The following is a 72,089-nucleotide window of genomic DNA, read 5'->3' as shown; positions in this document are numbered from 1 at the left end:
GTCGGCGCCACCGCGGGGCCAGCCTCTCCTGCATCATGTCTGGTGTATCCTCCACCCCGAAGTGTAGCCGGTGAGCCGCCACCAGTGTCACATAGTCACCCCGCTCCTTCCAGCGCCGCAGCCAGGTTCCAGCCGTTCGCCCGGGCCGCGAGCTGGAACTGCGCCTCTCCCACTCCCCTCTTCCCCATCGTAGGGACTGGGTTGTACCCACCCCGGCGGGTGCAGGAAGAGCTGGCTGGTCCCTGGGGAAAGGGCATCCCCTCTCTGTGGCGTCTGCTGGACGGGAGTAGCGGGGAGTCGCGTCGCTTCCCCAGGTGGGGCCACTACTGAGCAGCCCTTGCAAGGGCTGTGGCCACCCGTTGCACCCAGGAGTTGCTCAGGCTCCAGGTGTTCGCTGCCACAGGGTCCGGTCTCTTTCAGGGTCATCCATCCCTCCCCTGACACCAATTGTAACAGGATAAAGGACAAGAGGAGACAGTGTAGACACACAAGCACCTGCTTTTATTCTCTTTTACAAAACAGTAACCTGAGTTCCTTTCCCCCAGTAATTGAAGATAAGATAAAATCACTTTATTACAGTAGCTGTATACAATTTCTTGCATTAGGAATTTGTATTTTTGCATACCCCAGCTTGCTCTCCATGAGACACACAGGTAGGGAGAGAGAAACTTGGGGTCAGAGCGCATGGTCAGCCATTTAGACAGCACCCCTGGAGCAGTTGGGGTTAAGGGCCTTGCTCAGGGGCCAAATGGAGAAGGATTCCTCTGCTAGCCTTGGAATCTGAACCAGCAACCTTTCAGCCCCAGGTGCAGAGTCTTAGCCACAGTGCCACCACTCCACCCCAATGTAGCTGTAGCTGTAGCTACATCTACATGAAGTAATTGCTCCTCAGTTACTCTGCCCCAAAACTACATATGCTATATGTTTAACCTCTGTCCAGCATTTATTACAAAATAGAACACAACCATATCCATCTTAGTTCAGCTTCAGCTGTTGCGTTACTTACCTGAGGTAACGGTGACTTGACCGTTCGTAGTAAGTTCCAGTTATCGCAATTCTGGACTCTTGCCCCTGACTAGTGCAGAAAAACAAAGATCAGAGGTAGCCATGGGTCCGAGAGCAACGGGAGCGGTGCATGCTAGGGAAAATAAACCTGGCGCACCCCTACAAAGCTTAGCATTCAGATGCATGTGCTGGAGAGATTGGAGGTTTTCGGTTCTTTGGCCCACCATAACATCTGCAGCAAAAAACAGTATGGAACAGGCAGAGATGAGGGAATCATCTACACGAGTGAAAAACAACATTAGGAATGTTTTGTGAATTCCTGTGTCTTCTTAGCAATTCTGTGTCCATTTTCCTAGATAGTTGCACATAGCCTGTTGTCAGATTTGTGGGATCATTCTCAGAATGTGGATCTCCAGAATTATCTATGTTTTAGACAGGCATTATAAAATGGATAGATTTTCTTGAAAAAGCAGATTGGATTTGTTGGAAGTGTAGTGAGGTAATCAGAGGAGTACTTCATGGAGTACTCCGTTTACATTGTACATTAGTTTTCTGCTGGACAATATAACAAAAGCTCATCTCACTATTGTCTTACAGAGGGTGAAATATCTGTTTTCCAATATTTAGATATACATATCTTAGCTGCAGACATTGCCAAAAGTATCATCTTCTTACTTTTCAAAAGGTAAAATATATGTATAACTTTCACAATATACGTGTATCACCTAAAACATCTGTATACAGGGATGACTTACATTCCTTTTTCTCAACCCATTATTCCTGTAATATCTCTATTAGTTAATATTGCAACAGGTAAATGTTCAATGGGTAAAGTAAATTAAAGTGGAAACAATGGGCATCCGTCTTCCCAAAATAAAAGCCTTGATAAATTATCGTTAGTAAAGGTCTGTGCAGCCAGCATCTATATCACCCTGCAGCTCTCAACTGGCTACCCACTAAAACTAAGCAGGGTTGAACCTGGTCAGTACCTGGATGAGAGACCTCCTGTGAAGCTATGGATTCTGCTGGAAGTGGTGTTAGTGGGACCAGTGGGGGGTGTCCACCCTGCAGTCTGTGTGGGTCCTAATGCCCAGGTATACTGGTGGAGAAACTGCACTGTAGTGGGTGCTGTCTTTTGAATGAGATGTTGAACTGAGGTCCTCAGTGGTCATTAAAGATTCCTGGGCATTTCTCGAGAAGAGTGGGGAGTTATCCTGGTGTCTGGGCCAAATTTCCCTGCTCAGCCTTTACTTTGGCCTCCAAATTGTCCAAATTCAAATGTATGATTGGCTTGCACTTGCCCTGTGATGGACTGGCACCTGTCCAGGATGTACCCTGCTTTGCCCTCGTTGCTTGCCTGGTAGGCTTTAGTTTCCCGTGACACCATATGGTATAAAGTGGTTTGGTAAATGATATGACAAGTATCTGTGCTTTAGGTAATTTCTACAGAATTCTAATTAAATTTTTAAACAGATCTCCAAAAATCGATTTAGTTAATGACTGAAATAAAAAATCCTACTCAATCATATCTAAAGGACTGTTCTGTGTCCATGGCAATATATATTGTAGATTTTCATCATTTCTGTCTCTGACCTTTCCCAGTTTGGTGATCACGTATTACCCTTGGTATAACTGGCTCCAGTCTTAAAGTCAGCAGTTTTGAAAGGATTTTAAAATCTACATTTAGAAGAGACAATGGTCTATAAGACCCTCATAAAATTTTGACTTTTCCTGCTTTTAAAAATACTATAGCTTTTAAAAATGTTATTCTTTCTTCAAATATACAGTAGCTATCTCTAGTGTTTGCTAGAGAAATCTTGAAATCTCTACAGGAAAATCATCTGAACCTTGCCACCAAGACACATACTTTTGTTCTCCTCCTCTCAAGTTTCACTTTAAAATCATTACATTTTTCTCAATGTTCATTAAATGCTCCCTGCTTCAGTGTAATGTAGTTAAACTTAGATCAGGGTTATGATCAGTTCCTTTCAATGAAGACCAAGCATAGATTAAATCAAACCTTGTTTAAACACAGAATTTGGTATTATACTACCGAAGGGCAGGTAAAAAGTTTGAATTTTATCAGGGCTCGCAGTGCAGGCTGCTTCAGACACAGCAGGCTTTTACTAAAGGCTTCATGTATGAACAGGCTCATGACGAGAGCACACAGAAGAGAGATTTTTATGACTCCACGATATATTAGTGTCACGGTGCAACTCACTTCCACAGCAGTAACAGTTTCACTGCCCTAAGAGCTCAGCAGTGCAGGGAGGGAAACACCTGTGTGTGTCTGAGCAGTAAATCAGAAGCACATTTCCGTCCGTTTGCATTTGATCATGTAAACAACACACTTTATGTCAAAAAAGGCATTCTGTGGATATCTGCATTGCGTGAAGTGTGAAGCATTAGATAGATTTGTTCTATAAAGATGCATAATAATATGTGCTTCTAAGTGCAATCCATCCATTCATCCTTCCATCCATCCCATCCTTTCATTCTACATCCATCCAAGCATCCATGTCTTTATGGATTCCCCAATGCTGAAGAGCAAGGCAAAGGGACAAAGTTGTATTGTTCTGTCCTCGGTTCTCAAGCAGTTGCTGATAAAACTGAACATCAGAAAGGAACATCAGGAGGGTCGAGAGTTGTAGGTGGTCATTCTGCCCATCATGCTCATTTGGTTCTGTTCCTCCACCATCCAAAAGCCATCAGTCATTATTCTAGGAACAAACCAAGGAAAAGACTGACATATTGACCCTCTCCCCCTCTAATCTTGTATAAATCCAGGAGGATGTGCACACTCTGCACAGACTGGAGCCCGAACTGGAATCAAACCCATGGTTCAAGAGCAATGAGGCAGAGCTACGAACCCTTATACCACCCTATATTTATTTTTGACTTCATCAAGTCCTTCATCGTGGAGGAAAAGCACAATGATTTTTATGGTCTCAGTGCAATTTTCAGTTGCTCTGATCTCAGTTTAGGTTTTAGTAGGGACGTAAACTATCGTGTGACCCCCTACACCGTGTTATATACCAATACAAAAATGCCATGTCACTCCATCTGATAATGATGGAACTGCCATGATATTTCTATTTAGAAAAACACAACATTTCAGACCCTTGTAGTGCATTATTCAAATGACAGTATTTTTCCTTGTTAACTGCATAACTTGTCAGTCAGCTTCAGCAAACGCTATTGCATTGTCACGAAGCGTTTTTCAGGATCCTATGCAGAATGCAAAATCCAGAGGGGAGTGAGACAAACACGGGGAAAAAGACTAGGATCGGGGCTGGAAGAAGAACAGGGAGGTGTGTCCAGTGTGAACTGGTGCTCGGGGGATGGGGGCAGGTGTTGCAAAGCAAACAAGTCCAAAGGGGTTCTATAAGAAAATCCATTGGAATGCAAACGTTCAGAGTCGGGTGGTCCATTCTTGACGAAGACAAGACAAAGTTAAAAACCAGAGCAGGATCCAGCGAAGGGTCGAGGGAATCAAAAGGGTAATGGGGCCAGGAGCTCCTAGCACCAGACCCAAATGGTCAGGACGCCCTTGTGAAACCTATGCCATTGGGCCCCTCCTGGACTCGCTGGTAGGCGCTGGTAGATGGGCATCCATCTTCCAAAGTTGAGCCTGGAATGGTGGGAGGGTCTGGCTTTTAAAGGGAAGGGCTGGAACAGGATCAGGTGCAGGGAAAATCAGTACTCACAAGAAAGGTCTGGAGCACCCTAAAGAGGAGGGGCTTACGATCGTGACATTTTATATATAAGCTTAAAAGTTGAGGGTATTTGCCTTATATAATACCCACTTATATTTTGATTAAATCATTATTTTAATTACTTCTTTACTACCCCTTTCCTATCCAGCCTGGGTAGATACAGGTGAGAGGTGGGACAATACTCCATTGTAGGACAGTTGCAGGGCACCAATTACCCAGGACAGCATGGAATAATACTCTGGAAACCAGGATTTATTAGCACAGGTGGCCCTCAGGGATGTGTGAGCTCTCCAGTTCTGTTCACACTTTATACAAGTGATTGTACAAGCACTAGTCAGAGCAACTTCATTTTCAAATTCTCAGATGATACAGCTCTGCTTGGCTTAATGCATAGAGGTAGCAGCTCATCTGTGTACATGTCAGAAATCCAAAGGCTCTTGCAATGGTGTGACAACAATAGTTTAACTCTGAATGTTAAAAAAAACTAAATAAATAGTTTTTGATCCCAGAGCAGTTGGTGATCACTCACATGTAGTAATCCACAACGAACCTATCACTCAGGTTGATTCATATAAGTACACATAGACAGTAACCTGTGCTGGACTACTCATGTTGAGAGCGTTTGCTCCAAAGTTCAGCAGCGCTTATATTTCCTGAGAAGACTAAGAGTGTTTGGGGTTTGACAGGAAGTAATGCTACTCTTTTACCATGCTGTAATCGAGAGTATTATCAGATATGGTATTTCAATGTAGTTTGGTAATGTAACGCTGCTCTGTAGAAGTGAGAAGGATCCGATGCAGATGCAGTAGTCGTTGGGAGGTAAGTAAGTGAACAGAGCAAAATCAGGAGCTGAGTCGTAGTCCGAAGGCGTAAGGTAGGTCGAGATTCGGTAAAGGCACTGGTGGCGAACAATCCAAAATGCGAGACAGAATCGTGGTCGAAATGAGAGCCGCAGGGTAAAATCCAAAACAGGCAATGATAGCAAACAATCCAAAGGGCGAGACGAGATCCGAAGTCTGAAGGCAAAAGGTGTCGACAGAATTCCAGGAAGGCAAAAGGGTGAGAAACGCTAGGCAGAGCAACAAGAAGTGAACTCAATACCGAGCAACGGGAAGTAGGTTAGAATAGTATAATAAATATCCCGGCGTGCCGCACGGTAGAGCAATTGCAGGTGTGTCAACTCGTGCGGCGGCGCTTGTTAATAGTAACCCGCTGCTGGTACTGATTAGCTCGCTTACGGATTAGCTCGTTGATCTCTGCTGGCTGGTGGTCGTGACAGGTAATCTATCAGTTCATTTAAAATCGCAAATTACCCACCTCATCCAGACAGCTTTGAAGGTCATGGGAGTGAAACAGCACCCCTCCATGCAGACAATCTTTGAAAAATCCATAATCAAACAGGCAGAAAAAATTATATCAGATCATTCCCACATCCTCACTTCTGAATATCAACTTCTTCCTCCTGGCAAACATTTTAGGGTTCCCAAACGTGAGTCAAACAGATACAAACATTCCTTTGTTCCACTATCTAATAAAGCGTCCAACGCAAATGTCAAGGATAAACACAATTTTGACTCTTAAAAACCACTTGAGTGCAATATCTTTTGTGATGTGTTATAAATGTTACATGTTGTTATGTGTTATACTGTACATGTGCAATAGAGTGATGTGCAATTTTTTCTATTTTTTTTGTAATAGAATAATGTGCAATGTTTTTCTTTTCTTCTTCTTTTTTTGTTTGTTTGCATTCAATTTAAATGTACAGGAGTGCTGTGTGTCCATAAAAAATTCCCTCAGGGGACAACAAAATCTTATCTTCCTACACTGAGAACAGACTGAACCGTATTGAAGTAACGGGAACACAAAACTGTCCAAACTGTCCTGTCCTTATTATGAGAGGTTATGTAATAGAATGCTACACTGTGGGTAACAACTATTACAATATTCACAGTGCCAAAAACTTCCCCATGAGGCTGATGTAGTGTACATTTATCTTTCATCACATCTTATAATACAGTGAGAACAGACTGAATTGTTTCAATCAATGTGAACGAGTAACTGTTAAATTGTGTGTGAGTCTCTGGGTCCAGAGACACACATTGATTATGCAACACACATTGATTTGCAACAGATTGATGCACGTCGAGTAACAAGCACCACTGGTACAAAAATACCCTGATGCACTGCCTCACAAATACCTTCTTATGAGGTAAATGTACTACAAGTTAATCCTTCAAGTCATTTATTACAGGGAACACAGACAGAATTTTATTGCTGTTACATGAATATGTAACTGTTAGACAGAGTGTGAGTCTCTGGGCTCGGAGTTATACACTCCTCATCATGAGAGGTTTTTGTAATGGATTGTTACACAGTGGGTAACAAGCACTGCTAGTACAATAATCACGGTGATACACCCCCGGACAAAAACTTTCACATGTGGCTGATATATCACATGAACCTACATATATTCTACACCATATACTGTCATTCAGTGAGAACAGGCTGGATTGTTTTGAATCAATGTGAACGTGTTAAACTGTGTGTGAGTCTCTGGTCCAGAGACACACATTATTTATCATGTTTTCGTAACAGATTGATGCACTTTGAGTAACAAGCACCACTAGTACAAATATATCCTGATGCACTGCCTGACAGAAACCTTCTTATAAGGTAAATGTACTACAAGTTAATCCTTCAAGTCATTTATTACAGCGAAAAAAGACTGAATTGTATTGCTGTAACATGAATATATAACTGTTCGACAGTGTGTGAGACTCCTCATCATGAGAAGTTTTCGTAATGGGCTGTTACACTGTGGATAACAAACATCACCAGTACAATAATCACAGTGATACACTCCCGGACAAAAACTTTCACATGAGGCTGTTGTAGTCTACATTCATTCTCCACATTATTTACAACAGTGAGAACATACTGAACTGTATTGATGTAACGTGAACACAAAGGGTTGTTCAGTACGTTCCTTATTCTAAGAGGTTTATGTAATGGAGTGTTACACTGTAGGTAACAACCATTACAATAAATAATTACCTTGATGCACTCCCTGCTAAAAACATTCACAAGAGGCTCATGTATTGTAAGTTTGTCTGAATTACACACCCACACATCTGTTAAACTTTGTAATCAAGCTAAAAGAACTTTCATCAAAATGTGTTGCCTCGTACCTTGATGAAAGCAGAGTGAAGTGTCATATATGTTGTGTTAGTTCTGTGAAAACATGCTGAATTGCTGAATTGCATCACAACAGTATGAATTTCCAATATACTGGAATAAGTTATACCTGTATTTCCAGGAGGATAGACAAATCAGACTGAAGGAATGTGGACATCTAAAACACATTTCAAACCTTCTTCTCACGAGGTGATTGAAATCTCTGAACTCTCTATGCAATGTGCAGAGTGTAGTTGAGTATCAGGGCACAATTCCATTCACTGTTTTTTTTAGCTCAGTAAAGCCAATATAAGCTTACCTATTGTTATTTAAACATTTTCCCCGAATCATAAGGAGTTGGGGATTAAAGAGACATGTTAAAGATTTAGACTGTGTGTGAGTCTCTAGGATCACAATCATACACTCCTTATCATGTAAGGGTTCTGTAATGGATTGTTAGACTGTGGTATCACGATGATATACTGTAGTCCCTGACCAAAACCTTCCTATGACAGTCATGTACTGTAAGTCTTTGAGAATCACACTCTCATCTGCCATCCAAACATTCATTTCCTAACAGCTAGATCCAGTACTGGGTTGCTGGGGAGCTGGAGCCTATCCCGGCCTGCAATGGGCGAAAGGCAGGATACCCTCCGGAAGGGACACCAGTCCCAGACATCTGTTTAATACAATTAAACAGAATAATTTTTCATCAAAGTTTACTGCCTCTTCCTCTGGTGAAAACAGTGAAGTATTAGTCCTCGAGAGTTGTAGCAACAGCAAGAAGAGGTTTTTGTAATGGACTGTTGCACTGTGGTGCTATAACCACTATAATAATCACAGTGATACACTCCCTGACAAAAACCTTCCTGTGAGGCTCAAGTAGTGTAAGTACTTCAGAATTACACACACACACATCTGCTTAACTCTGTTATCAAGCCAAAGGATCTTCCATCAAAGTCTGTTGCCTCATACCTTGGTGAAAGCAGAGTGAAGTGTCATACAGCCCAGAGGTGTCACAGTAACAGCAAGAAGCGGTTTTTGCAGTGGACTGTTACGCTGTGGGTGTTATAACTATCATAATAGTCACAGTGATTCACACCCTGACAAAAACCTTCCTGAGACATTCATGTGGTGTAAATCTTTGAGAATTACACACCCACACAACTGTTAAACTCCATAATCAAGCAGAATGATCTTCCATCAAAGATTGCTGCCTTATTCCTTGATGAAAACTGAGTGAAGTGTCATACAGCCCGGAGATGTCACAGTAGCAGCATAATGAGGTTGTTGTAGTGGACTGTTACACTGTGGTAACCATAATCACTATAATAATCACATTGATATACTCCCTGACAAAAACCTTCCTATGCGTCTCATGTATTGGGAGTTATAGTAAAACATGGCACAAGGCAAAGGAAGATAGTTATAAACTATCAGTGTATATTGTAATTTAAATTTGTAAAGCACAGTAAACTATCGGTGTATATTGTCATTTATATTTGTATAGCACTGTAAACTATCGGTGGGGTGTAAAATTGCCAATTGACAATTTGTGAAGTAAAACTTATATTAGGGCACCTCCTAATGAGAATGCCTATTGAAAAAATCTGCAAAAGATAATGCTGCATTTCTTATGAACAATCTCACTTTGCACAATTCTGAGAGAGTTCCTGACGTTGCTCATTTCTGATTGTCAGGGCAAACCCCTATCAGAATCACCAGAGCTTCAATGTTTTAACTAACAGGACCTGCAGACAGTTCAAAGGCTGTTCGGTGTATATTTCAGAAGAGAAATGTCAGGTTATATTTTGCATGGGGACTGTGGCTGGAAACACTTAGCTGTGCAGTGTGACCAGAGAGGGATCCGTGAAAGGGTGGATATTGGACTCTTTCATTGTGGCTACAAGTGTTATCACTGTGACATACTCACGGAACAAAACCCACTGTATGGTGGCTCATAGCACATCTTTAAAATAAAAGACTGGGGTCCTTAATATATCTCCTTAATATATCTGGGCTCCCCTATATCTGACGTAATAAATACATATATATATAATGACAGTAGTCATAAATCTTTCATGTCACTAATACTACTACTAACAATACACATTGTGCGCATTCTAGATCCGAAAAGGATAATACTTGTCAAGGACCATTTTCTTATTTTATTTTCTTAAGAATAGTAAATAAATTGGAGCTTTCAAATAACAAATGTACGAACATTGATGCTTGATGATTAAAAGCTGTTTGTATTTTAAGTACAAAAAATTGTTTTGACATTGAAAAGGAAACATTTGAAATTACTTAGCTGTCATATTTTGATTTGTTTTAAAGTGAAGGTTTTAACCCTATCAAGTTTGTTTTTTAATTCTTTCCATTAAATTAGAAGCCAGGACACTATTTTTTTGGCTGAAAATGTAATTTTGAGAGATTACAGTACACTTTACTACTAGTTCAAGTGGGTAGCTGCGTCAGCATGCGTAGGCTGCAAAGGAACAAGTAATAGGTTTATTCCATGCTGAAAAAAAAGAAGAAAGAGAACACAACGTTTCGGCCATGGAGCCTTCTTCAGGTGTAGAAGGCTCCATGGCCGAAACGTTGTGTTCTCTTTCTTCTTTTTTTTCAGCATGGAATAAACCTATTACTTGTTCCTTTGCACTTTACTACTATACTGGTATATTAAAATGATGTTATTATGTGATATTTTTATTGATTAGGTGTTGTATTCAAGAATCCTTAATAAACGAATCCTTAATAAGTGACCTTAAATTAATAAATAACTTACTGGAAGGTTCAGTAATGTACAGGAATAAAAGTGTCAAGGTTGTCTGTCCCTGTCTTATATAGGTGTGGCTGACTGTACCTGCCCTACAGATTGAGAAAATGTACAGCTGTTTCTTAACGCATTAATATCTTTCTAATGTTACTTATATGACTAAATTGCATGAGAATCGAACTGCCAAATCTAAAATGATGGATTGAAAGAAATCATTTACCTGCTCATTATTCTTGAAATCTGTCAAAGAACTTCTAGTTTTCAGTACAGATGTTGTTGGGGAACAAAACCATCCTGTGCCCGCTCTCTAGATATTTTCCTCATGTTAGAAATCGCCTGCTGCTCTGCGTCTCTCCCTTCGTAATAAACATGAGTGTCTTCAGCTCTCAGGCTGCTCATATCCAGAGGGAACATCCCGCTGTCTGTCGAAGGCTGTGAATTATCCTTTATCAGCTGAGGTGCAGATACAGCAGAAGGAGGAGCAAATCCAAATTTTCCAAACTGTCCACTCTGTCCAAACTGTCCAGGATTTTTGGGGAAACCTATCAGAGTCATCAACACGTATCCCAGCAGTGGCAGATTTTAATGAGGGAGACTATCCTGGTGTGACCTCTGTAGATTCAGACTGCATGAGCTCGACACTGGACTGAACATCTGCAAGGAAGGCGAAATTAGTCACTCCGAGTGGTGTAGTAGACACAGAAAACAAAAAACACAGAAAATCCTGAAATGTAAAGAAATACTGAATATAGTAACAGACAGGTGCCACATTGCATAGTTGAAACGTTTTTGTAGTTACATGAGTTTACCATTGAAAAAGTGTTGCCCTGGGAAAAAAAAATCCCAAATGGAAAAACAGAAACAAAACTCAAAGTTTTACATCTCCGTTTTCGTTGCTGTGGTCAGGCTTGATTCTAAGATGGTTATTTTCAATTTTCCAATTGCAGTGCACCACTGTGAACAAGCCAAACAGTCTAATACTAATTAAAATATAACTGCACTGCTCTAATGAAATAAAGTACAAGTCAAGGCAGCCAGAGAGAGCAGGAGACCCAGGGCCGGAGGAGCTGTCATGATTCCAGCAGCAGAGCGCAGTCTGTTCTTCACACAGTGACAGGGGCAGCGCCTGGGGCTTCTTCAGCTCAGCAGCTCCTGCTGGGTTTAAATAGGAAACACAGTTCCGTGAGACAGAGGCACCAGGTAATGTCGAAAGCCCCCAGACCGAAGAATCCTGTGTGTGATCTGCCAGCCTGCAGCTCCTTGTTTCAATCAGTGTTCGGTCCAGAATGCCAATTGTATTTTAGAAACAAATAAAGGCTTGATCCATGCTGAAAAGAAACACTATGTCTTGTCAGTGGAGCCTGCTTCTGGTGACTAAAATGTTGTTTTAGTGCAGCTGATTATCAATTTTATATGCAATTCTAAATAATTTGTCTACCTCCAGTAACATTTCTATTATAATTATGCTGTATATAAGTCAACAGTCAATTCTGAAGAAATAAAGGGCGGATTGAAACAAATCATTTTATACTCTTGTTGCAACATAAACTTTCTTTTTCCTTCACTGTTTGCATTGCAGTTAAACAGACTGAGCTCAGAGGTTTTTGTGCTACTGTGAATCATTGTGTCCCCCAACCCAGGTATCACAGTGATATAATCTCATTCAAAAACACTGCACCTGTCTTCATTGTAAGCTCATTCTTGATGTCCTATAAGGGGTACAGGGATAAATTGTATTACTCTATTAAATATTTACATTGCGGATTTGAAATAAGAAGGGGAGGTATTGTGTAAATGTTAATAAGACTGTTGAAATTTCATTTATTTACATTAAAGCAGCACTGAAACAAGTCACTCTTAGTCGTTTAGTAGACAAATGATAAAACAGAAACAAACCCTTGACATTATACATCTTCGTTTTCATTTCTGTCTGGTTTGTCTGTATGGTCTTGTTTGGTTCTAAGATCTTTAACTTCAATTTTCCAAATGAAGCGCACCACTGAGAGCAAGAGAAACTATCTATATCCAATTAAAACATAGCTAAACGAAATGACATACAAGGAAAGGCAGCCAGAGAGAGCAGGAGACCCAGGGCCAGAGGAGAGTCATGATTTCAGCAGTCTTTTCTTCACACAGTGACAGGGACAGTGTCTGGGGCTTCTACAGCTCAGTATTTTTTGTGACTTGCAGACAAGCTCCATTGACTGGAAATCTTGCGTTGTAGGAGCCGCACAGTTACAGTAGCTGTATGTTGTAGTACTCTCTCACAGTGATATACCGCCCACCAAAAACATCTGAGGAAACACTCAACCAAGATCTTCAAAAGGACAAAGCCTTAGACTCTCTCATATTTTAAATATTTCGAAGACTAAATGTTTTACATTGGGAAATATGGTGTCAGGTAGGTTTTTGTACTGGGCTGTATCACAGTGGCTGCTGTACACCAAAAGAGCTGTATACTAGTGGTGAGTCTCCTAGTGATACACATCCTAACAAAAACCTTCTACACGATGGTGCCGTCCACTAAACATGCCATGATATTTCCTCAAACAGATCAAGAACACAGTCATCACTTAGGAACATGATCACAGAAAAATGCAGCCCAGGGTGGGGAAATGCAAGAGACAATAATGAAGGAGAGAGGAGAGGAGCAAAGACAAGACCCAGCCAGACCAAGACAGAGCAGTGGACACACATGGTTCCAGCATGTTGGCACCACAGACAGACAATCCTGATGAGAAGACTCCGGAAGGTGAGCTAGGTATTGGCATGGTAAAACCAGAGAAATCGGAGAATCGTGCTTGTGTTTCTGACAAGCACAACACAATTTGCTCATTCTCCTAAGTGTTTTATATTGAATCAGCAAGCTCTTTACAGAGATCACTGAGCTGGGAGCATATAGATTCTCATAAGAAGCTGACAAATATAAACAGATAGCTTACTTCATACTTTGGTATCGACTCACCTGGCTGAGGAAATGACAGGGGTGGTCAGAGATCAATACTTTCACAATCCCACTCACTTACAGGGAATGAACAGGGAGGCAGCTGCAAGAATGAAGTTGGGGGTGGAGGGAGGGGAGCAAACAGAGTGGAAGAGCATGATTGGAATTTGACCTCTTCCTGAACCTCTGTTGAACAACATCTCTTCTTTGCTATTCGGAGTGCCTTGTCTTACTGTTAAAATAAGTCTCCTTGTGATCATTTCCCAAATCTAAGAGTTACTGTGAAATAGCTGGAGCTTGCTAGTGTAGGAGGGACCATTGAAGAAACAGAAAAAGGAAGTGCAGACAAAAAACTTCCTTCCTGTTTTAATACCAGAGCTCAAGTCACGGTCACTGAAAGTTGAAGGTGTGGACTGTGTCCTCTGTGATAGTGGAAACCTCCTGTTTCATTGCCCACGTTACGGGATGTTTGTGGGCTTCCAGAGGAAAATTAATGGTTCAAAAGACTCTCATCCTAGTGGATTTCCACTAGACTTAACAATAGCTACTAGCCTATGGCAGTGGTTTGAAATGCACTCAGTAATGCAGAATCTTTCTTTCTAAAATATAAAAAATGGTGTTGCAGTTCCCCTTTAAAGAAGGTATATCAGGCCATTAGAGATGTTATCAAGAGCCAGAAGGGATACACTGAAACCCATTCATTGGAATGATTTCTAAGATATTAGAGGGCCAACCAAGTGTTCACCCCAAACCTGAACTATCGTCTGGTTACACAGCAGCTCAGCTACTCAGTGTTGAAAGCTAATAGCCATAACAGATCTGTCCTGAATCACTTGTACACCTTTGTGTCTTTCAAATGTACAAGAACAGACCAATTTCAGGTAGACTGCTCTTATTTCCACGAACAATCAGCATAAGGATTATAATGATGAAAACACTGTTCAAGAGCGGAAACAGAAGATGAAAGGAAAAAAACCCAATCGGTAAATCCGGATGATGTAACATTTCACACGGGGGTAGGTCTAACTTTAGAGCTAACATTAAATACTCTATGCACTAAACAGAAATCAATGGGAAATCAAATAAATCATCTGTACAAAATTTCACAGGGTCATATAAGTATATTGATATTTCGTGGTGATACAGAACATTAGTTTATCTTTTTTAAATCAAATTTAATTTGTTAAATTTGATATCTGATATTTCATGTAGCGATCATACAGTTTGCTCCAACTGTATAAATGGGTGAAAATGTAAGTTACTTTTTATAAAAGTTTTAATAAAATTAATCATTAGCAGAAAGAGAGGAGGTTTCTGTAATGATATAAATCAGTGTGCCCCCGTAGTTATCACAGTGGTTTACTGCTGTACAAAAACTTCTTGTTCCCACATGCAAAAGCTTACAGGTACAATTGAGATTACATGTTTACAAAGCAACTACACCTCTTCAGAAATATAATTTCTTTTGACAAAGAAATCGCTGTAAGGATTTAAAGTAATTTAAAATTCTTACAAAGTACAAAAGATTTTCAAAATTTTCCAAAGAAGAAAAATGTCAGCTAAGGGTTCAATCAACACAAAGTTTTAATGTAGAGGTAAAATTGATTTAATGATTAAAGTAATAGTCAAAAAGCAGCATAACTGCAAAACGTATTTTAAAAAGAGAATATCATTAGATGTTTAAAAACTGTGTTACATGCAAAGGCAGTGGAATTGATTGAGCTTGGCTTAATCCTGTACACAAAAATCCCAACATACCTGAAAATATTGAAAATTATTCCAGTGTCCAGCAGTGAGCCCCTGATTTGCAGAAGACCAAAGATTGATTCCTGAAAGTGTGGTCAGTCTCTTGTAGTGATAGACTGAACCCACTGAGGTGTTGTGGTCAGTCATCCACAACGTAGTCATCCACAACGAATTTATCACTCAGGTGTATTCATGTCCAGTTAATACTTAGAGGAGTACACATAGACAGTAACGTGTGCTGAACTGCTCATGTTGAGAGTGTTTGCTCCAAAGTTCAGCAGCGCTTATATTTCCTGCGAAGACTAAGAGTGTTTGGGGTTTGACAGGAAGTAATGCTACTCTTTTACCATACTGTAATCGAGAGTATTATCTGATATGGTAATACAGTGGTTTGGTAATCTATCAGTTCGTTTAAAATCGCAAATTACCCGTCTCATCCAAACAGCTTTGACAGTCATGGGAGTGAAACAGCACCCCTACCTGCAGACAATCTTTGAAAAATCCCTAATCAAACAGGCAGGAAAAAATATATCAGATCATTCCCACATCCTCACTTCTGAATATCAACTTCTTCCTCCTGGCAAACATTTTAGGGTTCCCAAATGTAAGTCTAACAGATACAAACATTCCTTTGTTCCACTATCCATTAAAGCTGTCAACACAAATGTCAAGCATAAACACAATTTTGACTCTTACAACCCACTTGAGTGCAATATGTTTTGTTATGTGTTATAAATGTTACATGTTGTGTTAAACTGTACATGTGCAATAGAGTGATGTGCAATTTTTTTATTTTTTTTTGTAATAGAATAATGTGCAATGTTTTTCTTTTCTTCTTCTTTTTTTTGTTTGCATTCTATTTAAATGTGCTGAGTGCTGGGTGTCCATAAAAAACTTCCCTCAGGGGACAATGAAATCTTATCTTATCTTAATATTATCATTACATAGAAATATTTTTGATTTTGTATAATATAACACAATATATAATGTTATGTGTAGTATAAAAGGGTATACACAGTGTATTGCATAATACGATCTATAATATTATAGTAAGAGACCAGTTTTTCAACAGAAGTGGTTTAATTCTCAGACAAATTATTTATTAGGTTCAGTCAGATTTCAGAGAATTGGCCATGGAAGATCTGAGCAGTCATACAGGTTAATGTAGAACCTTTGATCGCATAGTTCACATTATGTCACACAATTACAACCTACACCCATAGGCTCTAACTGCTGGGTATCTCTGTGTGTAGAAGTCAGAATTTTACATTGAGATCTATTTGTGAAATAAGGGGGAAGGGGAAGAAATATTATTTCTTTCCAGGATCACCATAAAGTATAAGTGTGTATATCAACTCACATGCAGGCTGTATTAACTATTCAATTTTATTCAACCGATGTACCTAATTTGAAGGTTTTTTAAACATATTTTAAAGAGGTCTTGTAGAAAGGTAATGCTATTAACTGAATTCACAAATTCCTTGTTTGATTATAACATCCAGAATTTTTAGTTTTTCGGAGAACACAATTGCGAAAACAGTGCACTCTTTTAGCTTCAGTATTCAGATTCAATATTTTCTGGCCGACGTATGAGTAATACATTTGGTTTGGAGTGCCAGTAAAGGTCTTCCATTAATACCTAACAAATTCTTTAAAAAGTCGTATCGTCATGGAATCCATGAATATAGAAATGTTTCTTCCCGCTCGTGACAGTGACTTGAGTTCCTTTCCCCCAGTAGGCCAACCTGTCACAGCGCCACACTGTTCTAGTGTGTGCAAAAACTGCTGAGTAACACTCAATCTTCTTATTTAAAAATGAAAGCATTTCCCTTTTATTCTTTACTGATTTAAACAGACCAAATGACAGAGAAATCTAACTAGGTGTTTTTTTTTTATTTTGACCAAAATTTGACAGTCATATTTTTTGGGGAAAAGCTTTCAATTCTCTCACTGAGGATCATCAGCGTGCACAAAGACTGGTTGCTTCAACTGTGGTAGTGGCCACAATCAAAACTAACCAGACAAACTACCCTAGCTTTTACTTACAATTAAGTATTCAATTTATATATATATATAACTTATTAAAGAACATTGATATTTTCAATTCAAAATTTTGATTAATTGTTCTTTATATCCAGTTGTATGTTTGTAATTAATTCACAATGATAATAAGATGACATGTTCATTTTCATAACGTTATTTAAAGTGGGTCAGAAGAAAACCATGAAAAAGTTTTCCATATATGATGCATATTCAGTCTTATGATTGATTGTACAGATGAAGAGGTTTATATAGACAGCACAAATACAATAATACTTAAAAAGCATTATAGGAGTAAATCCAATATGTAAGTTATAAAAATCTTTTATATGTAAAGCTTATAAAAAGCATCTAACAAATTAACCAATTGATATTTCAAGATAGTGTGAACAAATTAAAGCACTGTGTTTTACAAAATAGTTACTATTAACCAAATTGTGCTGTCTTCTCTGATATTCAGATCAGCCTGTGTTGTGTAGCTTCATATGGAGGGAGTTTCTGTAATGGTTCTGTAATTAATTTATGTCAGTGTGCCACCGTAGTATCACAGCAATTTACTGCCATACAAAAACTTTCATTTCCTCCATGCAAGGGATTGTAGGGGTTTATGAGTTAAAGAAAGACTGCAGACAAACCATTATTGATAAATATTATTGATTTTATCACAGTGGTCAACACAGGAGGCTAAAATTAATTTTGTAATTATAACAAAATATCTGAAAACACTGATTCACAAATATATCTGTGTACAGTATATATTTAAAAAATATGATTGCTTTCACAAATATTAAAAGCACAACAATGGTGAAGTTAATTTTTCCTTCTTTAAAAACAGTTTAAAGAGTAAAAACAAGTTAGTATTTAACTGATTCTGGCAGGAAGGTCATATGAAAAATCTAAGTCTAAATTGGCTATTATCTTAAAGTTCAAAACATGAGTTTCTATTCTGTGAGACTAATCACATTGTGAAAACATCCTTTAATTCATAATTTACCTTGTTGTCAAACACAGAACAGAATCTTCCTCTTTCTTTTCCATGACTGCCTTTTGTTCCTTGAAAGTATTAATGACAGGAGGATCGACAGCTTTGTCTCTGCAATTTCTATATTAATGTCTCAAAAAATAATAGTCTATCTTTCTCATTACTGTTAAATATGTTCTTGCACTGCTTTAGTTTTCAAAAGGCAATGAAACAAATAACAATCTCTGAATGTACAGATGAGCAGGCATGTTTAAAAGTAAAATATTTATATCAAAACTGACAGAAGGGCTTATGTTTCTCTAGGGAGATGAATCATGTTCTAGGCTTGACCAGTTTCCTGTTTTTAATCTCATAAGAACACTTGAGAATTAATGAAGATGAGCAGATGAAATTTTTACGTGTTGTGTCCCTGTGTCAATTTAATTAGAAAACTACAATGTTGCAACAAGACCTTTACTATTAATTAATCAGCTGTTCGTTTCTGGAAAATAAAAAAGACATAAATCACAGAACAATCCATGTACTCTAGCTGCCATTACAGAGACTGTCCAAACCTGTCTGGAAATGCCCCAATACGTCAGGCTCTCCAAACCAATCTAAATCACGAATTAGTTAAGACATGAAATAATTTCATTGTGATCAATGAAGTAGGGTATTTGTTAAAACCACTGAGACATCACATGGGTCCAAAATCTCCATACCCCTCAGTCCTTAAATATCTGGGATTTCTGAAATAAACAGATTGCTTAAGTGATCAATAACATGAGGGTTTTCCCAATCATTAGGAACAGATGACCTATAAAACTAGATTGGGAATTACTAGGAGCAGGGTTGGAGACCCCTGAATTAGGGCTATCTGTAACATTACCTGCCTCCATAAGACTAGGTTTGGAGATCCCTTATTGAGGGTTAAATGAAAAAAACTGTATTGAGGCTCTCCAGGATCAGGGACAGAGACTCCAGCTATTAAACTGTGGACTTCTGGTTAACCTAAGACATGTAGAAAATAAAGTAGGGCAAATCATAGTGCATTTTAGACACTAGTAGAAGGAGCTGTTCACTGTTCGAAGGAGTTTGAAGTTTATAATCTAGGACTGACTGGATTTTCAACGTTTCCTGGCCATGTCGACACTGTGTTTACTGTGCAACAGCGACCCCCTGTGACTGGTCAAGTTCCTGCGTTTTGTAAAAGTAAATAACCTGAATGATCAATATTTTCTGGGAAACACTTAGAGTTTTTAGAATTGTAGGGAACAGAACGGAAGCTTATAAGAGCCATGGAGAAAAAGGAAATGTATATTTGAGATATCATTGCGTTAATATGAGAAAAGTATACTGTTTATACGAGGAAATTATTACGTTTATACAAGAAAATGATTGCATTTAAACACAATGGTTAATTTGTGAACATTGTTGCCTCCTATGTTAATACTGTATATTGTATTGTACTGTATATGAAATAATATTGTCCCGTGCAAAGTAGCATTGACTTTAACAACAGTAGAACATCATCACACTCCTCTTTTTGGAAAAAAATAATCTAAAGGAGTATGTTCTGTCTTTTGTATAGATGAAGTACAATACCATGTCAGTAAGCACTCCCAGGTTAAACGCGTAGTGCTTTCGCCGTTTCTGTGACAAGTAGAAATGACACTGCGTTCCAAACTTATGTTCTTTGTGATGTTATTATAATAAGCTTCTGTAGTACAGTACAGTTTACAATATCTGTATGATATTTATGAGGATAACAGCAAGGTAGGTTTTCCAAGAAGACAAACATAAATTGTACACCCAAAAAGGCCTGTAATGGGAAAAAAAATGAGAAAATAAAAAAACAAGAATAGGTCTTTGCAAATTCAAAAGTACAAAAAAACATTTTTTTGCTTAAGTTTTAATTATAATAATAATTGCAGTTGTGCCAATTACAGTGCCCTCCATACGTAGTGGGACATTGAAGTGTTAATAATAATTCATAATTCCTTACACTTATATAGCGCTTTTCTGGACACTCAACTCAAAGCGCTTTACAGGTAATGGGGATCCCCTCCACCACCACCAGTGTGCAGCCCCACCTGGATGATGCGACGGCAGCCATAGTGCACCAGAACGCTCACCACACACCAGATATCAGTGGGGAGGAGAACAGAGTAATGAAGCCAATTCATAGATGGGAATTATTAGGAGGCCATGATTGGTAAGGGCCAATGGGAAATTTGGCCAGGATGCCGGGGTTACACCCCTACTCTTTTTGAGAAACGCCCTGGGATTTTTAATGACCACAGAGAGTCAGGACCTCAGTTTTACGTCTCATCCAAAGGACAGCGCCTGTTTACAGTATAGTGTCCCCATCACTATACTGGGGCATTAGGAGCCACACAGACCACAGGGTGAGCGCCCCCTACTGGTCCCACTAACACCTCTTCCAGCAGCAACCTTAGTGTTTCCCAGGAGGTCTCCGATCCAGATACTGACCAGGCTCACACCTGCTTAGCTTGTTATACACAATTATACACAAGAAGATTATGGCATCGTGTGAAAACCTGTATAAAATATGTTATGACTTTAAATCATTAAATGTTTTAAGGTGCGGATCTGTTCAAACAGGCCTGACATTAGTGAGAGGACTGTCAGGGGGCTGTGAGGGGTGACAGTGAGGGGACTTTGTCAGGGGGGTGAGAGGGGGCGACAGTGACGGGACTCTGTCAGGGAGGTGAGAGGGGGCGACAGTGTGGGGACTCTGTCAGGGGGGTGAGAGGGGGTGACAGTGAGGGGACTCTGTCAGGGGGGTGAGAGGGGGTGACAGTGAGGGGACTCTGTCAGGGGGGTGAGAGGGGTGACAGTGAGGGGACTCTGTCAGGGGGGTGAGAGGGGGTGACAGTGAGGGGACTGTCAGGGAGGTGAGAGGGGGTGACAGTGAGGGGACTCTGTCAGGGGGGTGAGAGGGGTGACAGTGAGGGGACTCTGTCAGGGGGGTGAGAGGGGTGACAGTGAGGGGACTCTGTCAGGGGGGTGAGATGGGGTGACAGTGAGGGGACTGTGAGTGAATCTCACTTCCTCACTGTGAGTCTCGGGCACAGTAATAGACGCCACTGTCATCAGCTTTCAGGCTTGTCATCTGTAAGTAGACTGTGCTGCCATAGTCTGTGCTGATGGTAAACCATCCCTGGACTGAGGGTGAGTAGCTGTTTTCAGTGGTATAGTAGTGTCCCAACCACTCCAGACCCTTCCCAGGGGGCTGTCGTATTCAGTGTGTAGCATAGCTGCTATCAGTCAGGGAGTATCCAGACACCTGGCAGGACAACCGCAGGGACTGTCCTGGCTTTCCGATTTCCAATGCCGACTGTGTTAACTGGACACAGTGTAGATCTGCAGGGAAATGACACAGTGTATTATTGACATTTATAGCACTGTAATTATCTTAACAACAAGGGGCAGAAACACAAAAATAAGAACAATAATGGAAGACAAGAATATCTGTTCTTACCCCAGAAACTGATAAACAGAAGCATTAAATGCACCAAAACCTGCATTGTGTTTGAGGTTGAGTGATCAGAAATGAGTAATTTCTATTATATGAGGAGCAGCAGTATTTATCTGTAGAGTGTATGTGTGCTTGATTTGCATGTCTTCAATATTAACATAGGAATTGTTCAACACCTCAGTATACACAGTACTTTGCAGAATGCTCATAATGCATAATGCATTAAGTTGTCATAATGCATTCAAAATGTTGGTCCATAAGCACCTCACTACAGTGTCTTATTGGTAAAGTCTACAAACGCTTCACATTGATGTTAGTATGAGGGGACAAGTGAGAGACAGAACTGCTGGAGCAGTAATGATCACAGTCAGTCTGTTTTCACTGTACAAAAGTTACATTTAAATCTCAAGAGTCAGTAGAGGCATATTTTACATCCTGCTACTGCGTTAGAAACATCATTGGGGGTGAAAAGGCCATTTCTCAAAAATGTAATTGTAAGCTGGTGATGAGGTGGGGATATATACTAATGTCCTCACACACGCCGGTAGTGAGATCCCTGCTGTCAGCTGTAGTATTCCTGTCCTGTGGATACCTCTGGAACCTCTGGGTTTTTTCTTAGTTTTTAGATAAGACCAATTTACCTGAGGTACAGTAATTAGCACCTCAATTTGACTCCATTCCTAGGTCCTGGGGCTTCCATTGGTGATTTGTAATCTGAAATTAAACAGATTGAGGGATGGATATATTTGGCTCAGTTGGGCCACTTAGTCAACTCAGAATTGGCTGCAGTTCATTTCTATGTGCACTCTCTTCTTAGCACTTAGACCTCTGAAGCAAGTCTGGGCTCATCTGTCACATTTTTCCCCTTTATCTGAAATTGATTCTTTGTGTGAAATTGTTCAAAATATAAGATGACCTCATAGCGTGTAGAAGCATTCTGTGATGATATATTTTAATGGATTAAATACTACTGCTGCTATTACTACTACTAATAAAAATTCAAATGTATATCTTTATCTTTGCTTGCCAAGCAGTGTTGTATAATATCAGTATCATATTTGAAAGTGTTCTAATCGTTAAGATAATAAAAAGAGATAAAAACATTCCTGAAATGTGGTGTTGATTGTAACAGTTTAACCCCATTAACTGTGGACATCAAATCCCCATTAACTTGAATACTGTACATCAGTGGACATCAACCTCAGAATTATTATCATAACTTAGTAACAACCTAAAATTTGAATTTACATATGTGCCTGTTTTCACATTTCCTAATATGTAGATGGGATAACGTTTAACTGATTTTAATCAAGAATTGATTTTTCTTTCATCGACAAGCTATGGATCACAAAGCCTGTCAACACTACTGGCAGTTCTGTTAGATTTTGTCTCACCCTACAGGCCACCTGCTGCACAGTGTGTCTCTCGCACAGTAATAGACTGCAGTGTCTTCAGCTCTCAGACTGGTCATGTCCAGATACAAACTGCTGCTGTCCTTCGAGGCCGTGAATCTTCCTTGTACAGCCGGGGCGTAGCTGTTGCTAGAACTGGAGTAAAAGTAAACTATCCACTCCAGCCCTTTCCCAGGAGCCTGGCGAATCCAGAACATGTTATAGCTGGGAACATTAAACCCAGTAACTGTGCATTTCAATCTGTGAGACCCTCCGGGTGTGACCACCGCTGACTCAGACTGGGTCAACACAACATCGGACTGGACACCTGCAAGACAACAAGGGAATTAATGTGACTCTGAGGTCCTCAATAGATTCGGGTTCTAAGGTAGTAATTATTACTGTTCGGTTATCCAATAAAGCAGAGTTACACCCTCAGGAACGTACAGGACAAGGTAGCCAGAGAGAGCAGGAGACCCAGGGCCAGAGGAGCTGTCATGATTCCAGCAGCAGAGCGCAGTCTGTTCTTCACACAGTGACAGGGGCAGCGCCTGGGGCTTCTACAGCTCAGCAGCTCCTGCTGGGTTTAAATAGGAAACACAGCTCTGCCAGATTTGCATGTGTGACAGAGACACCAGGTACCATGGAAACATCGCAGATGCGTGTGATCTGCCAGCCTGCAGATTCCCGTTTCACTCTCTGTCCTTGGCTGAGTGCAGTGTTTTGTACTTTGTCTTATTGCAAAGGAATTAATTAACTCTTTTAAATACTAACAATATGTAAGAGCAACCTGAATATATTATATCCACTATAAACTATAGGATTACCAATTATCATATGGATTGTTAATTGGTTAACTTATTAATTATTAATTATTAATTCTGCATAAGAGTTCTGCAGCAGGAGATATAGTTGAAGCCCAGGCACAGGACTTAGAATACCTTTAGAGGTTAATAAAGGAGTTAGTGAGGATCGAATGCAGGCTGATGATAGAGGTGGGGCCGAATTACAAAGCAGGAGAATTTGAGCAAAAGAAAGGAAAAAATAAATAAATAAAAAGGGACACGTGGCTCCCCAGCCAAAAATAAAGAAAACGACAGGCTGGCGAGTAGACACAGGAAGGCGAATAAATTAAAATGGAAAAAAAGATATTTCAGGATCAGACAATCAGAGTTTAAAGATCAGAAAATAAGAAAGTTATTAACTTGATAGTGAGAGGAAAGCAATCATTGGGTTCATGAGGTTTAGCTCTAGTGATGGAGTGGAGATTCGGCGTTCTGAACAGACTTAAATAGAGAGATGATTAGTGTGATTGGGAACTAGGTCAGGAGCCTGATTGAACGATTGAAGGTTTAATTGAAAGTTTGAATGACAGTGCTCGTGGGAATGTTTCTGTTGTCAGGGGCAACAGCAGGACGCCAGCCCAGTCATTACAGCAAAAGTGTGAAACATCTTTAACATCTAAAAATGAGGAGTTCTAAATTATAGGTGTTGTGAGCATTAACAATATAATGTGCTGTTTCTACTGTTTAAATTAGTTGTAAGTATCACGTTATCTTTAAACAAAAAGTAAGAACAAAAAGAAAAAGCAGTTGTGAAATGTTAAGAAGAAGTGGCACTTTTTAAATGTAAAATATTATATCAAACCTGACAGACAGAAAGACCTTTGTTTTCTCTAAGGAGCTGAATCATGCTCTAGGCGTGACCAGTTTCCTGTTTTCTAAGCTCATAAGAACACTTGGGAATTGAAGAAGACAAGCAGAGATAAATGAAAATTTAAGAGCTTTTGCTGCTGTGTGAATTTGATAGCAAAAACTACTATTGTCTGTTGCAGCAGACTTAACTATTATTCAACCTTTAGGAAAAAAACTCAGTGGAGTTTCATACAACCAGGTTCTCTTGACCACCATCACATCATCAATTTGACACTCATTTTATTGTGATCAATTGATCAAATGTAATCAAGAATGTTAAAACCAGTAAAGTAGGCAATACAATCATACTACACTTTAGCCATTAGAGAACTGGGGTCTCTTAAATGGACTGATGCTTTATTGTTAATTGACAAATAGCACACAGATCTTCCCATCTGTAAAAAAAGGTGACCTGCAAGACTAACTGGACAGGGGCTCTCCAGGACCAGGGCTGGAGGCTCTCTGATTTGGTGTGACCTATGAGACTAATTGGACTAGGGCTCTCCAGGTCCAGGATTGGAGACCCCTGCTATAAACCATGGGGACATCTGGTCGACCTAAGAATGAAGGAAAAATAAGGCAGGGTAAATAGATACCACTTGGAGGAGCTGTTTGCCGTCTGAAAGCTCATAAAATAGGATTAGCTGAGATTGGGTTTGTTCCAGTTTACTGTGCACCAGCGACCCCCTGTTACAGGTTATGCACCTGCAATGGAAAAGACAGTACAGGGAACTGAGTGATGAATACTATTCAGGAATTCTTAATTTCTTTTTAGGATTTTAGAGTACAGTTTACAATATCTGTATGATCTTTATGAGACGATAGCAAGTTTTAAAAAAAGGCAAAAAATATAATTGGTGCACCCAAACAGCAGTATGGGAAAGAAAATTGCAAAGCCAAACATCGGTAGTTCAAGGTAGCATGTGAAAAGCTGTCTGAAATATTGCATAACTCTTCTGTTTTTAAGTGTTTTAGGAACAGAGATGCTCAATTAGAGAGCACAGACATAGCAATGAAAGGGGGCGACAGTGAGGGGACTCTGTCAGGGGGGTGAGAGGGGTGACAGTGAGGGGACTCTGTTCGGGGGGTGAGAGGGGGTGACAGTGAGGGGACTGTCAGGGGGGTGAGAGGGGGTGACAGTGAGGGGACTGTCAGGGGGGTGACAGTGAGGGGACTCTGTCAGGGGGGTGAGAGGGGTGACAATGAGGAGACTCTGTCAGGGTGGGTGAAAGAGGTGAGCAAAGATTCATATATAAAGAAAGGAAAATTTTAAGATTTCTATCTGTATTTCAAGGTAGACAGGACTTATTGATTTTCCTATTGGACAGCCATTACTGTATTGAGCTCATGTTTTCTTTGTAAGTAATTAGGGTTCTCTCTCAGTGTGTTTTTGTACTGTCAGCGAATTGCACTTCCTCACTGTGACTCTCGGGCACAGTAATAGACGCCACTGTCTTCAGCTTTCAGGCTTGTCATCTCTAAGTAGACTGTGCTCCCGGAGTCTGTACTGATGGTGAACCGGCCCTGGACTGAGGGCGCGTAGCTGTTTCCAGAAGTATAATAGTGTCCCAGCCATTCCAGACCCTTCCCAGGGGGCTGTCGGATCCAAGCTGTAGCATAGCTGTAATCAGTCAGGGAGTATCCAGACACCTGGCAGGACAACCGTAGGGACTGTCCTGGCTTTCCGATTTCCGATGCCGACTGTGTTAACTGGACACAGTGCAGTTCTACATGAAAAGAACACAGTATATTACAGTCAGTTAAAACATTGTAATTGTCTTTGCAATTAAGGGAAGAAACATAAGATTGGAAAACAATAGTAACTGTTCTTACCCTGTACACTCAGAACCAGAACCGTTAAACACAGGAGAACCTGCATTGTGTTTGAGGCTGAGTGATCAGGATTGAATGACTTCTGTTAGATCAGGAGCAGCTGTATTTATCAGTAAAGAGTGTGTGTGTGTGATTTGCATAAGTCTTCAATATTCAAATAGTAAGATTTCAACACCTTAGTAAATACAGCATATGTTGCACACTGTCCTCCTGTAGGTAAACATTTATTTTGTATTCACAGTACAATAAAACCCACACCTACATTACAGCACATGGCATTTCCACTGGTTAGAGCAGAGTATCAGTTCAGACTGTACTGCTCCTCTGTCTGCTGTGCTGAAGGTCATCACTGATGTCAGTCAGGTGATGTTCATGGTACTGTACATTATGGCTGTCAAAAGAGGGAGCTGTTGGAACACAATAGATCAGAAAGAATATATTTATCCTTTCTGACCTTTATCACAAAACCAGTGGACCAAACAAGAAGAACTAAGAAACGGGTGTCCTGAGGATATAACATGTTACAACTGATTTGAGTGTATTTTTAAAAGAAACACATTATCATGCTGTGACAAAGAGTCACACAGCACTTGGCTTAGGGAGAAATTCATATACTGTATACATATATTTCAGTATCCTTAACAGCACACAACAATCACATATTTAATGTAATCTAATCTAATATCAAATTGTATGTTTCTCTTATCTAGTGTTCCAGTGTAATTCAGATAAATCAATTGCCTTCCAGAAGACAAGAGGATGACTAGATCTTTTTTACGAGTTTGTGTGTTGTGATATTTTTTATCTATAAATGATAACTTTTTACAGCCTTCATGCAATAAGATAGATTCTAAATATGCTTTGGACTCCCAAACCAATCATGTGAAGGACATTGTTGAAGCAATACAAGAATCAGATTCCTTTTCATAAGCACTTCCAAAAATAATTTTATTGCTTTAGTTTGATTTCATTGTCAACAGGAGCTCAAGGCAGCATGTGAAAACCTTTGTGAAAAATATGACTTTCCAGCTTTTCAGTGCCTCTTAGTACCTCAAGTCCACCAGCCCTCCAGAGGCCATTTCTCCTGGAAGATTGTGCCCTTTAACAACTTTCAACACAGTGGAAAGAATAGACACTACAGGTCTGGTTGAGGGATCCAGTTCAAGGTAAAGTGATGTTGAAGTTCACTGTGCTTCAATGCTGCCACCTACTGGACGATAAAGGAATGAGAGATATAGATGTGAATACTTGCTGGCAAAGAACTCAAACCGTAAAACACATGAATCTGCTATATGTGGATTATTGGTTCAATTGTTGCTCACTGAGTGTTACATACTGTAAAAACAAAAGATTGAACTCTTGGTGGTTCGATTCTACGAAGTGGTTGCACAGATGCTGATCATCGCTAATCTTGGACTTCAAAAGTTTCCTTATTGGGAGGTCAAGGCTTCAGCCAGTAATGCACAAGTAAAGATTTCATGCTGGTGTACCATCATACACTGACAGGCACAGTATCGGTCATACTAGACACTGAAGTGAGAAGCAAAATTTTTTTTTTACAGCGCTGTTTTGCATATGACCCCTCTGGCAGTACGCGGGGGCGTGTTTAGTGTGGAGGTGGAGGACTGGATGAAGGGCGATGCGTTGCCTTAATAGCCACAGCTGTTCTGGCTGCTTGAGGAGGAGCCACAGCTGTGAGGGCTCTTTAAAGACACACTGAACACCTCCCCGGAGGGACGAGCAGGGCCACCCCAGAAGGGGACAAACTTCCACTGGCAGTCCCAGAGGGGGATTGGACCAGCGTAAGGCCATCGTTTTCCTTCTTTTCGTTTGGATTTTCTTTTTCTCTTTGCCTGTCCTGTCATGTATCTCTACCTGGCGGCAGGCTGACCTTTTTCACATGTTGAGTGTGTTCTGGTTTGGTCTTTGTGTGTCCTGGACTGTGAGTAACTCTTCGTAGTGCACTTCTCACTGTACTGATTGTATTGTATTATTATTATTGTATCATTCGTTACACTGTTGCTTGTTGTCTGTGTTAAGCTGCTGTTGCACTGCAATTTCCCTCACGGGATCAATAAAGTATCTGTCTATCTAGTTTTGGACTTGCGCTCCCAGCTCGATCAGACTGGAACCCATTAAACAATTAAGTCCAGTTTGCTGCTATGTTCTTTTTCCCAGGTGGGAGCCCGTTGAATAGGGTAAGCCCAGCCTGGGTGATACACAGCTGCACATTTTTTCTTTTTGCTTTTTGTTCTCATTTTCCCCCCTTTTTGTGTTATTTTCGGTTCTTGCTGACCACACACTGGTGCTTCCATCCCTCGGTTAGGGGCGTTGACTTTTTACCGGTGCTCACCGCGGCCCCTTCCACTCCCACAATCTTACACTACAGACAGTGGAAAGTGCTAAATCTGAGAGAAAAAACATTTTATGGAAAACATTTTAAAGAACATTTTCATTATTCTATAGAGTAATTAAAGTGATAGATTTCAGAATTGTTATCATGCAAGATTTTGCACAGTAATACAGAGCTGTGTCCTCAGTGCTCTGGCTGGTCAGCTGTAAGTACAGGATGTTACTGGATCTGTCTCTGCTGATGATGACCCGGTGAATTAAGTAGATCGGTTTAAGCTGTGCCTCCACCATACCAGATTGCACCAATCCACTCCAGCCCTTTCCCAGGAGCCTGGCGAATCCAGTGCATATCGTTACTGGTCATGGAGCAGGTGATGACTTCATACTAGTAACAGTTCATGTAGGTAGCTGCGTCAGCGTGCATAAGCTGCAAAGGAACAAGAAAATATTTATTCCATGCTGAAAAGAAAAGTAAAGAGCTAAGAATGTTGTCTCTTTTCTTTTCAGCATGGAATAAACCTTTTCTTGTTCCTTCATATTAGTAACTCCCTAGACAAATGTCAGAGGGTGTCCTTGACACACTTGACAAAAATAAAACTATCATTGCTTACGGTGTTTTGGATGAATAATCCAGTCATATTTAACCTCCCCAGTGCCATTTGTTCGTTCCTGGCGTCTCAACAAAAATGGTAATAAAAATCTTAAGCAATGCTGCCCCCTGGTGGTGCAGTCAAAGCCCATTGATGTGAGCATTCGCACTGGAACACCACTAAAACCTTTGCAGATTTCACTTAAGATTTGATCAAAGTACAAAACAAGAATAGATTGCCTTTGTTTTCAGGTATAATACGAGCAGTCTCTTTTTTAAGCTCACTGACATCTGAAGCCCTTTTGCTGTGCAGGTGTGGAATAGCCAGTTAATTCCTCATCCACAGGATGCTTTGCATGTGACCATGACCAAGCAAAAACTGCAAAAACATTAAAGAAATACAGGAGGTAAAACTTTAGTTATATAAATGATGGGATGGGGAACACTCACAGGTCAAATGTCACGATATATACAGTATTTGTGCTTTACTGTCACTGTGCTTTCAATCGTGATATCACCAAGATTCTTTCCCTATCACATCAGTGTGCTTTTCCCATGATATGTAGCTGTGGTGAAAGATTTATTTGTCCTTTTTCCAGGGAAGTAGTGTAATAGGGAAGTGTGTGAAGAAGTGATTTGCACTGGAGTGCTTATGTACAGTAACTATGATGCTTCTCACTTCATGGCACCGATCTCTGAAGGCAACACCTACTCCAGCAACGCAGTTGAACTGTGTGGATGTCAGGCAGGGCCCCCACATGTGCCCTTGCCTGAGTCATCAGTATAGCAGTGTTGGCACATGCTGCCTTGCCATGCTGAGCTTTCAGTTTGTGTCACTGGGGAGGTTCCTGTACAGTTCCTGCATGAACGTCTCTCACTGTGACTCTTTGGCGCAGTAGTAGACGGCTGTGTCTTCTGCTTTTAGGCTGTTCATTTGCAGGAAGAAAATGTGTCGGGAAAAGTCTTTGGAGGCTGTGAAACGGCCTTTGATGGCATCAGCGTGATACTCTGGACGAGTACTAGCGCCTACGCTGGCCAGCCATTCCAAGGCTTTCCCTGGGGCTGTCTGTCGAACCCACACCATCCAGTAGCCGTTGACATCAAACCCAGTGACTTCACATGATAGCTTCAGAGCCTCTCCCGGCCTCGGGACTTCTGAGGCCGTCTGACTGAGCACGATGCTGGAGTCAGCACCTGGGGGTACAGAAGGACAATAAATAGAAATAAAACCACACAGCAGCCCCTTAATTAACATAAGCATTGGCGAAGCCTTGAGGACAATAACGACAGTCGGAGGAAATGCCCTGCAGCTGATACCCACATGTCCAGAGGGAGCAGTGTGCCCACAGATAAAGAGCGAGACTCGTGAGGAGGAACATCATTCCTGGCAGCTGGCGATCGTTGTTGCCATACTCGTCCTCAGTGCTGTGGTTTTATCGGGGAAGAGGGTGTGACGTTTGTTGTGTCATCTGCTCACATGTGACCAGACCTGGTTATTGTACTCATACAGCACGTTTTGCAAATGCATCAATGGCATAAATCAAGTATCACCCTGCAAACACCACATGTTTCAGATTCTGTATGTCTGCTTTTATTTCATAATTTAGTATTGTAAAGCTAATAAGATGCATATCACAAATCCAGGGCTGACAAAATATTCTGATTCTGTGCTGGTTAGTACAAACCCTTCAATATTTTCTTGGGGGGTGGTTAAATGGTTAAAATATTCTCAAATATCAGTCCCAATAATTCTGTTTGTTCATCATATGCAGTAGTCAGAACATCTAGCTGTCCTTCATGTACTTTCACATTGGTACTTAGAAATGATTAATTCTCTTCTCTAGATATGAGTAGTTCAGGTACTGCAGGTAGCTGTGTCAGCATGCGTAGGCTGCAAAGGAACAAGTAAAGGTTTATTTAATGCTGAAAAGAGAAGAAAAGACACACAACATTTCAACTGTAGAGTCTTCAGATGGCATGAGTGCAACCTGTGCAGACCTGAGCTGTCAAATATAAAGAGCATAATTCAAACTGTTGTCCTAGGCACTCAGCATGAAAGCTTCATAGAGACAATATATAATGTTATAATACCTTCCTTCATGAATATTGCACCTTGTATATTGGTGTTCCTATCAATACATAATATCAAAGGTCATAGTGCTAGCTTTTGCATTTGGAAAAAAGTGGTTATAAAAGTTTACGAATGTGATTAAAGTACTGCCTCTCTCGATATCCTAGCTAAAGAATGTCTCGGTCCCTTCCCTGCTCTGTTGACTGAAAGGGGCCTGTAATGGCACAGTTTTTAAAAATCCTCTCATTATTCCATTTGCTGCGACCCTGTGTAACGCCGGCAGCTCTCGTTGGTTGACACCAGGTGGCGCTGCTAACCAACTCAGAGAAAGCCCGAATTGCGAAAGGATTAAAAAAAACGCACTGCCTGCAACAGACGGTTCTCTCCTGTGGAACATGAATTGTTTCTTCAGGGGTTCCCACACCTTCGGCTTTTTTTCATTAATTACCATCCTACTTCTCTCATTCTGCACCCCAGCCTTAGAGGATCTTTTCTCTCGAGCAGGTTCATCCCGATTCAGAGCTGTCTTACTTAAAACAGTGCTAGGTCTTTACTATTGGTCTGTGATGTATCTGGAGTGAACATTCTGCTCAGGCTGCTAAACAATCCAAACCTATTTGTGCCAGACGGGTACCAGGTGAGTGTTTTTTTCTGTTCTCTCCTTACCTGAAGTGTGTTCTCACTCTCGTTCTTGGTGGTGCGGTCATTTGTTTTCATTTTGACAAACTGGCCGTGTCCCAGTTCTTGCACTTCTGTGACGTAGCGCAAGTGTGGACTCAAGTGCGCGCCATTAAAAAAAAAAAGGTAATGGGACAACCTCTCGTGACGTCACGAGCTGCTTACTCGCCTCGCAGTCAAAATGTTATATGTTCATAATGCCTCTTTTCCAGTGGCTAAGTGCATGTTTGCACATATTTTTTACTTTTTTTTTCATTCTCCGCTCGCAGATTGGTGAAATTAAATTTAATCTCGTTTATCCCTTCACAAAAGTAGGGATTCATTCTCCGCTCGCAGATTGGTGAAATTAAATTTAATCTCGTCTATCCCTGCACAAAAGTAGGGACACATCGTGTTCATCAAACTCGACTCAAAACATGCAAACTTAAGGAACACTTGGCAATATCGCTCTTTATTCAAAGCTTTGTACTACGAAATACAGTTCATCTCATCTATCCCAGTACAAATATGATAGTAAGAGGAAGATAACGCGTTCATTCAAAGTAAACGAAATGAGATAAACTTGTCAATATCTTAAAACTTTGTACTATTCCGTGTACACAGCAAGGTAAACGAATATTCTTCAGTCGTAATGGGAAGACGAAATAAGTTTTACTGTACGTCAAAACTTTGTACCTAAAATACATACAGGACGTATCTAAAATAGACTCTGAAATAGCGTAATGAAATTTTTTTTTCACATAAAATATTATGACGTTTAAAACTGTAAAAAGTTATTTTTTACTAACACGTGAATCTTTTATTCTCCATGGCAACTTCTCTCCGCTTTGATAGGCTACAACATGAAACGTCACCATTCTGCAAAGAACTGGGGTAATTTTCATTCCGCCTGAGCACATATGAAGGGCGCAAACTGCAAGTGAGCATAGTGGGATACAGCCAGTGAATGTGAAACTATAATGATATTTCAACAGAGCTTCTTAGAACGCCAGCAGCCATATCACCCTGCAGCTCCCAGCTGGCAGCCCCACTGGAGCTCAGCAGGTGTGAGTCTGGTCAGTACCTGGATGGGAGACTCCTGGGAAAGCTGAGGTTGCTGCTGGAAGAGGTGTTAGTGGGGCCAGTAGAGGGGGCGCTCACTCTGTGGTCTGTGTGGGTCCTAATGCCCCAGGATAGTTATGGGGAAAAACAGGTCATTAAAATTCCCAGGGTGTTTCTTGAAAGGAGTAGGGGTGTAACCCTGGTGTCTTGGCCAAAGTTCTCTCTGGTCTTTACCAATCATGGTCCCCTAATAATCCCCCTCTCTGAATTGGTTTCATCACTCTGCTCTCCTCACCCCTGAGAGCTGGTGTGTGGTGAGAGTACTGGAGCATCATCCAGGTGGGGATACACACTGGTGGGGGTGGAGGGGATCCCCATTACCTGTAAAGCGCTTTGAGTGGACTGTCCAGAAAAGCACTATATAAGTGTAAGTGATTATTAATTATTATTATTAGGATGGATGGCTATAAATAGTGCACTATCCACCCATCCATATTCTAACTGCTCTATATAGCACAGGGTCACAGGTGAGCCAGAGCCTATCCTGGCAAGCAATGTGTGCAAGGCAAAATACCACCTGGATGGGACACTAGTCCATCACAGGACAGACACAGACAAAGACACACTCACACTCACAACAGTGCCAATTTTTCCAGAAACCTTGATAGTTAACACAGGGAGAACATACAATCTCCACACAAATTAATAATGTACTGAAGTGACTAAAGCCCAGATCAGACTACTAAAAGGTTTACATCCCACAAAAAACAGCCCTTTCCCTGATCTGTGCTGTTCTTGAGTCAGGACTGTCATTTCTGGTAATGCTTTTGAATAGGACACACTCCTAAGTCATATGTCAGTTGTATACAGTACAAATTATGTACTAGCTCTTCTAATTCTGTATGTTGGAATACCCCTGTGAAGATTTACACAAACCTCCTTTATCACTAATAAGGCTCATCCGGTAATAAGCATTTACTAGCCCTCAGCAAACTGTTTCAGTTTCAGCCCATGCCTTCCAGGTGTCTTCCCTTCCCTGCTGTTTCACAGTTAACCAAGAGAAAACACACTAGAGTCTGATACGAGCTACTTGACTGAGCAGCAATAAGATTGCAGGGAGATTTTCTAAACTTTTGCTCCCCTATTTTAACTGAATGTCATCTTCATTGTACAGTTTTATCAGGAGAACATAGGAATATAGAAGATGTTTTTTTTTCACATCAGTGGTCTAATGGGCATGAAAATAGCTGGGACTTTGGAATAGAAGTGCTAGTTGCACATGAACCAAAAAGCCTGCCAATGCAGAGGTGCTGATGCACTTAAAACAACGAGACATTTTAGTGTCATGTTGATGCAATTAGGATTTCTGAAGGCAGATATGTTATGCCATGTGTTAGGTTTTGGGCTTTGTGTGTGTTAGTAAGACATAGAAATGCTACATCCCAGCAGAGGTCTCTTGCATCCCTGTATCTGGACCCCAAATTCCGGGTCCAAGTGCAGAGCAGGCAGGAAAGTGGGGGGATGAGATTGGGGTGTTTGAGGGGTTGCTGGGGGCCGGGCAGGGGGACAGCTGTGATTCTCTGTCTCTTTCAGAGGAGCTGTAGCCTCACAAGCTTTCTCCCCTGAACACTGTCAACTGTAAACACTCTTTCACAAGAAGCGCTTCAATGCAGATCAAGCTGCAATGAGTTGTTGGATATTTTTAATGACTGAGAACTTTTAAGGCATCTTTCTAAACTCGCTACACTGTCCTAAACTATTTCTACCGAAAATTCTAAACTATTTCTAATCTCTATACCGTTAGTGGATACAATAATGACCTCAAAATCCTGTTACCAATTTTGATTTTCATATGGACATTTAAGTTTGGTCTCTACATTACCCATGACTTAATACAAATTTGACAAATCAGTGGCATGAGAACCAGAGCTGTCCATAGGTAGTGTATGGAAAACAGGTAGTATTTCTCCAATGCTACCATTACACAAAATGGACAGTGTGACTGCAGGCACACTGGTCTTAAGAGTGAATGATACAGGGCTGAACACAGCAACTTTTTATTAAACCTAGTTCGATTTTCAAACAAATAGTTGCAGTCGGTTAATCATTATTGTTTCTGCAAAATATGTCATGTCATTTACCAAACCTCTTTATAGCATACGGTGTCGCGGGAAGCTGGAGCCTACCCAGCAAGCAACGAGCGCAAAGCAGGGTACAGCCTGGACAGGGCGCCAGACCATAGCAGGGCAGGTGCAAGCCAGTCATACATGGGGACACCTTGGAGGCAGAGGGGGGAAATTTGGCCCAGACACGGGACAACTCCCTACTCTTCTCGAGAAATGGCCGGGGATCTTTAATGGCCACTGAGAGTCAGGACCTCAGCTTAACATCTCATCTGAAAGATGGTGCCCAATACAGTATAGTGTCCCCGCCGCTATACTGGGGCATTAGAACCCACCTAGACCGCAGGGTGGGCGCCCCCCGCTGGTCCCACTAACATCCACTTCTAGCAGCAACTTGAGCTTTCCTGGAGGTCTCTGCAAAATATATATGTATAGATATATATTTGCAAGCATATAATGTGTTCAATGCAATCTCCTTTTTAGCTTCAAAATGGATAGCTACTGTGTGTCCATCAGATATGTTGCATTTTTAAAAAAAAAGACTTCAGCTGCAGCTCAAATCTTTGCTCCAGCCAGCATCTGCATTCTGTTAAAAAGGTGTTTATCAAAGAAACATTAACATATGTACCAGCTGTAACGATAACTGTGTGATCTTGCACCATTACTTCAAGATTAAATCATTAAAATGATCAGGCTCAGCAAAAGCCAGAAGACTCTGTACGTCACCATCATGAACTAAAGATAGAGTCATGAGAGTCAGTTGCCATGCAGGTGCATCCTCTTCACACAACAGTGACCTTCATCAGAGCTGAACCACTTCCTCAGAGAGCAACGCCCTTCCAGATCTCAGCCGAGCAAGAAAGACGTCACCAGCTTGTAATAATGAGGATTAAATAATAAGCGATGGTGTTGCTTATGTATTTACAATGAAACCAGTTCCCATGGAGAATGCCAATGAAGCTGTGTCTGTTTCTTCACAAGTCTTAATAAACACTCATCCTTAGTATTCGTTAGCCTTTTAATTACAAAACGTTAATTCACATAAATACCTTGATTTCCTAAAACAGGACTTATTTTCTCTTTTAACACCTCTCACATGTAGATAAAAGAAAACACACAACCTTTCCCAACATGAGGATTTGCTCTTTTCTGTTTATTTTTACTTTTTTAGATAAAAGGGGGGGCAGCCCGTTTCTATTTGTGAGCCTGAGAGGCGTCTCTAAACCATCGAAAGAGCACAGGATAAGTGTGCCAGCTTGAGGTGATACCGTGAATTATAAAAAAAAGTTTTGCAATTTACAGATGATCTGAATAAAATGCACTAATGAAAAAAATACAAAGCTGAAAGAAGCGGTCCCTGAGTCTTAGTCTCGCAGTGAATAAAAGAAAGAAAGAACTAACGTTAAAACCCAGATCCAGTAGGCTCAGGGTGAAATGTAATTATAAGTATTTTTTAATAAAATAATTTTGAGTGTGTTGTTCTTAAATCGCGGTGCACACGCACTAGGTTTTGATTGTTTTTTTTTAGAAAGACAAACCTCCACGTTGCCGCCCAGGTTTCTGAAATTAGAGCGCAGCGCTATCTGATCTCTGAAGAGTTGAGCTCAAATAGAGAATTAAAAAACTTTACTCTCATTTTCAGTATCACCTAACAATGAATTTACATTAAATAATAAGTAAATCGATTTGCTCCACACTAATATTAACACTTCAAAATACGGAGCCTTTACCGACATAACAGTAACATAGTAGCTACATAAAATACGAATATACAGTAGATAAGATACTCGTCTAAAGCACAACCAAAGAGCCTACGAATAAAAACAAAGCAGTTAATCAATGAGCATGAACTGCTTAAAATGCGCCGTTATAAGCAAGGACGCTGCTTACGTTGTCTTTTCCGACGTCTATCAGTTGTTGCTACAGGGTTTAAAATAATTTTGCCTTTGCAATACTAAAAATAAAGTGACAGATGAGGGCATTTCCCTTTGAGGTTAATGCTTTCTTAGTCGAAAAAAAGAAACCCACATACACTAATGTTCATAAAAATGACGCAGCAACGAACCATTCAAGTCTTTTTCAGGTCGTATAGTTGATACAGGATGAAGAATCAAGATTTGCTCAGCATCACACTTCTTAGCTGCAGGGCAAACCCAGTAAATGCTGAAGAAGCCATTGATAGTCATCAAAGATTTCAAACATAAAGAGGGCACTGTAGTCATGATATAAAATTTGACAAATAGCTGACTGCACTTAATAGCCATATAATTAGTCCTTAGTAAAAGTCTCTACTGTTTTTCTACTGATTCATGTCTAATACTAATGTCTAATTAATGTCTAAGTGATTGAGACCTCTTAGCTGCAGGTGATTGACACTGTATCAAAGTTTTCTTTATGTGTTATACATTACAAAGGGGTTTGTATATGACTTTGCAGCCCCAATGGTAAAGTGTTAATCTTTGGATACTTCAAATTCTCTTTATCAATGGATCATAAGCCAGTTGTTATTGAATTGATAAAATCTTACAGATGGAACAAGCTACCTTCTAGGGGTAAGAGGTGTAGTTCAGGCTATGGTCTGGATAAGGGTTTTGTTACTAATTTTTAATTGAACCATAGTAGGTGTTGGTCACCTTATTAATTCCTTACTGATATATTGCATATTCCTGGCAAAATTGCAAATCCCAAAATTTTGCAAAGCAAAAATAAAACAAAAAGTGATTGTACTCATTAATGAGCAAATGTTCAATAGAAACATAGCTACCATAAAAACCTTTATACATTTCAGTAGGAAAATACAAAGTTTTGTCATAATTTGTGTAATAGTTTATAATAATATGTAATAATAATTATATGCATTATTGACATGCACACCTTTTGAAGCTAAAATATGATATGATCAGATTTAAGGTTAAATATAATTTAAGTAAAAAATGTCAGAAAACTAGAGTTTATCTTAACTCAGGCAAGATGGTTTGGGGGCAAACCCTTTCTCTTAGCAATTTTCCTGTCTGTTCAGGCTTGACAGTTTTTCCATTTCATCACTGTGAACTATACACCCCTTAAACAAGCCATTATCAACACCATATACAATGTGTTGCATTGTGACAATAGTGTACATGATAACAATTTAAATACAAAAGCTTTAAGCAGTAAAAGAGGCTGAAATATGTTTATTAGACTCTTGCTACAGTACATCTTCTTATAATGCACATGGACTCGTGGGTACTGCCTCACAAACTGTCGCTAATTTTAACACTGCCTCGTTTTGTAATAACAACCAGATCGCTCGCATTTGTAAGGAAAGCACAAAGGAAGAAGAGAAAGGCTTGTCTGCACATTCGGAATCGATGCGCTAGTATTTTATTTTGGGGTGTATTTAATATCCTGACCTCGGGTTCCCCGATATTCACTCACGCTCAAGATCGTTCAGACAGCTGACCTGCTGACAGTCTCTCAGGGCTCATCGTCAGGACACTACGCTTTCAGGAACATCAGGAGACTTACATGGTATCTGGAGTACAATTCAGACCTTGTTTTTAATATCATTTTATTTACCGTATTGTTAAATACAATTGAATAACTCTAACAGTAATCTTAAGGGAATCAAACTTACTTAGTAGGATTGATGCTTTGAGGTCTTGTGTAATCTATAAAAACTTTTATTAGCATTAAAAAATAAACTTCAATGCTTTATTCGTTTATATCTATAATAATAATATCACTTTATTAACCCTTTACAATTCCTTGCATTAGGAATTTGTCTTCTCACATACCCCAGCTTGCTCTCCATGAGACACACAGACAGGGAGAGAGCCTGGGGTCAGAGTGCAGGGTCTGCCTTTGTACAGCGCCCCTGGAGCAGTTGGGGTTAAGGGCCTTGCTCAGGGGCCCCACAGAGTAGGATTCCTCTGCCAGCTGTGGGATTTGAACCGGCAACCTTTCGGCCACAGGCGCAGATCCTTAGCCACAGAGCCACTATTAACGACCTGTTATAAACACGTAATTGTATTTAAAGCCTTGGAAGCAGCATATTGATATGAGTTTTTATTCCGCCTCTAGTGTAAACTCCTTGCTCTGTTAATGTGACTCAAACTCACACAGCTGATGCCCACAAGCTGATCCAGGGCCGATAATATGCAAATCAGCACAGGCCACTGGCCAATCACGGTCCAGACCACTAAACCACATGATTGGAGAAAATCAGCATGGTGAAGATGCAAATTCACAATGTTAGAAAGATAGTCAAACAACTCAGGATACGTAGAGATAAAAAAAAATCTATGCATATAATAATAGTTTTTTTTTCAGATTAGACACAAACTGATGAAAAAGACAACAAAACCTCAATCCCTTTCCACCGCATTCACCAGCCACGACAAAGAACATAAAACATAAGCCTAATTACCAATACATTGATTAAGCAGCACACCGTAAACAGACAGGTGTACTGCCGGTTTGGAATTTAATTTAGAATCCATGGAAATCTGTATTCCCCGTGTGTAATGCGTACAAACCAATCCGTAAAATATAAAATGAAACATCAGTGACTTAAAAAGTCGATCGATTTTATTCCAAGATATTGCAGAAAAGAATTGATTTGCTGGAACAATAAAGCAGATGGCTCCATAGAAGCCATTCCAGCGATTAAGCGATGGGCCGTTATATAACCTGTAATAAACACCGCGTATTGCGCAACTACTCATCTCGTGGATCCGATCTCGACTAATCAAGAGAGCCGACAGCACTTAGCGCTTGGTCTCTCCGCACCCCTGTAGTTCCCGGAGTTATTGTTGCTGTCGGCAAGCCCGCCTTCTTCGTCTCTGACTGAATTGAGTTTGCTAATGAAGTAATTTGGAATGTGTGGTTTGCAGGAGAATTTATTCAGTTGTTTCCATTAGTGTTCTTGTTGTAATGTACAGTAAACCAGTCATCGAAGTATAATTTACATGAAACTGTAAAATGTATAGCATAAAAATCAGTGTATCGTTTTAATTGTAAGCCTTTTCGTGAATTTTAACAATTTAATTGCGGAAGAAGTTGATTTACTGGCACCTACGTCTTTGGAGATGTAATGAGTACATCTGTCAGAGCCCACTGTAATTGAAGAAAGTACACAGAAGTGTAGAAAATTCGAGTACCAGACATTCAGTACAAATAATTTAAGGAACAAGGTCATTCACAGGAATAATAAAAGACCACACAGTATAGTACGCACCTTTTATTATTTTGATGAAAGAAACAAATGGTAGAACAAATTAGCAACTGACCTCATCTTGTTAATCGCATTAATTCTAAAATTCATAACAATGTTATCATAAAACCACAATTCCGTTTACAATATACTACGGTTTTAAGATTTTAATAATTGATTAGTCAAAGATTACTTAAGTTTTAATAATAGATAATAATAGTTTAATAATAGATTACTTAAGTTTTTTTATTTGAATGCAGATTAACGCCTTAAAATAGAAAAAAACACAATATCAGCAATTGAAAATAGAAAAAAAAACATGGTAAGCAAATATAAATTGGTCCAGTGGAACAATCAAATTATTCCATTCGATTTTCTTTGAACACATTGTAATGCTGTTAATAAAACACAATGCGACAGAAAAGACAATTGTGTTAAAAGATGCAGTTAATAGTTTTTGTTACTCATATATAATACTATAATAGTTCAGGCGGGTAGCTGCGTCAGCATGCGTAGGCTGCGAAGGAACAATAGGTTTATTCCTTGCTGAAAAGAGAAGAAAGAAAACACAACGTTTCAGCCGTGAAGCCTTCTTCAGGTGTGAGCAAACGTTGTGTTTTCTTTCTTCTCTTTTCAGCATGGAATGAACCTATTACTTGTTCCTATAATACTATAAGCAAAGGCAAATAAAGGGTCTCTTTTCGTGGAGTAAAGTCATTTGGGTTTGACTGTCATCTAGTGGGGAATAGTGGTATCACAACGTTCACCCGCCATTTCTGCATTTCAAGTCGTTGCTCCAGTTCAGACTTAATTAGTGGAGCGATCTTCAGCACCACAGTTAAATAAGTATATAAGGATACATTCAGTAAATAATAAATTGAAAGGTTCAATTTCCTGTAATGGCTTGGAACGAGAGTAACAATTATCTGCACTGATGTAGAACTTCTCATCCCAGAGGATCTTGGGATGGATTTGTCAATGCTGACTTGTCTGAACCAACACCCTTTCCAGAGCCAAGACTGGAGAGAGACGGTTGAGGAATTTCAAGGAATGATGAACTAAATTTGAGACACATTTTGGGAGCAACATGACATTTGGTGACTGTTTTGTCACCAAGGGTTTACATAAGTAGTTCTCAACCAGTTTTGCAGTGAAAAGTCACAGACAGCAGGAATCAGGTTAAGTAAGCTTGTTCCACGTTTATTTCCCCTCCAGATTTAGGTGCAGCACAATGAGAAATGGAGCTAAGCTTTTTCATCGGCATGTACCGTAGCACCATCTCATCTGCAGTCTTCAGTCTTGTTCTTTACCTCTTTAAGATCATATAGATAGATAAGACTGTATTGATCCCAAAGGGAAATTGTTGTGTTGCAGCAGTCCATATACTGTAGCTTCCCCCTAAGAAGAGATTTGTGCCTTTTTTTATTTTTCAAACTACAGTATACTGAGTCATGAATTAAATTGCTCCTCGGAGCATTTCGGCTAATTTATGTGAACTCAATTTCTGACTTGCCACTACAGGTGAGGGAAATGGTTCAGGTTAAGGCTGCAGAAAGAAGAGGATAGAGTTGTTAAAGAGTTATTCGGAAGACCCGTATCATCACATCGGTGCAGATCCCACTTGCTTTGGAAACTGGTGCATTGACTCTAGATCCCACAGACTTTGAAAAGTGTTGTGTTTGTGCCAGGGGGCTTCTATTGTGCTGCCAGTCCCGTTGGGTGGCTGGGATTCAGGGGAATAATTTAATTTCTCACCTGTGGTAACAGAGCAGAAAGACAGGCAAAATAAAAAGGCGATTAAAGAACGAAAACAAATACCAGATTCCAAATACATACCGACAGTTTATAATATTACATTTTGAATGGGTGCGATCAACGTGCTCATTATTTCAGTCATTAATATGACAAATTTGCCAAGACCGGTCGGTGTCCTTTTGTTTTGTTTCATTTCCAAGACTTTTTAAAATCACAGTTTTTGAAAATCAACATTGCTTCAAATAACCACCATGACATTTTTTGTAAAGTTCTGGTTTAATCACTCACAAATTCTTACTAACTAAAGAAATCCCCCCTGATTCATGACATAAAAAGAGAGCAAAGTTTAATCAGGTTTGCTAGAGGGGCATTTGAAATCATTGTGCACATGTAGCAGAGCTAGTTCGGATACGGTGACGTCAGCGCCCTCACTACGCGTAGCAGGGACCTCAGCTGGCTGGGTTGAGGAAAGTCTCCTCTAGCTCAGGCAGCTGGTTCCCTGTTGCGTTACGCTGGAGACCCGGGTTCGTGCCCCCAGCTGCTGCGGGATGGAGCGGGGGGCACGACACTGCAAAGTCATTCCATGCCTTCTCAGGACTCACAGGGCTGTAGGAGTTTTGTGTTTCTTGGAATCTGAGCACTGGAGATTATGCAGTGGTTTCATCTCTTACTTTCCTGCTTCGCTCATTGAAAAGGCCAACAATCTTTGCGAAAGGGATAACCTGTAGGATTCAGTACAAACAACTGGCATTTCCACCTCCTACCAGTAGAGGTCGCTTTCTCTTCCTTCCTGCTAGGATTTGCTTACAGTAAAGCAGGACATATTTTCTCATAATGCTTCCAGTTTCCTTGACTCTCCCTGGGAGTGGTTCTCAAGCTCGGCCTTTTCTGTATGTGTTGTGCACCAGATGAATGACTAATCACAGCCTATAATTTAATTGCGCTTCAGCTTTGACGATGTTGTATGGGTCTTGTATCTGATACAAGATAATGGAGTCCCCATTACCTGTAAAGCGCTTTGAGTGGAGTGTCCAGCATAGCCCAATGTAAGTGTAAGCAATTCATTAATTATTATTATTATTATACAAAACCTGCACAAATTAGCTTCAGAATTGCCTTCCCTCAGGTGTGCTATCTGAAATGTGACCAACTGGACTAAGGCAAAAGGAAACACACTAACTTTGGGAGCTGTCTGATACACCCACCTGCATCTCTTCTTACTAAAAATAGTAAGCAATCCTTAATTGGCTAGCTTAAGCTTTAGTTGCTCAAAATAACGCACTTTAGCTATAGGATAGGTTTGAAACCAAGTCCTTAGAAAACAATTGGCGAGATCAAGGTGCTTACTTGATGTTCTATGTGAAAGTCTGGGGATTTTACAGTTTTAACGTGTAGGGAGACTCAATGAATTTAGAGAGAACTCCAGAGAAAACTTTCTTGGGGGACTCAATGAAGACTGGAACAACTTTACAGGTTCTTTACGAAAATTTCCAACAGAATCCTAAATTTAAGAACTACTTAAAATGATCATAAATTAAATTCAATTGGAGCCCAAAGGTACTGGACCACAATAGAACCTTGCTAGACAATGACACAAAGTATTTGTGTCACTTTGTATTTGTGTCACTTGTATAGAAAAAGCTCTTGTCCCATCTCACACAATATAAGTTGACATTTCAGGACATAAACTGATGAAGATATTTGCAATAAAATCATTGGTGTTTATCTTTTTTAACAACATTTGTTCAGTATACATCAATATTTCAACAATTTAAACACTGATGTTTAGATTTCTTTGGAAACAATTGTATTATGGCTTATTTGAAAAAAAATAAAATCAGAAATATATAAATCCATTTAAGATGGATCACACCTTCACCATGGTGACAATGCTGCTGTAGATGAAGGAGATGAGGAAGAGGATGATGAATATATAGGCGGTGGTCCAAATTTGCTGCACGTCGTCCTCGGGGATGAAGATATGTGCGGTCTCGTCGAAGTAGTCCTGCTCTTTGATGATGTCTTCAATGGAGGAAACAAGCACATTTCAGTATTAAAACTGATAGCAGTTTGCTTATAGATGCATCAATATGTAATGTAATTGTCACACCACAAGGAGGCATTGCCTAGAAAAAGAAGAAAAAAACATTCACACAGAATACACAACAAATACAAAAATAACAATTCTGGGGAAAATAAAAAGAAATTAATATTTGCAAGGTAATACGAGCTGTTATGTTATGGGTTATGTTAATCTCTTACTCTCACCTTTATGTACATTGTTGGTCGAATCATTGAACAATAAAATTAGTATGCTTCTAGCCTGACTCCTAAGTGTTTTATTGTAGTGAACATTTTGTTCCAGGTTGGAACGCAATCATAGGATGCTAAGCTTTCTAGGGAATGGGTCTGCGACTCCTGTTCTATAATTATCAAAAGTTATTCTGGCTTTGCTTACAGTAACATGATCAACAATAATCTAGGAACTGTCTCCTCGGAGAAGCCAGAAATCTGAACTATTCCCTTAGATTTAGAGCAACTAACATGGAAATCAACGGTAATTCACACTAAAAATTAAGCAGCAGAGACACAGAAGCAACAGGTAAATTGCTGATTGGTCCAACAAGAGAACACAGGGCAGGTTGTTTCTCAGCAATACGATTACAGGCTGCAGATACGCATTCGCGTAAATATCCTGGTATTTTAGCCGCCCACTCGTTTAACGGGAGTTTAGGTGGGTAGTAATGCTGGCGGTTGTGGGTGTTGCGTATTACTGGACGTTACAATTTGCGATCTCAAGGAAAGGTACAAACTGAAGAAAAATTAGCTAGGGTAAGTGTTACTTTTTTTAGACATTTTTTAAAAAGATACCTAAACCTTACTTTTGACTATATGTTTGAGCCAGTAGTCGAATCGATCGTGTTAAAACCAATTCCTTTAAATCAGTAACACAGTATCTTTGAGTGTAAGACGAGTACAAACAAGTGTGCAGATTACGTTCGTGCATTTCGGTGAAACTCTGTGAAATTTCGTGAAAGAAAATGGAGAAAAGATGTGTGGAGACTTATAAATAGCAATACGGAAAGTCAGACGGTGCTGAGAGAACTAATGCGAAAACAAATCTTTAAACTATTACAGTAACTATCTTCCTCACACGGAGTTTGTATTCCACTTGAATCCGGCACATTTTTTTTTTTTAATTCAGAGTTCAGTTACTTATATAATTTGGAATACCGAAACTTAAACAGTAAGCAAAGTATAGTGAACTTCTTTTCTTGAATCGTGGGTATGCCGCACAATTTTAGTTATTCCCGCAAATCCAGCATTTAAAATATGAGAATTCCGCGCGTGCATCTATTAGCAAGCCCAAGCAGAATAAGATTAAATCAATCATCGCAGATTCTGTCAGATTTTTTTTCCCGAACATGTTGCACTGCACTACTGCATGATACAGTGATGTCACAAATAGAGATCGAAAACGGAATGTGAATCGGTTAACGTTCGATAAACGTGAAACCTTCAACATCTAGCTAATAAACTATGTAATAAAGTCAAAAAGTAATGTTGGCTGAAAAGATAGTCTACTTCTGAAGAAGGCGAGCATCTACAGAAAAAACCCCACAAGACTCTGAAAAATACCGTTTTGGAACCAATAAAGTCTACAGGAGAGTTCAGCTTTACTGGTCATGGGAAACTTGAAAACCTGCTGAAACACTTCTTGTCCATTTTGAGTGCAGAGGTCAGAGTTCACGTTATAGTCTCCAATGATCCATATGCCTTATTTCCTTTCAACATTTTGCGAGACTGAGTGAGCATAGTGGTGGATTCAGTTAAAATGGGAGCTGCAGTACTTCAAATACTCATGGACATACCAGTTGCAAGTTTTTCATGTGAATGTGGATTCAATGCACAAAATCCAATTAAAACAAATTTCAGAAATGCACTGAATAGTACCAACAAACTCGATGCTATCAAACTTGATACTTATTTCAGAGCTTGGGCCTCCTGAAGGGCAATTTCATTTCAACAGGGCAGGTATAAAGTAGAACGAAATGAGGAGAAGGAGAGAGAGTATAGGGTAAAACTGAGGGAGACAGTGGGGAGAGAGAACGGAGGGGAACAATAATGTACTTGGTTTAGACAGAGAACACCTGAGGTAGATGGAGAGGCGAAAGCTTGAATGAGGAAGAGAAAAAATAAGGAAAAGGACATTTATGAATTTATGAAGCTCAGGTTGTGTATAATTATTTTGATACACTTGTTTCATTAGTCTATTATCCCACCCTAAGATGCTGGAATCCCCCTGATGAGCTTCATTTAAAGGGGAAATTCCCTCTCATTTTCCAAAATAATTTTCAAGCCCTGCTTGCTACTTTTTACAGTAGAAGGCAGAAGAAAAGAGTTCAGCAGGGATCTATTGTTGCACTTGACTCCCTGGATATCTTTTTCTGGAAGATCTGCATCGGAATCTTCTTAAAACTCGGGATGGGCTTATTGGCATACTTGAGATGTTTCACAGTTCATTCTTAAACAGAGGCAGAAAGACTGCTTTTTGTGTTTTTAGCGGAGAATCTGTAACATGTACTGTATGACCATTTTAAACTAAGGCTGTTTATATAAAAAAAGACTAACAAATGTATACAGTATGTACACATCTTGCAGAAGAATTGAAGTATGAATACAGTGTACTGATCTTGATGATAAGACAGAAATATTCAGTATACCTAACTTGCTAATATTGTGCAGGAGATGTGTTTTGGAGGCTTCATGGACGATCTTGCAGGTGAAAACCATTCCGGGGGCCCATTCTGTATCAGGAATGTGAAGAGTGCTCCAGCTGGTGAATTTCCCATCACTTCTTCTGGCTGGCTCACTGTTTGTGTGGTTCTGAGGGGCCGGGTCCTTGTTTAAAAGCCACGTGATGTCGATGGCTTTAGGACTGAAGTCGTACACCAGGCAGACAAGTTCACTGGAAGAGCGCAGGATTTTTGCTTTCGGAGGAGACGAAATCAAGGAGGCTGAAAAATGGGGGAAGGAAAAAAAAAAGATCCCAGTGAGATCGGTACACAAGGGATTTGTATCGGGACAAACAGCAAATGTTGGCAGGTGGTAAGATCTGGAGCTCATGGGAAAAGGACATCTCCATGGAAAGATTCCTGGTCTTAATTTTGATTTAAAACTCTCTCAGCTTCGGTTATTGAAGCTTCTTGGGCTCTATCTTGCGAGTCTGACTGCAATAGTGGATTCTGATGCACAGTTTAACTCCACCATTTTGGATTAAGATTTGTGTTAAACACCAAATCATACTGTACTTACATTTGCCAATGTTAGGGTTGCTAAAGGAGGCAGCAGGAAGGTCTGGGTGTTTGATTCTATATACTGTATAGATCCATGCTGTGACTATTTATAGTATTCAGGTATTTAACTATGTACAGGCATTTCGGTGATAGATTGCTTTACTTTTGGTAGGGAATTGCACACTGTCAGTCTACATAGAACTAAAAAAACTGGAATATGTTCTCAGCTGGAGAGCCATTAGATTTCAGTTTTGTTTTAATTCCTCCTAGACTGAAGCAGGTAGAAGAACTTTATTCATCTAATACATTTTAGAACTTTGCTCACCAAATACATTGTCGACAGAGCCCACAATCGGCTTTGATGAAGACTCGTGCGAGACGTCACAAGCGTACAAGCCTTTATACCATTCGGACTTGGGGATTTGAAGTTTGCTGTCCATGGAGTACGTGTTGTGCTGGGGATCTTTTGTTGCAGGGCTGTTGGTGTACAGAGATGTCGAGAGCTCTGTACCGTTCAGTTTCCACTTCACAAAGATCTCAGCTGGGAAGAACCCAGATACCAGACACACAAGAATGGCCTTGTCTGAATTTTGCAGGTCAGATTCAGAAGGTTCAAAGATCTGAATCGTAGGCCGTCTGGGATCTGAAACATAAATTGAAGCATTTGTGCACATTTAATGTATATGCTTTCATCAAGAGTGTTCAGGATAACCCCATTCTGTTGCTTAAAGCAGTGGTGCTTGATTGTTTCGGACCAAGTACCACCCCTGATCAAACCAAAGCATCCAAGTACCAACTACAAGTCATCTTCTCATAGAAACCACAGAAAATCTCGATGACCAACATGAGCGCGCACACACACACGCATAATGAAAATAGCACTGAGCATTTACCATTTCAGTGAGAGGGGTGAGCCTGTTTAATCAAGCAAAGCCTTGCCATCACGGTGAGTTTCAAACGCAGATCTGGCTCAGCATCTATTTTGTTGCGGTACTTTGTCTTGTTTGCAGCGAGAGCAGAGAAGCCTCACAAAGGTTGGTAGTGGCAAAAGGCATCGAGAACCGCACAGCCTTTAATGAGAGGGCTGGGTATTCACTTTGTCTTTGGATCCAGAAATCCAACGGTGACCGTTGTTTCAATTCTGAGATCAAAGTCGCCTCAGCTGATATCTCGAGCAACTTCTTTTGTGCAGCACAGGTCAGATCCTTGCGTATTCCTACAACATAAACAGTAAAGGGATTCCTGATCCACTCTGGTGTGGCCTCAACTGGAAAATACTCTGACAACTGTTCTTCCAATGACAAGAGGTGCTCTGCAATCACGTCGAACAGCAGCATCAAGTGCCCTACCATATGTGCGCAGATAGTTCTCCAAAGTTGGGAAAGAAGAGACATCGCTAGCGTTGATTTTAACAGAAAGCTTCAGTTTTTTCTTCATAGCAGTGATCTTGTCAGACACATCAAAAATTGTTAAAGAGAGCCCCTGCAGTCCCATATTCAGCTCATTCAAACGTGTGAATATATCAGCCAGGTAGACTAATTTTACCAGCCACACTGGATCATCAAATGGACTTGCCAAGGGAGGTTGCTGGTCATGTAAAAACATCTGTACCTGGGAGAACCGTTAAAAGAGCCTTCTGAGCACTTTGCCCCTTGATAACCATCTCACTTCAGTATTTAGCAAGAGCTGCACATGCTTGCTGCCGGTTTCATTACAAAGCACACTGAACAGATGTGAATTCATTGGTCGAGCCTTGATACAATTCACAACTTTGACAGCCGAGTCCAACACTGATTTTAAATTCAGGCATCTTCTTGACTGCCAAAGCCTTGCCTGGATGCTGCAGTGTGTCCACTTCATATCTGGAGCAACCTCTCTAATTCGTGCAACTACACCACTGTCGGCTTGTCATCGCTCTAGCGCCGTCTGTACAATTTCAGACACCTTTTTTCCAGTCGATGCCATTCTCTTCGATAAATTCATTCATGAGATGTGCTCTCCTGTAGTTCTTGTTGGTAGCGGCTTGCAGAACAGAAAGATCGGTATTCTTGGCGTCTAATCCTTTCAGCCATGACATTATCCCGGATTTTTTGCGAATTATTCATTTTCGATCGATTGTTCTGTCGGCGAATGTGGAGCCGTTGGAGAATTTGTTTCCCCGTTTCCCCTTCAAAGACAGTCAGGACTCCATCTCAGAAGTTAAAAGAAGTTTTTATTTCATGCGGTTGAGAGCAAAACGCAGAGATGCTCGGTGTCTTTTTCTTAAGTTAACGTAGAACAGTCCTTTTCTGTTATCTATCACGCTTTCCTGTGCTTACAAGATTGGCAGTTCTCCAAAATCACGCACGTTCTCCTACCTTACTATTTGCTAAAGATCACTTCTTTTAATACAAACGGTCACTTGCGCTCATAGCATGCATTCTTATGCAATGGTATAGAATTACACAGTAGCTCTTGTGTCCACTCAAGTACAGTATTAGTGCGGGCTGAATCAATGTAGCTAAGTACGTACGCTGTGAATTTGACACACTGGCCTGGGATCTGGAAGTGAAGATAGATGTGTAATACCAAATATTTATTTTGTTTCAGTTAAGATTTAGTGCGTAGGCTGTGAATTTGACACATAAACTAATTTTATTAAAATAGAAAATGAAAACCCATCCCAATTTTTCTGTACACACTACAAATTTCCAGGGTCATTTGGCGTACCACCTGGGGGCGCTCCGCATTTGAGAACCATGGGCTTAAAGTTTTCAGTTTTATGATGCTAAAGGTCAGGTAATGTTCCAGAAGAGGAGACCCTGTAAGTCATGAATTTCTACTTTATTAATGAAATAACATTGAGCTTCTTAAAAGGACTAATAGAGTTGACTAGTTTTGACTAGACATGCATATTGTTTTTTTTAATTACAGATGAAAGCCACTAGCCTGCCTCTGTAGAAATGTTCATTATTTAAGCACTAGGATATTGGTGCATAGTTGATGGGTTACAATGTTTTTCCTATTTACAAAAAATACCAAAACATGGAAAAGGAGTAAGTCCAAAATTGTAATATTTAGTCATTCACATCCTCTTAGGAAGATGACAGCATATAGACCTTGTCATATCTATGGATTATAGATGAATGAAAGTACAGTGGTGCTCAGTTTGTCTTGTGGATATTGGGTAAATGTCTTTTTCTAAAGTGATTGTAGATCTCTTACCTTTGAATTTTGCAATTTGCAGTTTCTGTGTCTGGTCTGAACAAGGGTGGCTCACTTCACAAGTGATTTCCTTGTATGTGTTCCATTCTTCTGCCTTCACCCTCAAAGAGCTTTTCATGGACTCTGTCCCATTGGTATTGACCACCGGTTGTGTCTCGCCACTCCTGGTGCTGAGGGATCCGCTGACTGTCCAGCTGATGGAGAAGTCCTTCAAGTTGTAGCCAATCACCAGACACGTAACGGTCAAGTCTTTCTGCTGAGAACTCTCCCGAAATGAGGGTCCGGAGATGAATACCTCTGCCTTCACGGGGGTGTTCCGGAAAACTGGAAGAAGATGATAAATTATGGAGAAGACCAAAGAAAGCTTTGATTTCTTAAAAATGCTGTCTGATGCTTTTGTATAACTTTTTTTTTCCTTAAGGTAAACCTCAATGCAAAAGGTATTATCTTCATGTAATAAAGAAAAGTAACTTTGGTGGGGAAAAAACATAACAACATGTTTCACTCCTGCCAACCTCCACTTCAGTTGAGGTGGAATACTGTGGAGATCTTAGTGAATTAACATGAGTGGAATATGGTGTGGTGTTACCTAATGTTAAGACTTTTCTCCTCTTGATCAAGCTGCTACCCTGATTACTTCTGTATCTACCAACACTGCAGCCGATAGTGTCTGCTAACCTGAAGTGGATGGTAGTAAAACACCTAGTCCTGTAAACTGAGTTAGAATTTCTTAGACTGGTAAAAGGAATATAACTGTTTTAACAGCTAATTAAGTCAAAATTTTAACCAATAATTCAGGATCCATCTCTCTTCTTGTCAGATGCAATTATTTTTTATGGATTGGTTTTTAATGACAATTAAAGGGGTGCACCGAGAGGTCACTAGTATTAAAAGAAGCCACACTGCTAGTTCATCAATTACCCGATTTTTTTAGAAGAGCTTAGACATGTAGCGATGTTTGCAACTTGATGCTGTTTGCCAAAGACTTGTTGGATTGAAATGCAACTCAGGATTTGTACAGGTATCCATGGCCACAGTTCAGTTGCATTGTCAGTGTTAGCTTCATTCCCTTATATATACAGCATTTTGGTAGCTGCCTTCTCCCTTCCAGGCAATAGAAGCCATATCATCCAGCAATTGTTTAACTGCCTTATCCAATACAGGGTCAGGGTGTTTGCTTGCTCTAATATGATTTTTTAAACATTTTATGTGTAGTGTGAAAGTAGCCTTGATTGGTTTGATCCATAAAATCGTAAATTTTGATAAATTTATCAAAAATAAATGTATAGCTGAATCATGAAACTCCTGCCAGAAGTGATACTGCCCATACCTGAACATTTACTGATGTTCTCTTTCCTGACTTCAAGAAGAAATGGGTCCTCCACTTCACACTGGAAAACATCTCCTCTGTTCCACTCGCTCTTGGGTACCTCCAGCTCACTAGTTACACTGAAGCGACCATCTGATCCCATCGCTCTTCTCTCGGTTGTGCTCCTCTTCAGTTGATTTTGACTATGCCACTTGATTGTTGGACTGAACCCAGACACAGAGCAGACCAAATACTGGGAGTTGTCCTTAGTAAAGCTTTCACTTGGGGATAGCAGGAGTTTGATTGTGGGTGTACCTATAAGAGCTTAAAAAAGGATAACATATTGTTTCAGTCTAATCACATGGAATGGCTTTCAAAATTGTGTGCTTGAAAAAAGCAGGATTCAGATAATTAACCAAATTATGTGTTTAAAAAAAGCTGTGTTCTTTATATATTTGCTATAGATCTTTTGATTTCACAACAGATGCTGGATGCTTGCAGTCTGGAGAAGCGAGGTGAATTTCCACAATCCAAGAAGAAAGCATGAAACACGTTTATAAAATCAAATGGCTGTACAATTAAATTCATTCAGTTTTCTTGACCCGCTTATGTCAATTTCAAAATATGTTTTTTAAAACAATGAAATCTTAATGTCCCATTTTTGTAATATTTCGTATTATCACAGTAGCAATTTAAGTATTGAGAGGTCTACAAGGTTAGACTCTTTGGCTTTTTGTCACTAATTCCTAAGCCAACCTTATGACTCATCATATGAAGGAAGATGTAGTATGTTCATGTACTGTATTTACTCCAATATAAGCACGTAGTGTACGAAACACGGATGTACAGAAATTAAAAATTGTCTTGTTAAGTGTTTCTCATACAGGTGAAATGAATCAGATTACATGTAATTTCACTAAATTATCACCAAATTTTATTTGAGAATTATTTCCTGGCATTCTTGTGGGGCTGTATTCAGTTATACTGTATCTATGACCAGGTGGAGTCAAGCTCTTATAGAACTGTCAAAAGAGAAAGTGGTGCTAGCACACAAATATGATCAGAAAACCCATGAAACCAAACTGAAAGGAACATTCTCTTACGAGTGAGAATTGAATTATCTGGAAATTTTTTTGGCTCCATTGCCTTGGTTAACTACACAGTTGTAAGGTTTCAGATTTGGCCACTCATTTTTCTGGATTAAGATTCTGCTGACCATTGAGAAACCATTGAGTCAGAGTGTTGAAAGCTATGGTGTTCGCTACTGTGAAAGTTCAGATGTGCTTATCTGACGCTCACTCACAATTATAAGTATGAAAGGCAAAAAAAATACAAATCAAAAGGTTCATACTCTTACCAGTAAGCACTTTGTCATTTTCTGGAAACTTCCTTTCTCCATTGCCTTGGTTAAATACACATTTGTAGGATTTCAGATTTGGCCACTTATTTCTCTGGATGAATATTCTGCTGACCATTGAGAAATTGGTTTTTCCTCCATCACTGGTAACGGGCTCGTTCGTGTACTGGTCATTGGGCACATCTCTGTTATCTACTTGCCACTTCACATAGATGTCTCTTGGAAAGAAACCAGTGAGGAGGCACTCCAGCTCTGCTGTGTCTGCTCCCAGGTCATCTCGGAGAGACCTTCTCACCTCCACTGTGGGTGGCCTGGGATCTGGAAGTGAAGATAGATGTGTAATACCAAATATTTATTTTGTTTCAGTTAAGATTAAGTGCTGATGTTAACAAAGAGTTTGCTAAAACACCACCTCAGCAGAAGGTAAACATTTCTAGTTCACAAGAAATCTAGCTTCGCTAAAAGACAAAGTTTCTAAAGACATCCCCTTAAGATCTTGACAAGCAGTCTAAAAAACAAAGATTTCTCTAGAGCATCTTCCGATGTCTGAGGACTTAATTATAGTGTGGACTTTACAGCTTCATTTGCAGCTCACACACTGTCGCATTTCAAAAGGGTATTTTAAGTTCTTTGCAGAAGACAAAAACAGAAGCTTTTACAGATGTTTTACTGTAATCATAATTGTCATGTTGATATTGATAATTAGTAAAAAGAGAAAAGGACAACTCTACCTGTTGTTCTTCTGGTTTCTGCTGTCTGTGGCTTTTGGAGACAAGGGTGCTTCACTTCACATGAGACAGGCTTGCCTTGGTTCCATGTGTTTCCTGTCAACCCCAGAAAGCTTTTCATTGTCTCTGTGCCATTGGTGTTGACTGTAGTTTCTGTCCTTATCCCTTTGGTGGGTGTTTTCCCATCAATCTTCCAGGTAATGGAAAATTCGTGTAGGTTGTAGCCAATCACCAGACATGTGGCAGTGAGTTGTTTTCCCTCAGAAATATCTTGGATCGATGGTCCAATGAGAAACACTGCTGCATTCCTAGGAGAACTCTGAAGCACTGGAAGAGAAGAGAACACGCTATGTATCAAGTTTACATTTCTGTGTCTTCTTTCGTGATTGGGTGCTCCACAGGGTTTTTCATTATTAAAGGTTAAATCGAACTAATAGTGAGCATTCATTCCCATTACAGTTACTTTTGTCAGACAGAGTTGAAGATAATTTTTTAAAGAATTTATGGACATGATGGATTGCCCTGTTTGCCTAGACTTGGAGCTCCGTGATACTGAAGCTGATATTGGAAACTGCCCAAGCAGTTGTGATGTTTTTGTTTGTTTTTTGAGTAAGTGGTTACATTGTAGATTTAAATCAACTGTATATCATGAGATTCTTGACAGAAGAGATACTGCCCATACCTGAACATTTACTGATGTTTTCTTTCCTGGTGTGCAGAAGAAATGGGTCCTCCACTTCACACTGGAAAACATCTCCTCTGTTCCACTCACTCTTGGGTACCTCCAGCTCACTAGTTACACTGAAGCGACCATCTGATCCCATCGCTCTTCTCTCGGTTGTGCTCCTCTTCAGCTGATTTTGACTATGCCACTTGATTGTTGGACTGAACCCAGACACAGAGCAGACCAAATACTGGGAGTTGTCCTTAGTAAAGCTTTCACTTGGGGATAGCAGGAGTTTGATTGTGGGTGTACCTATAAGAGCTTAAAAAAGGATAACATATTGTTTTACTCTAATCGCATGGAATGGCTTTCAAAATTGTGTTCTTGATAAAAGCAGGATTCAGATAATTAACCAAATTATGTTTTTTTAAAAAGCTGTGTTCTTTATATATTTGCTATAGATCTTTTGATTTCACAACAGATGCTGGATGCTTGCAGTCTGGAGAAGCGAGGTGAATTTCCACAATCCAAGAAGAAAGCATGAAACACGTTTATAAAATCAAATGGCTGTACAATTAAATTCATTCAGTTTTCTTGACCCGCTTATGTCAATTTCAAAATATGGTTTTTAAAACAATGAAATCTTAATGTCCCATTTTGTAACATTTCGTATTATCACAGTAGCAATTTAAGTATTGAGAGGTCTACAAGGTTAGACTCTTTGGCTTTTTGTCACTAATTCCTAAGACAACCTTATGACTCATCATCTGAAGGAAGATGTAGTATGTTCATGTACTGTATTTACTCCAATATAAGCACATAGTGCAGGAAACACAGATGTACAGAAATTAAAAATTGTCTTGTTAAGTGTTTCTCATACAGGTGAAATGAATCAGATTGCATGTAATTTCACCAAATTATCACCAAATTTTATTTGAGAATTATTTCCTGGTATTCTTGTGGGGCTGTATTCAGTTATACTGTATCTAGGGCCAAGTGGAGTCAAGCTCTTATAGAACTGTCAAAAGAGAAAGTGGTGCTAGCACACAAATATGATCAGAAAACCCATGAAACCAAACTGAAAGGAATATTCTCTTAACGAGTGAGGATTGAATTATCTGGAAATTTCTTGGCTCCATTGCCTTGGTTAACTACACAGTTGTAAGGTTTCAGATTTGGCCACTCATTTTTCTGGATTAAGATTCTGCTGACCATTGAGAAACCATTGAGTCACAGTGTTGAAAAGCTATGGTGTTCGCTACTGTGAAAGTTCAGATGTGCTCATCTTACACTCACTCACAATTATAAGTATGAAAGGCAAAAAAATACAAATCAAAAGGTTCATACTCTTACCAGTAAGCACTTTGTCATTTTCTGGAAACTTCCTTTCTCCATTGCCTTGGTTAAATACACATTTGTAGGATTTCAGATTTGGCCACTTATTTTTCTGGATGAATATTCTGCTGACCATTGAGAAATTGGTCTTTCCTCCATCACTGGTAACGGGCTCGTTCGTGTACTGGTCATTGGGCACATCTCTGTTATCTACTTGCCACTTCACATAGATGTCTCTTGGAAAGAAACCAGTGAGGAGACACTCCAGCTCTGCTGTGTCTGCTTCCAGGTCATCTCGGAGAGACCTTCTCACCTCCACTGTGGGTGGCCTGGGATCTGGAAGTGAAGATAGATGTGTAATACCAAATATTTATGTTGTTTCAGTTAAGATTTAGTGCTGATGTTAACAAAGAGTTTGCTAAAACACCACCTCAGCAGAAGGTAAACATTTCTAGTTCACAAGAAATCTAGCTTCACTAAAAGACAAAGTTTCTAAAGACATCCCCTTAAGATCTTGACAAGCAGTCTAAAAAACAAAGATTTCTCTAGAGCATCTTCCGATGTCTGAGGACTTAATTATAGTGTGGACTTTACAGCTTCATTTGCAGCTCACACACTGTCGCATTTCAAAAGGGTATTTTAAGTTCTTTGCAGAAGACAAAAACAGAAGCTTTTACAGATGTTTTACTGTAATCATAATTGTCATGTTGATATCGATAATTAGTAAAAAGAGAAAAGGACAACTCTACCTGTTGTTCTTCTGGTTTCTGCTGTCTGTGGCTTTTGGAGACAAGGATGCTTCACTTCACATGAGACAGGCTTGCCTTGGTTCCATGTGTTTCCTGTCAACCCCAGAAAGCTTTTCATTGTCTCTGTGCCATTGGTGTTGACTGTAGTTTCTGTCCTTATCCCTTTGGTGGGTGTTTTCCCATCAATCTTCCAGGTAATGGAAAATTCGTGTAGGTTGTAGCCAATCACCAGACATGTGGCAGTGAGTTGTTTTCCCTCAGAAATATCTTGGATCGATGGTCCAATGAGAAACACTGCTGCATTCCTAGGAGAACTCTGAAGCACTGGAAGAGAAGAGAACACGCTATGTATCAAGTTTACATTTCTGTGTCTTCTTTCGTGATTGGGTGCTCCACAGGGTTTATCATTATTAAAGGTTAAATCGAACTAATAGTGAGCATTCATTCCCATTACAGTTACTTTTGTCAGACAGAGTTGAAGATAATGTTTTAAAGAATTTATGGACATGATGGATTGCCCTGTTTGCCTATACTTGGAGCTCCGTGATACTGAAGCAGATATTGGAAACTGCCCAAGCAGTTGTGATGTTTTTGTTTGTTTTTTGAGTAAATTGTTACATTGTAGATTTAAATCAACTGTATATCATGAGATTCCTGACAGAAGTGATACTGCCCATACCTGAACATTTACTGATGTTTTCTTTCCTGGTGTGCAGAAGAAATGGGTCCTCCACTTCACACTGGAAAACATCTCCTCTGTTCCACTCGCTCTTGGGTACCTCCAGCTCACTAGTTACACTGAAGCGACCATCTGATCCTCTTGCTCTTCTCTCAGTTGTGCTCCTCTTCGGTTGATCTTGACTACGCCACTTGATTGTTGGACTGAACCCAGATGCAGAACACACCAGATGCAGGGGGCTTTTCTCAGATTGGCTTTCACTTGGGGATAGCAGGAGTTTGACTGTGGGTGCACTTGCAAGACCTTTACAAAGGAGAACATATTGTTTCAATCTTAACCCATGGAATGGCTTTCCCAAATGTGTGTTTGATAATGGTGGGATACAGATAATGTTGCTAATTTAGTGGTAGAGCAGTTTGTATCTTTGCAACAATATCTTTGGTATTTCAGGTACAGTCAGTTGATAGGATGATGCATCTTTCAGGCTTTAGGACTGAGATCAATGTACACAATCTCAAAAGAGGCACAAAGCATGTTTCAGAATATCACAGCTGTGCACATAAGTTTAATTCATGGTGTTGTATTGACTAGGCCAATTATCCTTTTTAATGAGATATCAAATTCTATTTATTTGTCCATATAATATTCAAACTTTTTTTTTCAAATAATTAAATGCTTCCATATTTCAGTAAGTTTAAGTTCTTAGACGTTTTCACTCTCATTTCTAAAATGAGCTGTTGTTCTTTATTCTTTGTATTCTACCAAAGCAGATTCAGTGTTTCTCTGCTGTCCTCAGTTGTGGAGCTGGCTGAATGAAACACTTATGTATAGAAATTATTTTGTGGGAATCTTCACCCACTCTTACACCAAGGCCAGTTCTCCCAGGTGCCAGTTAACCTACCAGTATGTCTTTTTACTGTGGGAGGAAACTAGAGCACCTGGAGAACATCTGTGTTAACAGAGGGAGGACATCAACCTCAGACAGCAGATAGCACCCCAGGTCTCGCATTGAACACAGGGCTCCAACACTGCAAGCAGTAATGCAAACCACTGCGCCACCATGCACCTGATTTCTCCTTCAGCTAAGTGATAATTCCCTATATTATGTATTATATATAAATTATATATTTTGCCAAATACCATGTGGGAGTTGTTCTAGGGGATGTTTTGTAGTTTGATTTTAGTAATACGTTAACCACCATCTATATCCCAGAGGAGTCAGAGTGTCGAAAGGCTATGGTTTGATAGGACACTCACTCACAATTACATGCATGAATGGAAAAAAAATTGCAAATCAAAAGGTTCATACTCTTACCAGTAAGAACTTTATCATTTTCGGGAAACTTCCTTTCTCCATTGCCTTGGTTAAATACACACTTGTAGGATTTCAGATTTGGCCACTTATTTCTCTGGATGAATATTCTGCTGACCATTGAGAAATTGGTCTTTCCTCCATCACTGGTAACGGGCTCGTTTGTGTACTGGTCATTGGGCACATCTCTGTTATCTACTTGCCACTTCACATAGATGTCGCTTGGAAAGAAACCAGTGAGGAGGCACTCCAGCTCTGCTGTGTCTGCTCCCAGGTCATCTCGGAGAGACCTTCTCACCTCCACTGTGGGTGGCCTGGGATCTGGAAGTGAAGATAATGTGTATTGCCAGATGTTTAATTATTGTTTTATTTTGTTTCAGTTTACTTAAGGTTTAGAGCTGATGTTAACAAAGAGTTTGCTAAAACACCACCTCAGCAGAAGGTAAACATTTCTAGTTCACAAGAAATCTAGCTTCACTAAAAGACAAAGTTTCTAAAGACATCCCCTTAAGATCTTGACAAGCAGTCTAAAAAACAAAGATTTCTCTAGAGCATCTTCCGATGTCTGAGGACTTAATTATAGTGTGGACTTTACAACTTCATTTGCAGCTCACACTGTAGCATTTCAACAGGGTATTTTAAGTTCTTTGCAGAAGAAAAAAACAGAAGCTTTTACAGATGTTTTACTGTAATCATAATTGTCATGTTGATATCGATAATTAGTAAAAAGAGAAAAGGACAACTCTACCTGTTGTTCTTCTGGTTTCTGCTGTCTGTGGCATTTGTTGGCAAGGGTGCTTCACTTCACATGAGACAGGCTTGCCTTGGTTCCATGTGTTTCCTGTCAACTCCAGAAAGCTTTTCATTGTCTCTGTGTTATTGGTGTTGACTGTAGTTTCTGTCCTTATCCCTTTGGTGTGTGTTTTCCCATCAATCTTCCAGGTAATGGAAAGTTCCTGTAGGTTGTAGCCAATCACCAGACATGTGGCAGTGAGTTGTTTTCCCTCAGAAATGTCTTGGATCGATGGTCCAATGAGAAACACTGCTGCATTCCTAGGAGAACTTTGAAGCACTGGAAGAGAAGAGAACACGCTATGTATCAAGTTTACATTTCTGTGTCTTCTTTCGTGATTGGGTGCTCCACAGGGTTTTTCATTATTAAAGGTTAAATCGAACTAATAGTGAGCATTCATTCCCATTACAGTTACTTTTGTCAGACAGAGTTGAAGATAATGTTTTAAAGAATTTATGGACATGATGGATTGCCCTGTTTGCCTAGACTTGGAGCTCCGTGATACTGAAGCAGATATTGGAAACTGCCCAAGCAGTTGTGATGTTTTTGTTTGTTTTTTGAGTAAATTGTTACATTGTAGATTTAAATCAACTGTATATCATGAGATTCTTGACAGAAGTGATACTGCCCATACCTGAACATTTACTGATGTTTTCTTTCCTGGTGTGCAGAAGAAATGGGTCCTCCACTTCACACTGGAAAACATCTCCTCTGTTCCACTCGCTCTTGGGTACCTCCAGCTCACTAGTTACACTGAAGCGACCATCTGATCCTCTTGCTCTTCTCTCAGTTGTGCTCCTCTTCGGTTGATCTTGACTACGCCACTTGATTGTTGGACTGAACCCAGATGCAGAACACACCAGATGCAGGGGGCTTTTCTCAGATTGGCTTTCACTTGGGGATAGCAGGAGTTTGACTGTGGGTGCACTTGCAAGACCTTTACAAAGGAGAACATATTGTTTCAATCTTAACCCATGGAATGGCTTTCCCAAATGTGTGTTTGATAATGGTGGGATACAGATAATGTTGCTAATTTAGTGGTAGAGCAGTTTGTATCTTTGCAACAATATCTTTGGTATTTCAGGTACAGTCAGTTGATAGGATGATGCATCTTTCAGGCTTTAGGACTGAGATCAATGTACACAATCTCAAAAGAGGCACAAAGCATGTTTCAGAATATCACAGCTGTGCACATAAGTTTAATTCATGGTGTTGTATTGACTAGGCCAATTATCTTTTTTAATGAGATATCAAATTCTATTTATATGTCCATATAATATTCAAACTTTTTTTTTTCAAATAATTAAATGCTTCCATATTTCAGTAAGTTTAAGTTCTTAGACGTTTTCACTCTAATTTCTAAAATGAGCTGTTGTTCTTTATTCTTTGTATTCTACCAAAGCAGATTCAGTGTTTCTCTGCTGTCCTCAGTTGTGGAGCTGGCTGAATGAAACACTTATGTATAGAAATTATTTTGTGGGAGTCTTCACCCACTCTTACACCAAGGCCAGTTTTCCCAGGTGCCAGTTAACCTACCAGTATGTCTTTTTACTGTGGGAGGAAACTAGAGCACCTGGAGAAAATCTGTTAACAGAGGGAGGACATCAACCTCAGACAGCAGATAGCACCCCAGGTCTGGCATTGAACACAGGGCTCCAACACTGCAAGCAGTAATGCAAACCACTGCGCCACCATGCACCTGATTTCTCCTTCAGCTAAGTGATAATTCCCTATATTATGTATTATATATAAATTATATATTTTGCCAAATACCATGTGGGAGTTGTTCTAGGGGATGTTTTGTAGTTTGATTTTAGTAATACGTTAACCACCATCTATATCCCAGAGGAGTCAGAGTGTCGAAAGGCTATGGTTTGATAGGACACTCACTCACAATAACATTCATGAATGGAAAAAAAATTGCAAATCAAAAGGTTCATACTCTTACCAGTAAGAACTTTATCATTTTCTGGAAACTTCCTTTCTCCATTGCCTTGGTTAAATACACACTTGTAGGATTTCAGATTTGGCCACTTATTTCTCTGGATGAATATTCTGCTGACCATTGAGAAATTGGTCTTTCCTCCATCACTGGTAACGGGCTCGTTCGTGTACTGGTCATTGGGCACATCTCTGTTATCTACTTGCCACTTCACATAGATGTCACTTGGAAAGAAACCAGTGAGGAGACACTCCAGCTCTGCTGTGTCTGCTCCCAGGTCATCTCGGAGAGACCTTCTCACCTCCACTGTGGGTGGCCTGGGATCTGGAAGTGAAGATAGGTGTGTAATGCCAAATATTTGTTAATTATTGTTTGTTTTGTTGCAGTTCACATAAGGTGTAGTGCTGATGTTAACAAAGAGTTTGCTAAAACACCACCTCAGCAGAAGTTTGAAATTTCTACCTCTTTTACTAGAACTTTCAAAAGACATCCCCTTAGGATCTTGACAAACAATCTAAAAAAAAAAGTAAAGATTTCTCTAGAGCCTCTTCACATGTCTGAAGACTCTTTTTTAATCATAGTGTGCACTTTACAACTTTATGTGCAGCTCACATACTGTCACATTTCAAAAGGGAATTTTCCGTTCTTTGTAGAAGACAAGAAATAGAAGCTTTTACAGATGTTTTACTGTAAACATCATTGTCATGATGTTATTGATAATTAATGAAAAGAGTAATAAGACAACTCTACCTGTTTTTCTGGCTTCTGCATTCTGTAGCTTTTGTTGGCAAGGGTGCTTCACTTCACATGAGACAGGCTTGCCTTGGTTCCATGTGTTTCCAGTCAACTCCAGAAAGCTTTTCATTGTCTCTGTGCCATTGGTGTTGACTGTAGTTTCTGTCCTTATCCCTTTGGTGGGTGTTTTCCCATCAATCTTCCAGGTAATGGAAAATTCTTGTAGGTTGTAGCCAATCACCAGACATGTGGCAGTGAGTTGTTTTCCCTGAGAAATGTCTTGGATCGATGGTCCAATAAGAAACACTTCTGCGTTCCTAGGAGAACTCCGAGGCACTGGAAGAGAAGAGAACACACTATATATCAAGTTTACATTTCTGTGTCTTCTTTCATGATTTGGGTGCTCCACAGGGTTTTTCATTATAAATTTAAACCAAACTAAAGGTGACCATTCAGTCCAATTACAGTTATTTTTGTCAAGCAGGTTGTGAAAGAGGTTTTAAATTGAGAGAATAATTAAAAGTATAATGCATTGCATTGGATCAAGGAGAACCCACCTGTGCACATGCTAATGTTGTCAGTCCGCACTATGCTGTTGTGGGTGGCCTTGCAGGTGTACACAGAGTTGTTTTGCCAGTGTTGGTGTGGAACATCTAACTGGCTGATTGCAGTGTACGTTTCTCTCCCTATTTTGACAGGCTCAGATTGCTTTCCCCGATTTGACTGGAGTCCATTCTCCTCCCATGTTATAGTTATTTTGTTCGGATAAAAATCCGTGATTAGGCACGACAAGGTGATGGAGGTGGCTTTTCCATCGTTTGGCAAGAGTGGTGGAGTAATCATCACCTTTGGTGCACTTGGATGCGTGGAAGCTGTGAAGAAATTAAGATGTCATTAAGAATTACATTTAACATTGAAACTCTAGCGGAAGTACCATCTCTAAAGCGGTGAGTTTAATATAAAAAAGTGTGATTAATAGGAAAATATTATACATTACAATCTGCCATCTCTGGTGCTGGGAAGCCCCAATCTAGCTCCTTATAGTCCTCCTGTTTTAAAAGATTAGTAATAAGCTATTGATCGTTCTAATGTATTAAGTATGTGTTCTGTTTAGTTGGGAGAACCCTAGACCTTGAGGTATGAAAAATACTTCGGCTGTAGTCTCAACATTACTTCGTTTAACAAATTGCATGCTTATTTGACCGCAATGGAGTTGTTCCATGTTAAGAAATGAATTTAATAGTAACCTGTTCTGTGAGAATAGGCAACAGCTTTTCCAGGCTATTTCTTATCACAGGAGCCCCTCCATCTGCTGCATGCTCAGTCCCCTGCTCTACTCCTTGTTCACCCACGATCGAGGATCGAAATCACCCAGCGAATGCACTTTTCTCTCTACATCTCTCTAGTAGAAGATTTAGGAGTACAAAAGCCTGGACGTCTAGGTTAGAAGAAATTTACTACCCTACAACCACAAAAGTCCTGAACTCCACCTCTTAAAACCTCCTACCCCACTTACACCGCACTGCTTTCTTTGCACTAAACTGCCGATTTTGGATTTTGCACCCGCTGCTGCATGAATGCTGCTGTCATTCGTGATGTCATTTGTCATGTGAGAAAACATGCAGGTGAGGATTGCATTGTACTCAAGTCCATATGACAATAAACTTGAACTGCAAACCTTGCTGGATTGAGTTCTCCAGGCTGGGGGTCTCTGTTCTAAACCAAAATGATTGGTATTTCTATAAAGGTTAAGTTCGTTTTAGAAGTCACCCAAAAGCCATTTATTCCTAAATTTCTTCCTCCAGTCTTAGTCATGAAAATGTGTAGGGCGTGTGTTAATTTTTAGAATACGTACCTTACCAGACCTGAGAGTATGTGTCTTCTTTCGGTGCTGGTGTATGTAAAAACCTAACAAATGGTTTAAACGTAAGCCTGAAAATTGCTAACAAAAACGTTCCGTAATCACCACACCTCAGATACGTGGCCTAAATAATGCAACAGGGTGTTATTTATTAAATTGAAGTTCACAGAATGGGGGAATAAAGACTAGAATCTGGACTATTTGAAATTGTTAAACACTTCTACCTTTCCTCCAAGCACACCAGCTCTCTGTTGTTAAATTGTATGTGATGTGAACCGCATACTGAAGCTTAACAGATAGACGAATGCAGGGTCACAAATTGCAAAGAGCTGGGCGTCCAGTACCACACCTGTCGGAAGTTTTGATTTTTTTTTAGGGTGTACTAAATAAACAGAATAATAATAATAATAATAATAATAATAATAATAATAATAATAATAATAATAATTGCTTACACTTATATAGCACTTTTCTGGACACTCCACTCAAAGCGCTTTACAGGTAATGGAGACTCCCCTCCACCACCACCAATGTTCAGCATCCACCTGGATGATGCGACGGCAGCCATAGTGCGCCAGAACGCTCAGAACAGAAGAACTGTTCTCGGAATATAACTTCTAAAGGGAAATCTGTGAAACCTTCAGTTTTGCTTTTTATTTTTGAGTTCAATGGGTTTAGGTTCCATTTAATGTCAAACTACGATATGAACTGTCCTGGCAGATACATGCTACAGTATATACCCCAGTTCAAGGCCTTTTTTGACTGCAGTGCCTGCAGTAAGTGCAGTTCTAGAAGACTGCCACTTGGTGTCAGCATGGGACTAATTCTGAATTACTAAACGCTGTCAAGTGATTGGGAAATCGTAAGATATGAGAGAGGTTTTGTAGTCTCTGCACAGAAGATAAAATCTATATAATATAATCTGTATTTCAGGCTTTTTTTCCTCTTTAGACACAAAATAAACTACCTTTACATAAAGTTTGCAGAAATTCCAGCTTGAACAAGCAAGTGCACAGAAATGCGTATCAGTGTTTTTAAGGAGAGTTGTTACAAGTTTTTTCCAGTGTATCTTTAGCATAGTTAAATAACAGCATAGAATAAAACAGTGCGAAGACTAAATGGTAAAAATAAAAGTTTGAAAAACTAAGGCATAAACTAGGTGAAGCTTCTCAGACTTTCAACAGAATTCAATAGAGAAGAAATGCAACACAGCCAGCAGCCACCAGACTTAATCTGGTGCAATAAAACGTGCTCAGTGAGACAAGTCTGGGGGTCTGTAAGTTTGTCTTGGACAGTGCAGCAATATGCTTTCCATGACAGGAAAAGTGTAAAAGTATTTCTCAGGAAAATATTGACTGCAGCTCTGCTGCTCATTTTTGACGGAAGTCAGACAGCTTCAGCTACAATACCATTCAAAGAGTTGCTGAGCTTTTTTGCAAACAGTTGCAATTCGTTGCATATTATTTTCAGTTTATTTGCCCTTTAGATTATAGATCTGTGCCCCTGTTACAGTATGTGTGGATTGCTGATCCTGTCCCAGTCCTGTATTCTTGTGAATATAAGTCGTTTGCAGACAGTCCGAGAAGACCCAGATCCTGCTTGAGTGTTTGTGGACAACAGTGCTCTTGACTGGGGCACCTCCTGTTGGTAGCCCACAGATAAAAAGCAGCTTTGGGTGTTTAGAAGAAGGCATGACGTCTGTTTCATTGGTCTCTTTTACCGATAGGTCCTTAAAAATGTTATTTTAAAGATGTGTGGCAGTGAAAAGGTCAAATTAAAAATAAAGCAGTTTATTCACAAATTACAGTTTAAGATGATCACAAATGGAGTATTTTAATATTGTGCAATACTACATAAATGTAAACAGAAAACGTAATAGTGGTAATAAGTCTTACTTTCTTCAAGAAAGATAACAACTTTTGGTGTGCTGTAGATTTGTATTTATAAAACAGTGTTTTAAAACACACATATACACATTTGTCCTATTTCCCTATATTCAAATGCCGCTATAGGGAAGTGAAACTGTACGTTCAGTCCACCCATCAGTGCTATATACAGATGGAAATGATATAATAATTAAAAATTGTTTGTTTAAAATAGAAAAAAAAGAACTGTTAAAATGAAAAACAAAATGTAATAGAATAAATTGACAGAAACAAGTTACAAGTTCAATCAATATTTGAAGCACACTAATATTGCTAAACCATGCTCACTATAGCATCCAAACCTGCAGTATGTCTTTCCAACTGAACTCAATCAATGGAACAACTGCCAACTAAGAAACAAGTAAAGATTTATTCCAGGCTGAAAAGAAACGCAAAGTTTCAGCTGCGGAGCCTTCTACGTGTCTGTGTTTAACAAGAAGGAATAAACCTTTACTTGTTCCCTTGCAACGCATGCTGATGCAGCTCCCTAATTCAACTGCCAACAATGCAGCAAAAAAACTTAAGTTTTAAACGAACCTTTTCAGTTTTCAAAAACGGACTGTGGAGAGTCTGACTTACTTTTAGGATTTGAGCTCTTTTGTTTCCTCATGTACAGATGTGTACTGTACATCACTCAAATGTACACGATGATTTACACTAAAGTGAAAATCACTCGATTTAAAAACATGGTCTACACTAAATTGTATCTCAGTAGTTTTTGTTTGCTTCTCATTCTTGCATTAGTGTAGTTTAAAAAATACGTTTCGGGATTTGCCGGAATTAATTACACGTGCATGTGTACTGCGGACCATTTGATCTTCTCTCTATTTTTAAATAATTTAGTAAAATGTCTGGATTTTTCACTTTTGACATTATAGAGTACTTCGTGTTGATGAGTGGCAAAAATTCTGTTAAATACATCACCGTTCCATGCTGTAACACAGTAAAACGTGAAAAAGTCCAAGGCGGGTGAAAATCTTTGCAAGGCACTGTAAATGTTTTCAAAGACGGATTACAATATGTGTGATTTAATAGGTTTCATCAAGTGGGACCCTTGAATGAGGAAAAGTATTTTACAGTGACATGCTCTTTGTCACTAGATTTATGTAAGAAAACCACATGTGCTTGGAAACTAAAATAACGCCGCAGGAACGGTTTTTTACTACAAGTGCCTTACTGTTTTTGAGGTTTTTTGAAGTGATTGTAGGATTTCTGCAGATTTCGCCCAATATCGATATGAAAAAATATTGTAACGCAACGGGGGCTCGGGCGGGCGCCCTTGCCGCATCTGGTCGGCCCCTGCACCGTCCGGGGCTCGAACCCGGGACTTCCGCGTCTCTCTGCAGTGACCTAGCCCCGTGAGCCAAAGAGAGATCTCTCCACAGCCCAGTAGCTGTGGTCCTGCTATCACAGGGAAGGGCGGTGACGTCACCCGCTCTGGTACGCCGGCTCTTACACAGCGCCTGTCGGCCGTAAGCGTTACACTCTCCCCCGCTTAAATCGCCGTCCCCGGCGAAGGGCTATCCCGCCCCGCTTCTGACACCAATGTAACGCAACGGGGGCTCCGGCGGGCGCCCTTGCCGCATTAGGTCGCTGCAGAGAGACGCGGAAGTCCCGGGTTCGAGCCCCGGACGGTGCAGGGGCCGACCTAATGCGGCAAGGGCGCCCGCCGGAGCCCCCGTTGCGTTACAATAATATTGTGTAACTGCCATTTTCAGAGGCCAGAATAATCGGTATGTTAATTACAATTTTGATTAGGTAGAATTTGGCGTTTTCGCTGCATCAATCAATAATAGCTTGTGCGCTTTAGATTCGGTCCATCCGATGACATTAAACGGAATCCAAACTTCAAAAAATAAAATAACGTTGAATCTCTCTCGGTTACTGACAATGGAAATCGAGCTCATTTGCAAGTGACTGTTTTCGAGCTGCTCGGAGGGGCCGCCCCGATCTTATTCCGGCAGCCGTGCGGGCAGTGAAGAGTGACAGGAGAGGAACCTGATCAAACGATAGCTCACGGGCTTCAACGGGCAGGCGGCGCAGCGGCCGGAAGTGTGAGATAACGCCCGGTTTCAGGTCTCGGTAATGTGCTGGTCTGGTAACGGAGTGAAACTCCTCTGGCACCGCACCTGGCGTCCCCTTGGAGCCCAACCAAGGAGACTGCCAGCTGGATCTCCTCATGCACGTCGAGTATTTGAATATTTCATAAGAGTTCCCCTGCTGGCATTTCCTTTGTGTTGCACTGTTAATGATTAATAAAATTAATGATTAATAAAATGTCATTGTCTCCTTCACTACTGAGATTTTTTTTTAGATCGAGAATAATTTTAGATTTCTCTTTAACTAGGCTCCAATAATTTGAAAGCCAGAGGCAGGACGCAGTCCCGCTGGAATTGAGATTGCAAACAGTATGTGACATCCAGATGAGTAAATATTTTAAGAATCGTTTGGTTTAATAAAATCAAGAGACCTCTAAATTTCAACTTGGGTGGCGTTTTGGGGCATGAATGAATGGCCCTTTTTGTAGCCTAGTGAAGCATTATAGTAAATCAGTGAAACAACATTAGTAGTATTTCTTATTCTATATCCATTTGAGATTTAGACAAGTTGTCTATCTGCATCTCACAGATTACTGGTTCTCTAGCTCTGTTCAAGTAAACTCTATTAAAATAATAGTGCATGCTGTTAATGGCAAGTTCATTAAATGCAAGTCTTTAAATGTTCAGTATATTACAGTTATAAAATGATTCCCTCACACACATTCATGCACGGGTTTGTTAAGAATAGAACACGTTTTCTTTAGTACTCTTGACTATAGACTCCGTAAACGAAAATGGCCATTCTTTGTCAGTTCTTTGCACAGTGAAGTGACGTTTGGAGAATGAGACGCTGTCAAACAATCATGCCTTATTCAAGTGTGTTTGCAGGCTGTTCAGCCGTGTTCTAGTATGTGCTATTAATAACATCTTTACCTTTAGATGTGTACTATTACAGTCGTGAAACAAATTACCACCCCACCCTATGGGGGGGATTATGAAAGTTATAGTGTATTTTTCAATACTTTGGCATCAAAAGCAATTGGACAACCTACCACTTGAAAACCCCAAGTTAATACCCACACCAGTTTTAAATGGACTTTTGTGGTCAACACGTGTTTTTGTTGCCATCCATTTTAGAAGAAATAAACATGTTTTATTTAATTCTTTTCAAAACTGTTGAAAGTGTTTGCAAATGTACGGAAGTCCATCAAAATGAAGGCACATAGTACAGGGGGTCCCCACATCTCTTCACTTTTACCATCATTGACTTCCTGTGATCGTGGATGTGAAAATGCCCTCGCTTTATGTCCATATACTGTGATGTTCAACACTAAGAACCTTTCTTAATCTCTTTTAAGAGTTGTTTTTATGTCCAGAGCTTAACAATAGCAAATTCCTAGTAAAATAATTGAACAATTGTTTGGGATTAAATATAAAATATTTTTACATTTTTCCTGTGCCCCAACTTTACTGTGTGTGCTCTGAACGCTAAATGCCCTTATGATGTTCAGAGAAATGCAAGGAGACTTCTTTGCTAGATAAGTTAATAAAATATAAGTAATGTTTCTCTACGCTGTATCATATGTCCTATTTATCATATGTACAGGATTTAATGTAACTTTATATTGTATTAGGCCGTACATGACAGTATGTTGCTGTATATCGCTTTTATCTCTGTGTGCAGTAAGATGGTGTATATGTAACGAACAGTGCTTTCCGGACCCTATGCGGACGACACAATCCGAAGAAGTGGGAAACACTAGGAAAAGGTCATGCAGGGATACAGGGCTGAAAACAGGGGGGCGTGTCCAAAGTGCGCTGGTGCACGGGGGAGGTGTGGCCGAGGCAAACAATCCAAAAGTAATCCATAGAGGGAATCCAAAAAACACAAGAATAAGTCCATAGCCAGGTGATCCATCCAAACTAGGAATTAAAACCATGAACCGGGTCGGAACCGGCAGACAGGGAACGGGACCAGGCGCTTCCAGGTCCCGGACTCGCACGGTGCGGAAACCAGATGCAGAGCCCGGATGAGCGTCAGCGCCTGGCTTTTAAGGTGGGCTGGGAAAAGGGATCAGGTGCACAGAATTAAGTCTAAAGTGAAAGGGCTGGAGCACCCTTAAGGAGGGGGGACTATAATCGTGACAGTATACTATATCGCCAGCATCCAGCATCTCCCACCATCTAACTCTCTTGCTTACAAGCTCTCTCTTTCATTGACTGGTTGTTTTCAAATTCTAACTGATTGTAAAGGGTTTTAAAAAATTCAATTACATTGAAGAGCTCAGATATGTGGTTCATTACAGGAATCAGACAGTTTCTATACACTAAACATGAATGTACGCCACTATTGAAATACACTGGTTCCTATGGAGAAATATAACACTTGACATCCTACGGAGAATATTTATGTACCCTGGTCCCTATCAATCCCTATTTCCATCATGTCCTCTAAAACAATTCCCTGTTTAATTGTGATTCACTTAACGTTCATGTCTTACAGTCCCCTATTAAGGACTGTAAATGGGGAACCTCTGTAAAGTATTTTTCACTTTAATGTCTGGATTCTGAATGATGTCTCTTCAGAGAGAGAAGAAAGGTGAGTTTTGCACTGGAGCTTTGAAAGCTGTTAATGTCTCTTACATGCTCCCAACACAATATTCACTCTTGAATTCAACTGACTGGAATGGATTCTAAATGTGTCTGATGATGAGGAACATGATCATCATTCTGGACATCATATCTCCTGTAGCTCAGCAAGGTCCCAGTACAGGTATTTCTCTAAGTTTCTGGAGTTGGACAGAAACTCAAAACCAATTTTAGAAGCCCTGTACATTATGGAAAAGAACGGCATTCATTGTCATCTGGTGAATCAAAGTTTACTGGTGTAAACAAAAACTATTTTTTTCCATAAAGAACGATCATCTGTTGTCTTATTTTTACCAATGTCTTACTGATAGAAGTAACATTAGCTGTGACAGGAGGATCTACTAAAGCATTCATAACTGACAGATATCTGTCAGTCTGTTAACACTTATGGAATTAGTTTTTAGTGACGGTCTCTTACTACCAGGTTATCGATACTATTAATATTCTCTTAATCTATACATTCTTATGCTAAGGTCTTATCCTTTATGCTTGGTCACATCTTTCATCTGTTGTGACACTTTTTGACTCAATAGAGTTCAGTCTTTCAGATTACCATTGTCGCTTTAGTAATATAGTGTCTGTTCAATAAGTTTGAAGAAGAAAGGGAGCAGTCGAGCTCTGTGCATGTCCCTTTGGGTTGGCCAATGCTGGAAAGAGCTGAAAAGAGTGTTTCAGCACTGTGAAAGCAAGCACACCCATCAGCAAGGCCCTACCCTGGTTCCCTGTCATTTTTTAATTGTTCGACTCGAGCGCTCGCACTGAGCCTTGGCGAAACTTGAAATGCGAAGACCAGAAAGGCTTCTTTGATGACGGACGGAGAAGAATTTAAAAAGTCACAGGTGGCAACTGTCACGACTCGTACCTTCTCCCATAAGTGCCCTAGCATTCCCACGCATACTAAACTCCACACACGCTCATCCAGG

At 40.0% G+C, this 72,089-nt stretch overlaps 1 protein-coding gene across 3 annotated transcripts; it reads right to left on the bottom strand.

Moving 5' to 3' along the window:
• Nucleotides 1-40,845: 40,845 nt before the first annotated feature.
• On the bottom strand, nt 40,846-63,562 carry LOC107075937 (uncharacterized). Of its 3 annotated transcripts, XM_069188487.1 has the most exons (18): nt 63,250-63,562; nt 62,708-63,028; nt 61,964-62,281; nt 60,650-60,952; nt 59,971-60,294; nt 59,226-59,543; nt 57,911-58,213; nt 57,232-57,555; nt 56,501-56,818; nt 55,166-55,468; nt 54,487-54,810; nt 53,756-54,073; nt 52,420-52,722; nt 51,090-51,413; nt 48,211-48,528; nt 47,313-47,606; nt 44,462-44,610; nt 40,846-42,588 (listed from the first exon to the last, which is right to left on the bottom strand). In XM_069188487.1, exons 1-18 carry the CDS (start codon nt 63,533-63,535, stop codon nt 42,577-42,579), a joined length of 5,160 nt encoding a protein of 1,719 aa, XP_069044588.1. In that variant the 5' UTR covers nt 63,536-63,562; the 3' UTR covers nt 40,846-42,576. The 3 variants fall into 3 exon arrangements, with proteins under 3 accessions (XP_069044588.1, XP_069044589.1, XP_069044590.1); XM_069188488.1 differs by lacking the exon at nt 40,846-42,588 and having other exon boundaries at nt 44,456-44,610; XM_069188489.1 differs by lacking the exon at nt 40,846-42,588 and having other exon boundaries at nt 44,521-44,714.
• Between the last annotated feature and the right edge of the window lie 8,527 nt (nt 63,563-72,089).

Source organism: Lepisosteus oculatus, chromosome 4, assembly GCF_040954835.1.
Source record: "Lepisosteus oculatus isolate fLepOcu1 chromosome 4, fLepOcu1.hap2, whole genome shotgun sequence".
Classification (NCBI taxonomy): domain Eukaryota; kingdom Metazoa; phylum Chordata; class Actinopteri; order Semionotiformes; family Lepisosteidae; genus Lepisosteus; species Lepisosteus oculatus.
Note: the sequence above shows the minus strand (reverse complement) of the source record. Positions and strands in the feature narration are given on the sequence as shown.

What these genes read in the sequence shown, in the direction of transcription:
- LOC107075937 (XM_069188487.1), bottom strand. Translation starts at nt 63,535, where the DNA reads ATGATTACTCCACCACTCTTGCCAAACGATGGAAAAGCCACCTCCATC. An exon ending in AAACATCAGTAAATGTTCAG is followed by an intron (nt 57,556 to 57,910) that starts GTATGGGCAGTA and finishes CTTCTCTTCCAG; the next exon opens with TGCTTCAGAGTTCTCCTAGG. An exon ending in AGAAACCAGAAGAACAACAG is followed by an intron (nt 54,074 to 54,486) that starts GTAGAGTTGTCC and finishes CTTCACTTCCAG; the next exon opens with ATCCCAGGCCACCCACAGTG.